Source organism: Lygodium microphyllum, chromosome 13 (genome assembly GCF_053477565.2).
Source record: "Lygodium microphyllum isolate KBCC chromosome 13, Lygodium_microphyllum_v1.1.10, whole genome shotgun sequence".
In the NCBI taxonomy this organism is placed as follows: Eukaryota; Viridiplantae; Streptophyta; class Polypodiopsida; order Schizaeales; family Lygodiaceae; genus Lygodium; species Lygodium microphyllum.
The window spans coordinates 89,740,892-89,812,980 of record NC_141147.1 but is presented as its reverse complement, the minus strand read 5'-3'; positions in this window follow the sequence as shown (position 1 = coordinate 89,812,980).

The window sequence follows — 72,089 nt, the reverse complement described above, 5'->3', positions numbered from 1 at the left end:
CGAGCACCACGAAAGCACTAAGCACAACGTGTGAGTAAGGATCAACACTACTTTCAAATAACAAGGAACACATCTGGATACCTAATAACATTAAGGAACCCACTAGTAGGAGGAGTCCCCAAGACTTAGACAGGTGCCTGACCGCCCTACTAGTAGTACCTAGAGAAAATACAAAGACACGGGAAGCAACAAGATAGAGGAGTGGAAGCTACAGGAGCTGATTGGATTCATCGACAACCTCGTGGAGCTGGAAGCAGAAACAATGTCGGGATCAAGAGGCGATCAAGGGGAAGACTGATTAGATTTTGGAGAATTTCCAACTTCGGTCCAGGAACTGGTACACGACTACGATCTACTCACCAGGATTGAGATCCAAGGTAGACCTATAGAGGAAGTGGTGGCTGACCTGGAAGAAGAGAGAAGAGCTATCAAGAGAGCATTGGAAGGGATAATTGCCTACAACCATGAGCAGAGGGCTAGAAGGCTGCAGCAGGACATGGATATGTACGAGGCTAGACGAGTACTAGACCTAGCGGGGGCAGCCAAGTCCGGACCGAATGTAGAGAGGGAACGGGCAGCAGAGGCTGGCATGACGCTGAGTGAACTGGTGGCAAAGCGACTCATGGACAATACATCTATGGAGCAAAGTGCTACTGCCCTAGCCACCACGCTACTGTCAGGATTAGGAGTCACGCAAGGAGCTAAAGGGTAGGCTAGAATCCCCATAGTAGCAAAACAGCTAGCTCGATACGAACCTAGCAGTGACGCTTATAGCTTCATGGAGCAGTTCGAGCAAGTATGTGAGGTGAATGGCCTTACTGACCCTGCACAGAGAGCTCAAGCTTTCGGCATGTGCTTAGGCAACAAGGGGAGGACGTGGTACTCTAGTCTGGATGACACAGAACGTACAAACTTCGCTCGTCTTAAGGGCCTCTTCATCAAGAGGTTTTCGGAGGCAGGGTACTCGGACAACCTCATCATCAGGTTGATGAATATCAATCAAAGGGAGAAGGAGGACGTTAGGGATTACGTTACCCAGATGCGCAGTCTGTATAAGAGAATCCCTACCAACGAGCGACCCACCGAGAGGGCAGTGTCTACAGTGTTCATGAACGGGATTTGAAGCGAGGAACTCTACAATGCTTTGGCCAGTAACTCCACTTTACAATGAGACATGCTAGCTCGAGTCTTTGAGGAGGCAATATGCGTAGATGATCAACTCAGGGAACGTAGCATGAGGATTATCAACCGAGATAGTGTGAGCCAGAGTGACCCTGAGAGATCAGCCATCTTAGGGGAAAATGTAACTACTAGCGCGCAGGACAAGGGAAAGAGTGTAGACCACGACCAAGGGATGACATAGATGAGACTGGAGATTGCACGATTGCAAGAGATCGTTAGAAAGCCTGTGAGATCGCATGTACAGTGTGTGTACTGCAGTGGTAACCACCTCCCAGTGGAGTGCCAAGATCCTAGATCGCGACCGTGCTCAAATTGCGATAGATTCGGACATGATGCAGCACACTGTAGAATGCCGAGGAGACTCCCGTATACGCAGCAGTACAACCCTCCATACTTAGGATATAGGCCACCTAATTTCTTTGGCAGGGGAACCCAGTTAGCTCTTCTAGCACCAACTAACCCAAGGCCTGTCGTGCCTAGGCTGGAGATGAACCCAACTGGCATACCTAGGCCACCAGGGCCTTTTGTGACCCACCCACCTAGCGATGCTCCTGTTCACTTTGTGGAGGAGCCCAATGAGAAAGAGGCATATGTCAATCCTTATGTATCCTACGACGAGGAGGGAAACCCAGTCCTGATGGACTATCAGCTAGTATCGGTGGTGGCCTTAGAAAGAGGATGAGGCAGAGGCTTTGGAGGGCCAAGCCAAGATCGGTCACATGCTGGACTTGCGGCCACCCAAGCCACATTTCATCACGATGTCCAGAGCGAGAACAAGCTAACAAGGACAAAGCGGATCTCCAATGCACAGAGTGTGGAATCACACATCTGTTTCCTGATTGTCCTAGGTGGAAGCCATCAACGAGTGCTACCAACATGCCATCGGTGCCTTTGGGGCTCTTTGGATTTGAAACCTTCAGTAGTGAGGATATGCCCATCCCACTACATGCTATGACGCGAGCTCAAACGAAACAAGCAGGCATCTCCTTACCAGGGCCAAGTAACCTTGATGCAACCTCAATAGGGAAGAAAAGCCGGAGGAGACGGAAAAAGAGGGTTGATGCAAAGATAACCCTTAAAACCCAGGAAACGACTACGCTGGTAACGGGAAAGAGGGTCATAGACGCAGAGGCAGAGAACTCAGCTCCTAAAATAGCAGAGCTAGGGAGTGCCAAGGCAGGGGAATATTCCCATCCCAAACGGCAACTCGAAGCTATAGCCAAGGTCAAGGAGTGGGTCAAGGACGCCCAAAAGCACCTTGAAGATGCTGAACCCATATTGGAAGACCCTATGGATGACTTCTCCAGTGTTAGCACACCAGTCTCACCCTCAAAACCACAGGTTGGGAGCATGTCTGCACCATTAAAAGCGGCTCAGTAGCAAGGCTGGGGGAAAGCTTACCAGGGCAGACAAGATGCATGGCCTAGAACTGCCAGCCTCAGAGGAAGGCAAGGGTCCAATAGCCTCCTCACAACTTTGCTGTCCACCCCAGTAACTCTAAGCCTGGAGGATATGCTTAGGCAGAATCACTCCTTGTGGCAGGAGTTAAAAGACTCGATTGAGGGACACGCGGAACTTGTGGGCACTGATCTGCAAGATCACGACGCAGTTACATGGATCCCAAGTCTAACTCTACACGCAGATCCTAAGTCTTTGCACATCAATGCTTTTTGGGAGGGCACTGAAATGCACACAGTTTTGCCCGTCCTAGCCTTAGGAGACATGACTCGGAAGGGAATTGTAGACACAGGCGTCGGCGTTAGTGTGCTAAACCATGCAGTCCTAGAGGCATGGGGAAACCCTCCCGTAGAGACCGCTAGATTCAATGTCACGCTAGCAAATGGAATGAAGGTAAGACCATTTGGGGTATTAAGGAATTGGCCAGTAAAGATTGCTAGTGTGCAATTATCGGTAAACTTCATTGTCATGAAGGGAGTGGATTACGACATATTATTGGGCCGACCTTGGATGAGGAATGCACGAGTCATAGAGGATTGGGGCAATGGATTGATTTTCCTAGGGAACAGAACTAGTGCAGTGAGGGTAGAGATGGACAATTGGATGACGACTTCTGTTGACCTGGCAGCCATCTCAACCATGCTAAAAGGCACTACGCAACCGACCAAGCCCTATGGATCGCTAGCTAGATATATTCCTTGCCTTGAGGATGAGAGGGATTGGATGCACGTGCTGGCAACCATTGACCTACCATTCTCGAATGAGGAAGGACCACATCAGCAGGCTACTAAAACCGCCACCGTGCCGATTGAGGAGCCAGCTGTGCTGCTTTGCATGATGGTAGGAAGCTTGCTCAACCCAGGCAAACCGGCCTCGTCTCGCATCCCCAACAACAAACTAGAGCTTCAAGAGATCGTAGAGTATCTGACTGATAAATTGAACTACAATTTGGCCACTAACTTAAAGCCTCTACGTGACCTTTTAGCTAAACCAGAATGGAAATGGAACAAAGTCCATGACCTGAACTTATTATATAACTGGGCTTTAGTTACTAATGACAAGGAGAGTGAATAGGGAAGCTTAGGGGATGATGAGCCGTCAGAAGAACAAGACCCGGACGACAAGGAGTATGAGGACCATCGCTCTGCGGGAGAAGAGGTAGACACGATAGAGTATGACACGGAGGGAAAAGCGATAGAGCAAATCAGGACAGACTTAAGGCCTAGGAAAGAAGAGCTCAGTCCAAACGAAAAGGGAGTCATACTAATGGAGTGTGACAGATCCTGGCTGGAACGAATAGAAGCCATAGATTACGAGCAAGCTGGAGTGGCACAACGGTGGGTAATCCTAGTGCTCAAGACGGATTCACCTATGGAACTAAGACCCCCTGGGGAAACACCTTCCTCAAGTGAAGGATGTGAGTTCAACTCAGAGTCGGAAGTCAGTACTGAGAGTGATCCCGAGATACCGCAACCCTTTGAGGTCAAACGCACCAAGGGAGACTTGCCAGTCCACCTGAGGTGTAGGAGGCTAAAAGAGGAGGCCAGGAAGCAAACAAGGGGCTCAGAAGCGGAAAGGCAGAGGAAACCACATGATCTACCCAAACGGTTTACAAAATTTAAAAAGAGTGACAGAGTGGTGGTCCTGCTAGGTGCAAAAAGACAAGGTCAGACTAGTGAACCGATAGACGGACCCGCCAAAGTCAAAGAGGTTAACTTGGCTGGGAAAGGCGAAAAACCAAGACCGGTATTCGTCTCGCAGATGACTTGGCGGAAGAGGAAGAGACCAAACTTGTTGAGCTCCTACAAGAGTACATTGACGTGTTTGCCTGGACATTGGACAAACTTAAGGGAGTCGACCCTAGGGTCGTGACTCATAACATCCCAATGATCCCAAATGCAGTGCCAACAAAACAACGACCTTACCCCATGAATCCTAAACATGCCCATGCAGTGAAGGAGGAGATTGACAAACTCATGAGGGCAGGTTTCATATATGAGATCGAGCACATGGACAGGATGTCACCATTGTGATTGTCATTAAGAAAAATGGAAATATCCGAGTGTGCGTAAACTACAAAAAAGTGAATGCCGCTACGAAGAGGGATAATTATCCTTTACCTTATACCGAGCATATGCTGGAGAGGGTAGTAGGGAAGGAAGCCTACAATTTTCTGGATGGTTTCTCAGGTTACAATCAGGTGCAAGTGCACCCCGATGACAGGCACAAGACTGCCTTTGCCATGGAATGGGGCATATTTGCCTACATTGTCATGCCTTTTGGGCTAATGAATGCACCCGCAACTTTCCAGCGCCTAATGTGCACCATCTTTAAAGACATCCTTAGGCACGAACTGGAAGTGTTCGTAGATGACCTATGTTTACACTCTAGTTGGGACGAACACTTGAAGAAATTGCGAGTTGTCTTTGAAAGGTGTAAGCTGTACCACCTCTCGCTAAACCCCTTAAAGTGCCAGTTTTGGGTAAAACACGGATGCATCTTGGGGCAGTAGTGTCAAGGAACGGCATTGCCACTAACTTTTCCAAAGTCAGAGTCATTGTTGACCTACCGCCACTCGACAACTACAAGGGAGTTCAGTGCTTCTTGGGACACACTGGATACTATCGACGATTCATGCTAAATTATGCATTAATAGCTAGACCTTTGTACAAGCTATCGATAGTGTTTGAGTGGACGGAGAAATGCCAGTGCGCATATGAAGAATTGAAAAAGGCTTTTACGACTGCACCGATCTTGCGAGCCCCAGATTGGAACGTAATGTTCCATGTGCACATAGACGCCTCTAAGTTCGCTATTGGAGCTGTGCTATGCCAGCCTGGTGAGCATAACTTGGATTACCCGGTGAGTTTCACCAGCAAGCAGCTCACAAAAACCAAGATGAACTATTCCACGACAGAAAGGGAGGGGTTGGCCATGGTATTTGCGGTAAAGAAATTAGGCATTACCTGTTGGCCACTCCCTTTGTCTTCTTCGTTGACCATCAAGCCCTACTGTATCTTGTGAACAAGCCTTACGCCACGGGGCGCATAGCTAGATGGTTACTCCTTTTACTGGAGTTTGACTTCTCTATGGTTGTATGCAAAGGAAAGCGGCACTACATGGCTGACCACATGTCCCGCATACCCACAGGAGAAGCTGCTGGACAATGCGTGCCTGATGATTTACCGAACGCCCATCTTTTTAGCTTGTCTAGTGAACGAGAATTGTTTAGAGCGGATCTGACACCATATTGGGCCAATGACATAGTGCAAGTGCTAGAAAATGGACTACCAGAGCGACCCATTGAGAAGGCCAGGCTGAAGAGACTTATCCTGAAAATTCAGCCCTACCAACTGATAGCTGGCCAACTCTACAGGATGGGACAAGACGGTTTATTGCGCAGATGTGTGTGTGAGCATGAGATGGATGACGCATTAAACGAAGCACATGGCGGAATCGCTGGCGAGCATTTTAGTGGGGACACAACAGCCCGAAAGGTGCTACAATCCCAGCTATGGTGGCCCACCCTATTTCGCGATGCAGCTAAATTTGTAAAGCTTTGCGATGAGTGCCAAAGGACCAAAGTGCCTGTGCAAAAGGACAAGATGGAGATGACCCCTATCATAGCCCGACAACCCTTTGAAAAATGGGGCATCGATTTTATTGGGCATGTCAGTCCTGCAGCACAATATTCCCAAGCTCGATACATCATAGTGGCAACTGACTATTTAATGAAATGGGCAGAGGCACGAGCCGCAAGGAAGAACGATGCTAGGACCACCGCAAAATTCTTGTGGGAGTAGGTCATTTCACGGTTCAGTTGTCCAATCGAACTTGTAAGCAACCAAGGTACACACTTCATTAATGAAGTGATTGCCCACTTGCTCTCTACCTTCCTAATAATTCATCGGAAGTCCTCTCCTTATTACCCTTAGGCTAATGGCCAAGCCGAATCCACAAACAAAATTCTAGTCAATGTGCTTACAAAAGTTGTGTCTACTTCGAGAAGTGACTGGGATAACAAGCTAATGGCGGCCTTGTGGGCCTATCGCATAGCTTATAAAACAGCTATAGGACAGATGCCCTTTAGGCTGACTTACGGAACTTAGGCCATTCTACCCGTAGAATTCTTCATCCCTAGTTTGAGGCTGGCAATCCAGGAACGTTGGGAGGGGAGAGAGGCTTGGACTAACCGCTTAGTAGAACTTGAGCGCTTAACAGAGACCCGACTCCTCACCACTCATTCTTTGATTTGTGAAAAGGCTCGACGAAAGATGTGGTTTGACAAGCATGTCACGCAGCGAGACTTCAAACAAGGGGACCTTGTTCTGCTGTACTTAGTAAAAGGACATAAACAGAAGATGAAGTTTTGGGGGCTAGGGCCTTTCAGGGTACGCGTAATCGATAGGACCGGAAATGTCGAGTTGGAGACACTTGATGGTGAGAGAATCGGCTTTTTTAATGGCAGTTGCATTAAGAAGTACTATCCTCCTTCACATCCGTTGCACGAGCCACCCATGCTAGAACCCCCACTGAACGTCCGCGTGGCTACTATAACTGACCTGACAGATCAGGATGAAGAAGTAGTGGCACCGGCATACCTGTGGATCACAGTTGCAGCAGGAGTGGTGTATTCTTTTGACGCCTTGATTGATGAAGGTGCTGACTGCAACATCCTAACACATGACCATTGGACACGCATTGGTCAACCGCAACTACAGCCCACTAATGCTCAACTCACCCCGTTTGGGGGTACCGCTTACCCACTCCTAGGGAAATGTAAGGTGGCCGTTTCCATTGAGTCTGAAAGTTTACTGGCCTTCTTCCATGTGTTGCTTGACACTAAGGACGCTGGTAATGTATCATTATTAGGTCACACTTTCAAGAAACAAACCAACTGTAATGTGGATTACAACCTAAATCACATACATCTTGCCATCAACAATGTGCGCATAGTGACGACTTCAGCAAGGGCTGCCCTAACTCCCCCACTTTTACGAAGCCGCCGATAGAAACCCCTACAACCACGCTTCAGCTTGAGTCTAAAAAGATGAAAACTACGGCCTCTGCCAAATTCTCAACCCCAGACTCACGCCCACCAAGAGCGCTCCCAAGGCCAAAGAGTCCAAGTTTCTATGGGTGCCGAAACGACAAAAACCACAACCGGGTAAACCACCCAAGTGTGATCCTAAACGTCCAAATCATCAACCGTCCCGAACCAAGAGGCAGCCTAGGCGCTATCGCTGTAGATGCACAACCACGCCGCGCTGGATTCCCAAAGACCTCTTGCGGGCACAAGGATACCACGAGGGCAATCCCTGGATTTGGGTGCCTAAAAAGGGCCAGCTAAGAAGCTCATCTACAAACAATCTCACCCTAACGAGAGGGGTTTGCACACATGGCGCCCAGAACACAGCTAACGGGCCAGGGCCAGCAATGGCTAGCAAGCCTCAGCTCGTCTATCAACCAAAGCAAATGCCCCAGGCCTTAAACCTACCTAATCCTAAGAACTTACAAACCACGATGACTGCCCGCTCAGAACCAAGTACAACCCCCATGTCTCTAGAGCTTCCTACAGCGTCTCAAAGTGTTTCCAACTGTGACACCGATGAGGAAGTCACAACTGTCTAGTCCAGTTGCACCAGCACCACCAGAGGGTCTTAAACCCTCCTACGCAATACGACCTTTCCTCTCTTTGGCTAAGGACCTTGCCTCAACTTTTGGGGATAATTTAATAACCCGCATTAAAATGTTAGATGAAACTTTCACTACATTTGCTAGAAGCTACGAGAGGCTAGACCTAGGTCTTCTTGATGAAACGCTTGCTTCGGATGTTCGTGCATTACCATGCACTTGGGAGGAATACGAACTTATGACCACTAAAGTTCCCAAAATTGCTGCCGAATTGATAGCAAACGATGAAATCTCGAAGGATCAGGCTGCACTCAGAAGACTTATCACTTCTTATTGTAAGCCTCTGCGTTTTGCGCCTAAACAGGAGCTGCAAGAGCCCACGCAGATGGCAAGCTCACCTTCCACATTCTTGTAGCAGTGGTTTACGCTAAGGATCCAATGGGAGAAAAGAGGTTGTCGCATAATGACCAATGCTGAGCAACGCAGGGCAATCAAAACTATCGAATATGACCCCACGTACGTGGCCCCTATCTCGTTTAGGGTCTTGGCCATCACCTGTGATCAGCATTTGGAAAACCATGTGCTCACCCACTCCTACATTGACCAATTCCTCACCCAAGAGGAATTACATGTTGCCAGTCGCCTCAGTACCAGAGATCTCTTCCACGACGTTTTGACATACATTTCCCAAATCTCCATCCAACCATCTGCTCTGGATTGTCATGCCCAACTTGAATATAATCCAAACTTCTATGATTGGCTATTGGCTAGGTGAGTCAACCCACGTGAACAAGTGCTTACCTCGCCTTTCTTGTGCTAATCCTAGGAAGGATTCTTTGAAAGATTCCTGACGGAGGGGGGAGCAAGGTGACCAAGAGCAGAGCAAAGATGAAAGGTTATGTTATCCAGCTAGCAGATTGTTATAATTAAGAAAGTTTCTATGGAAGAATATTGCAAAATAAAACAATAGCAATGGTCAAGCCTCTAAGCAAGTGTGCCCACTTTAAGCCCATCTATTTTTCTCTCAGAATTAGTTCTAATTAGAAATGCACTGATTGTTAGGCATTAAATGTTGGCATGGTGTGTTGACAGGTCACCGCCATGGCAGGACAGGACAAAGGAGGCAAACTACCATTCTCAGAAGAGGAAATGACCAAATTCGACATCGCCGTCGAGACGCGCGGATTCAGTCACTTCACTTTCAAGCACACACTGAATCTGGACAAAGCCATCATGGAGGAACCCGTGATCAAAGACTTAGTTGACAGATGTCATCTCCACAAGTACGTGGAAAAGGTGGGGCAGGCGGTGGATTACAGTATCTACGCGGATTTCCTAAGGAATTTCGACAAAAGCAGGAACTGTGGCACCGTCACAGTAAGGACAGGGGAGCAAGAAAGGAGAATCGAAGTACCCCTCAATGCAACAATCATAGAAAAGGCCCTCAGGCTTGTGCTAAAGAAAGAGAGAAGGCCGAGGCGAGACGTTTACACCATGCTGGGGGTCAAGAAAGAAGCGGTGCATACTATGGATGGAATCAACTTGGCCGACATCCCGGACCCAGTGGTGAAACTACAAGCAAAAATGATCCATGCCCTCTTCTCGGGCCAGCATTACAATGCACTGATGAACAGGATCGGGGTCCCACTGCTGGAAAGTATATCAACAGGAACCCCTGAAGAAATAGACTGGAATGGATTCGTACAGAAGACCATTCAAAGTTTAGCTACTCTCCTCACTCCGGTGGAAGCACCAGTAGAAGGAGAGTCCCCTGCCTCAACAGTGTGCTCCACAAGGAAGAAACCTGCGTCGAAAGTGGCTACAATCAGATACGGGGGCATCCTGATAGCTATCATAGACGAAGCAATAAAGAATGAGGGCATCGTGGAGGAGGAAGCGGCGCATCAAAGCTCAGCTCACCACGGCGGAGGGGAATCGAGTGAAGGAACAGTAAGCGACAAGGGACAGCAGGAAGTGCCGCCTCCACGAGCGACCAAACCTGCAGAACAAAGCAAAAGTGATAGGAGACATAATGAGAAAAAAGAGAAATTAAGTAAGGAAGAACGGGCTGACATCAAAAAATCTAAGAAAGAGTCTCGAAGGGCCGATGAAGAAAGGAGGAGAAAAGAGGAGGAGGACCTCACCAGAATAGGAGAGAAGTCGAAGAAGGCAGAAGAGGACAGGAAAAGGAGGGCAGAGGAAGAAGCCGAGGAGCAGTGACTCAAGGAACTGGCCGAACTGGTGGAAGCCACCCGAAGGTCGGTGGAAGAGACCCATGGGGGCGGAGGACTCGAACCCGCAACCTTAGCCATAAAGTCGAAGCCAGCGCAAGTGTGGAAGCAGCACCGGTGGTCGTAGGCAAGGGCAAGTCCCTCCTACATCCACTCCCTCCCTCCTTTGTGCAAACAACAGCTAAAATCATGACCACTGCCGCTGCACACCCCATGCCTTCTCTCGATGCGGCACATCTCATGACCATGATGCAGATGCTCGTGAGCAGGGTGGCCAAAATTGCCCCTGAAACTCGATTGAAAAGGCCCGCCACCGTAGATGCAGAGTCTCGGCAAGACCCCAAACGACAGAGGCTGGAGGCATCGACCACCATGCCCAATACTCCCATACCTGCCGTAGACTATGACGCGTATGTGGCCGAGTTACTGGCACAACTGGACAAGGCAAAAGAAGAAAAGAAGGTGGCCCTACTGGAACTAGAAAAAGAAAAGGAGATGTCAGCGGCCCTCAAGCTAGAGTTCTCAAGGCAGGAAGCTGACAGACGGAGAGAGATAAAGGCCCTGCAAGACCAGCTAGAGGAGAAAATGATGCAAGCCCAAACCAATGAAAGTCGCCTTAGGCAAAGGATGGAGGATGAGGAGCAGAGCCTGGTGGCAGAACAAAGGAACATAAAACTTTTGATGCAGCAATACAGTGATCTCCAGCAAAGGGTGGCCCAAGTGGAAAAGCTCTATTGGGAGGCTCAGGAAGGCGAAGCCGCTGTTCCATAAGAACATGCACCGGAGCCCCAATCATGGCACGAGCAAGAAGAACAGGACAGGCTAATCAGGGAAATCGAATTCCTGAAAAATGAAGGGCTGGGGGTCTCGGCAGCTGAAGCAAAGCGACTACAGGATGAAGTGCATAGATTGCAAGATGTGCTGGAGACCTCCCAGGAAGATGTGGAAGCCCTCATGGCCATGACCTTTAATCAGAAGAGGCTGCTCCGTGCTGAGATCCAGAGCCTAGAACAGTTGGTCCAAGAGAAATCAGAAATCCTGACCGAAGCGCACCAGAGGCTCAGCATTGTTGATCAAGCGCGAGGGATTGCTGAAGAACATCTAGCTCAGAAACTAAAAGAAAGAAACCAGTTATGGTTCTTATCAAATGAGCAGCAACAGGTGGTAACCACCCTGGCGGGCCAACAAGAGGAACAAAGGCAAAAGATGGAGGAGAGAGCCATGGAGTGGGAAAGAAAGAACTTTGACAAGGTGAGGGATTTAAGAGAACGGCTTACGGTGGCAGAGTGTGAGAGAATGCTGGCCGAGGCTAGGGCTGAGGTTGCAGAGATAACCACTAAGACCTAGCGACAGGCCTTTCTCAACACGGTGCTCCACGTGACGCAAGCCGAGGGTGATGATACAGTGGAAGAGGTAAAAATAAAGTTGGAACTAAGTAGCTGGGCGCTACGATACGGCCTTCAAGAGTGGGAGCTTCCAACAAGTACAGGAATAACTAACGAGCAATAGTTCTACTACCTGTGTTGTACGGGCCTTTCCACTGCGGAGCTCAAGGAGTTGGGTTTTCGGGAGCAGGAGCAGCCATCGCCACCACCACCAGTCGTTCCTCCTGTGGTAGAGCGAAATGTCGAAGAGGGCTCGGACTTCGAGCAAGATGAGGACGAAGAGCCACCAAGGATGCCGAGTCTGGCTCAACCAGAGATCCCACAGGAGGAACCTGCCGACGCCGAGCTACCTGAATGCATAATTGCAGCAAGGAGAAGGAGGCAAGAGCTAGCGGAGGAGGCCCAATGCTGAGCGCGCATACTTCCACGACAACTTCCTGAGGAGCCCATGCCACTGCAAAATGATACACATCCTATAGATTGGCCCCAGGAGTTGATCATATGGCGCCAGAGAGAGCTACATAGAAGGCCATTCGAGCTTTCATTCTCTTTTTCACGCTCCCTGGACCGGGCCCTACCTCTAGGAGTCGTAGCCAAGATCAAAGATCTGGCTAACAAACTCGCAAACATATGGATGGAAGAGAGAAGCATGATAATAACCAGGTGGAGACAAGAGCCACGAGAATACTGGGAAGACAAGGTCGGTCTGGTTTCCAAATCTGTCTAAGGCTACAAGGCACAGCCAAAATGGCGAAGGAGGATTTGGGACACCAATTTTGATGCTTGGACCGCATTTTGTAGCTCCCTCCCCGAAGAGCGCAATGATCCCATCTACATGCCCTACCCCCGTAGGCATGGAGTAGATTATAACAGAGATTTTCATGGGGATTTTGACTTCCGAAGAATCTATAATGTAAATGCTAGAAGCCCGAAGGAATGCTTAGTGTTTAGGGTAGAAGATCTGCTTCCCTCCATAAATCGCTTCCTTGTAGATTTCTCTTCTTGCCCCGATCCAACATTCTTAACCACTTGTAATTACCTCCGACTTCTCAAATTCCTGCTGCTCCAGAAACCTGTAGCAGAGGAAGCCCATCTCCCTCCACTCTTTTTTGATCTTAACCTAGGAATAGATAATAGGGCCATGATGAGGTTGATGATGCGCGCTACTCTCCTCCCAACTTTCTGCTTAGAGCTATTAGAAAATATGAATGACACCCGTTTTGCAAGGTGTAATCACCCCTTTTTGTCCACCACTCCTCTAAGAGCTAGGGCCGGTATTAAGGAATACTTACAAAGTGGCGCATTTTTATCACGAGGCCTGCGACTACCCCGTGACTAAATAGGTGCCCCATACATTGCCCAATGTATCCTCTCTCATTTAAAAAAAAAAAGAAAAAGTGCTAACTGTCTTCATTCACTATTGTGGTGCACCATACTCACCGCATCTAGAGTCCTCTCTAGCCCCTCCCCCACTTCACACTTACGGCACATCAAGGGCAAGACTTTCGGACCTGTCACCCTAAGTTCCGCACGGCACCTCAGAAGCCGCACAAACTGGGTCCTCAAGTGTGGGACGTTACCAAGGGCTTGCCCAAGGTTAGACCCATCTCCCAGTTCCACTAGCACGGGCACCATGCACTACACAGTGAGACAGACACACCCCCTAGGAAGTGCACCACTTTTCTTATAGGTTATGTTCATGTTTCAAGAATGGGCTGCGTGGCTGAAGGCGATCATCTACTACATCCTCCAATGATAAGGAATTTTTCCAGAAGTCGGACATGATCCCATTACTGCAACTTCAGGAGCTTCGCTGTGAAGGTTTCAATGGCTCAACAGATTTCATGTTGACAACCGTCAGTCTACTGATGGGCTGCCATTGGCATAGATCTTGGAACCTCACCGTCCGATGATCCACGCCCACTGCCTCAAGATCTACAGATCACTTATTAGCACCACAAGCTTGAAGACTTTCAACTCAAAACTGAAGGTCCTCTACTCCCAGACAAGGGTTTTTCAATCTAGGCCACAGCTTTTCAAGGTAAACAGCGTTTGGGGGGTTTTTCCAGAATAAATCCCTCCAATACCATCCTCCTAAGGGACTGCTTCTTGTTTCAAGCGTTTCGGATACTCAAACAACGACCGGCTCCATAAAGGGTGCCAGAACAGTGAGAACGATGCCAAGAATCATCAGGAAGACTAAAACACGCTGGAATCTCTCCTGGTCATTGTCATCACACCCCATCACCTCTCATTCCCAAGCCTCAGTGTCCTCTACCCACCTGTCACACCTAGCAATAGCATCATCTATCCCACTACTTCCCACCACAGTGCCATGGGACTGGCACTCATCTAGGAGGGGGATAATGTTAACCCCAACACGAAGAAAGCAAGAGAAAGCGGAAAAGACGCAGGGCAAAGGCGGGAAAAAGGGTAGCCCGACTGAAGGAAGAAGAGAAAAAAAGACCAAAAGCGCAAGGGCAACCTTAAAAGTCCAAGACAAATGCCGAAGGGGAAAGGCACATTTTAAAATGGAAAAGGCGCACCCTGAAATATTATAAAAGAGCGTCGGGCTCTCACCCGTGCAATTTGTAAATGCAGACAGGCGGTGGAAAGGAAGCTAGGAGGATAGACGGACAATGAGAAAAGGGGCCTAGGCTAATGGCCGGCCATGTAAAAAAGGGGGATGACCGTCCATGGAAATTAGGGCATGTATATAAAGTTAAAAAATGAATGAGAAGAGCATTCTTGTGTGTGGCCAAAAGTAGCTCTCCTCTTCTTCTTCTTCTTCTTCTTCTTGCTTGCTTGAGCTTGTACTTGAGAGAGGGAGTGTGAGGGAGTGAGTGTGTGAGGGTGAGGGACCGTGGGGTGGAGAAGCTCTCCATCTTCTCCTCTCTTCTTCTCTTCTCTTCTCTTGTCTTGTCTTGCTCGCGGCGATGGAGCTTGGAGCTTGGAGCGGGAGGATGGAGCTTACTTGAAGCTTGCACTTGGATCGTGGAGCTACCGGAGTGCGCAGGAGAGGAGGTAACTTGAACGGCACGGAGGTAAGCTCACTACACTCGTAGATATGGATGGCGCATTGGTTATGTGAGAGGTAGCCATTAGTGCTCGGCTTGGAACGCTTGAAACAATAAGCGGTCCGTGGGTCTTGGCGGTTGAGTGAAAGCTCCCATAGAAGCTTTTGGAGGAGTTTATTCACTTCTATGGGAACAATTTTGACTCCTAGCACGGCATATCATCCCCAAATCGATGGCCAAACAGAGCATGTCAATAAATGGTTGGAAGTCTATCTTCGTCATTTTTGCCATGATACTCAAGCTTTGTGGGATCATTGGTTACATCTTGCTGAATTCTGTTATAATAATACTCATCATATGAGCATTGGTATGTCACCATTTGAAGCGCTTTATGGATATATAGTGCAAATACCTTCAACCCTTTTTCATGAAGACATGAATCCACAAGCCAAGGTTGAAGTTGAGAAAATGGAAGCTCTTTTGCATCAATGCAAGGAAAACATTCGGAAGGCACAAAATGTTATGAAGGCTTATGCTGATGAAAATCGGAGACCTTTGGGGTTTGAAGAAGGGGATTGGGTATTCCTCAAAGTGCCTAAATCTAGGTGTGCTTCTCTCAAAGGCGGTCATAATAAGTTGGCTCATCGTGTAACGTGTCCCCCTTGTCCACTTGTAGGACACATCTTAGCAGCCCATTGGGAAGGGAGTCAAGAAAGCGCCGCCCGATACTCACAAGCAATGTCATGGGGTTTGCAATCTAGGTCTTTCCGAGTCTGCCATGAAGTGGAAGCACCTGGCCATTCCCACTTAAGACCGACCTGAATCAGGGTTTTCCTAATAGTCAAGATCCTAGGAGGTAGCTAGCATCGAGCCCCAGATGAACCACTTTGCGCAGAAACATTAGGGTCGAAGTAGATTTATACTGCACTTGGTTCAAGGAGAATCGGAAACAAGAGGGATATGAAGCTCGACCTCTCTGCCTCTAAGGCATAGTACCATTTCGTTCCCCTAAAAAAGCATAAACCGGGACTCTAGCTCTATAGATTCTAGATCATTGTTACCTTGCTGTCAATTTCTTTGAGAAAAGTTCCCGGCCAACCGGGACCACCCTTTCGTAGGACAGAACTAGGGTCACATCCACCACACTTTCCTCGGGTTGCTTTAGTTATCTAATTACCTACCACATTTAGTTTGACAAGCAAAGACATCTTCCTTAATTAACCAAATTAATCACTGGTTCCTTCACGTAACTTAAGCACTGACATAGAAAAAAAATGTCAAGCAAGTTTCTTTTTCAACATTTGATCTTTATTTATCAATCTTTGGAATACATCAAATAACTTGCCCGAAGGCTATTCCAGCAATCCTCAGGGATCCCTATTCCAAGTTCCACCCGTTGACTAGTATGCGGGCCTCGAGATCCCATCTCGAGTCACATCGGCCTCTTGTGCAGGTTCCGAAGGCAAGGAATTTATAGCCAGATCCTCCCTTGGCACCCAAGCATCCTCCTGCTCCAAGTAGCACCTACGGAGAGACCTCTCGCGGTGGGTTTCGTCCACGTACCCGGCACGGCTAAACAAGCCCCTTGGATAAGGTCAGGCAGACAATCGGAGGTAATTGGTACTGCCTCTCCCTCTAGGATTTTAACTTGAATCATTAGTTGTTTTCCCTGAATTAGTTCCTTGAGCAAAGAAGTACAAACAGTGCACCTAAGTGTACAATCACGAACATTCCAGTGGTCATTTGTATGGCCAACTACTAAGGTGTGATTCCTTCTCTCCGAATGCTTCCAGCATTCGATCTTGGATCCATCGTGACTTGGCAAGATCCCGAGGGTTTCGTAAGTTGAGTTGCTTATTTACCTCTTTTTCCTTGGGTTAGGGTTTATACCCTGTTGACCCAAATTGTCTCTACCTTAGGTTTCCTTAATTTATAGACAATAAATCCTGGGCAACCTCACCGCCCTAACTTGGTTGGTCAATTGCTTTCTTGGCAATTCATTACTACCCTGGCTTCGCAAATAAGTCTTCAAGGAAGAGTGTTGAAGCATGACGAATACTCAATTTCTAGAAAATTAGACTTGTAATTAGAACTCATCAACTTGGTCTAAGATGTAGCACTGCTAACATGTGATTTAGTCACAACAGCATATGCTGTTGCTGCTTTGTTGCACGAGATAGGTGTTAGTACCTAACTTGTGGGATTATCTCTCTCATCATACGGTATTTCTTGGTCAAGAATACCCTTGATCAAGATAAAGGGTTTGGGAGTCTTATTGGCCCAATCCAAAACCTTGACCCTACTAGGTCGATAATCGTTTTGGCCCTAGGGTCCCTAAATTCCTTGCAAAGGTCTAGTATTTGGTTAATTGATCCTTAGGATGAGAACCCTAGATCATTCTTGCACGACGTTTAAATAATCCTAAAATTTCATGGATGTGGGTAGGACCTTTAAGATCGGAAGTATTAAATCAGCATCCAAGTGCGGTAATAAGCAGAATTTTGTCATAGCTTAACCCTACCTAGCACATTGAGGTGATCATCATATGCTAACTAATCATACCTTAATGATTTTCATGTAAGTTACTCAATTAAACGCGAATTACTTAGTTGATCTATCCAACCCACGATTAAATATGATATTCCCTTTAAAGATGCAACTTTCTTCTAAATTTACAAGTACTTTCCCCTAAAAGATGTAAGTAACTGCAAGATGACTGAGATATATCATTCCATGCAATTTCGAGACCATAGACCCTTTTGCCTTTATGGAATTAAAGGGTCTACAGAGATCTTTCTTTTCCTCACCCTATACTATAATGATTGACATTCAGAGCTAACTCTTATAAACCCTACATTGATGCATCGAATTCAAAGCTTTAATATTTTAATGAAGATGCATCCTTTCCCAAATTCAAGCTTTGATAAAAGAATTCCATGCATGAGAAAATTCCATGAGTCCATCATTGATTTAATCCTTCCTTTAGCACTTAACCCAACCTAGAATGTAACTATCATCACATGCGATTTGCAAAGTTCATAAATCCTTTCCATGCATTGCAACTATTCAGACATCATTTAATGACCGTCTACGATTATCTTACAACCAGGAAATTATTACATAAGTGCATTATGTGTTATATGCCCTGTCCTTTGCGTGATGCAACAAGGATGCCTTTGCACAATTCCATCTTTTAACTTATGCATCATACGTTCAGAAATGCAACTACCCTTGACCATGGAAGTGCAAGCAATGCAAGTGCTCGTCATACAATTGAACTTTGTAAATCAAACGAGTATATAAATTTTCCAATGCATGTAAGTTTCCTATGTGAATTAAAACATGCTTTATGCAACCTTTCCATGCGGAAATATTATTTGGAACCTGGGCATTCAATATCGGGGCGTTGTCCACTCTTGCACTTTGGGTGGAAGCTCCCGTGTGTGCTCCTCTCGACTTTTGCTTAGGAGCCATTGATGCAGTAGGTTTTGACTCAGCGAACTCTCCTTGGTCCCCTTTTTCAATTTCAAAAATTGCCTTATGTTCGGGATCTCCCTCAGGGCACGGGAAATAGGCCTTGGGGAATACGGATTAAAAATCTGGGAGGCACGGGTGAACAAGGCCTTGAGAAGCTTCAATAACTCAAGATTTTGGAATACAGGGAGATGACGTGGAGAAAATGATTGGAGATGATGATGATGGTGAAGATGACGATGAGGGAGATGACGACGATGATGATGAAGATGAAGACGATGGGGGCGGCGGCAGCAGCCTGGTGGCGCGGCAGTATGGCGGTGCCAGGTAGAAGGCGACGGGCAGCTCCACGATCAATCCCCCCTCACGAAGCTTGGGAGGGGGGGTTTATATGAAAGGAAGGTGGGGGGGGGGGTGGCCACACAAGTGGCAGGGTGCATGCTTCCCTCCCCCATGCCCCTCCATACACCTACTCCCTCTCTCTCTCCTCGCCATGCAACGGGTGAAGGAGAGGGAGTTATTAAAAAAATTTGCAAACAATTCATTATCTTTTTTTCCCATGAAGGGATGTTCCCCTGGTGGGCTACATTTTTTAGCCACGGTCTCCTATGCACAACGCGGGTTGATGTTTGTTAGTGCACGAAGATGGAGCACCCGCGAAGCGTGTTTATTGAAAAAGGGAAAAAAGAAAGTGCAGTGAGGGGAATTATTTTAGTGAAGGGTTTGTTTTAATAAATGATTAAAAATGGGTGAAATTTTATTAGGTTTTAAACCATTATTAAGGTGGAATGGTGCTTTTAACGAATCCCGGACTCTGATACCCAGATTGGGTCTCTAAATGCAGATTCATGAATTAAGAATTTAATGTGTTTGAAGCACTCTTCTTTTGCAAGCGCGTGAAGTTTTATGACGACCTGGTTCATTTGATTTAATATTAAGGTGCCTCTAAAGCGCAAGTAGCGCGTGCAAAGTGAATGATAGGTTGAGTTTTATTTTAATATAAAAAATGTAATGAGCGTGAATGTGCGTGCCATGGTGGTGATTAGGGTTCATTTTAGGAATTAATATGTGAATTTTGGGGTAACGAAAAAAATAAATGAGAAGGAGAAAAGAATTACTTGACTTTTGTTTTGTTGTTTTTAATGAACAAACCCCCCAGGTTGAAATGTTTAGGTGTGAATCCAATTTAAAAGCATTTTGGAAGTTTGTTTTTTTTTTCAAAACCTGTTAGGTTAGACACATAAAAAAGGTTTCGAGTTTTAAGTATGATGTTTCAACCATCCAACATGAGGGAAAATTGAACCAATAAATTTCAGCAAAATATCTAGATTTTTCCAATATTTTTTCACTTATGTTTGGCATTTAACATTTTTTAATTTTTCCCAAAAAAAAAAATTTGACCATTTTGTAAAGCATATTCAGCTTTGAAGAAATTTCAAAATTAAAGTAAAAGATGGATGTAATTTTTTATTTTTTTGGAAAATTTTTTATTTGATTTATTTTTAAACGATTTTTACTAATTTTTAATGGATTTTAAATGAATTTTGAAGTTTTTGAAATTTTTTATAATTAATTTTTGAAATTTTAGCTTTGAAAAATAATTCAAAAATTGTCTAGTTGGTCAAAGGAAATTTTAGCTATTTTTGGTAAATTTTTTATGAATTTCTTGATTTTTATATATTTTATAAGGGTTTTGACAGTTTTTAAATGAAAAATGGGGTACCTGATTGCGTGTAAACAGCAATTGTCCACACCCACAAATGAGTCCTTGTGCGTGAACACCTGCTCGAAAAGCCACAAAGACTCGCGCGCGAAAGCATGCACACGCACATACAAACACGCTACCACGTTTACTGGGGGGTGGGTTTAGGCCAGGTGGGGGGGGGTTAAGGGTTTAGGTAAGGGGGTTAGTGAGAATAGGGTTTAAAGGGGGTTAGGTTAGTGGATTGAGTTGGGGGGGGGGGGGTTTGGTGGGAATGGGGTGGGGGTTAGTTAGGGTGGGGTTAGGGGGTAATGGGAGGGTAGTGGGTTAATGGGAATTAGGGGGGATGGGCGGGCAGGGGAGGGTACGAGGGTAGTGAGGGCGGGTGGGGGAGGGGGGTTATGTGTAGGTGGCAGGCACGAGGACCAGCGGTGGGGAGCGGCGGGCGAAATGGTGGTGCGGTGAACTAAGGCACACGACGATGGTGTGGTGGTCTGAGTGACAGGCACAGCACTTGCAACCGGCAGCGGCTAGGCACCAGGAGGCCACTAGTGATGCGGGAGGGGGACCCGGTGGGGTAGGTGGCTGGAGAAGGGGTGGAGGCAAGGAGGCAGAGAATGGAGGGGAAAAGGAGGAAAGGAAGGGGAAGAGGGGGGAGGAGGAGGAGGGGGAAGGAGGAGATGGGGAGAGGGAGGGAGAAGAAGAAGGGCGGGGGAGGAGGAGTAGGGGGGAGGAGAAGATGGAGTTGGGGAGAGAGAAAGAGAAGGAGAGAGAGAGAAGGAAAGAAAGAGAGAGGGGAGAAGGGGGGGTTAAAAATGTTTTTTAAATAAATAAAAAGAAAGAAAGAAAGAAAGAAAAATGGGGTGCCACTCCCTTCCCGCACGTGTGCGTGGGGCGGGGGTAAAAATTTTTGCGTGGACAGAAAGCAATGGGGGTTGGGACGGTGGCAGGGTGCGGGATGATGTGATGGATGTGATGTTATGATTAAAAATTAAAAAAAATGGGCGGTCACACACGGGATGAGAGGCACGACAGGCGCAAACAGACGGAAAAATTCATAAAACCCAAACTGTGTGTTGTAATGAAATGCTATAAAAAGGAAAACTGTGCCAAAAGGCGAGGGAAAGACTGTGGAAAAGTGCAATGGGATGGCCGAGAACAATTCAGGGCGTTCACATTGGAAAAACACAAAAATCTTGAAAACATATATGAAAATTAATTTTGGAAAATCCATTCATCGAAATGAAGTGCGAGAAAAAGGAAAAATGTACAAAAAGTCATGCCGGACAGGTCTAATAGGTTAAAACACAGTTTCAATGAAGATAAGATCCATTCACATGGAAAAAACAAAAAAAACACTAGCGAAATGTGACACAAATTGATATAAGAAGATCTGAGCATTGGAATGAAGGGTAGTAAAAAGGAAAAATGTCAGGACACAGATGATCTTTAGGGATGTCACATTAGAACACAATTTTGATGGGGTTAGGAGGCATTCACATAGAAAAAACAAGAAAATGGAGCTCGAAAACACTAATAAAAATTAATAACAAAAAATCTAGAGGTTGAAACAGGGCAGAGGACAATGGAGAAATGTGCAAGAAGGGTGGCTAGACAAGGCTATCCAGTCATAATTGAATTTCGAGGAGAATAGGGTAGGTTCCTATGAAAAAATGACAAAAATATGCACGAAAAAGACACAAAAACCCACAAAAATTAATAATTGACAAATTGTACAGCAGAATAATAGGTGAGTAAAAGAGAAAACGTCCAGGGGAAGGTGTAGGACAAGACTGGTATATCAGATCACTATTATGAAGCGATAAGGGCATGTTCACATGAAAATACATCCAATTGTGCGAGAAAGGCTTAAAAAATTAACAATGCAAAAACAGTAAGCCGAAATAGGGGTTGTAAAAAGAAAAAGTGTGTCATTCGAAGGGACAAACGGATTTATAAGGTTGGATTAGGATTTTGGTGAATGTAGGGGATGTTCACATAGAAAAGGAAAAAAATTACGCAATAAAAGCAACCACAAGGAGAACGACCGCGATGACAGGGGAGACAAGGGTGGGTGGGTGGGGAAGGGACCCCATCAGGGCACAACTAGTATGTGGTAGACACACATGATTGGTTAATGACATATGAAGGCAAGTATGCACATTCGACACGCAGGGACGCGTCCCCACACTTAAGACCTTATCGGGTAGGGTAGATTAATCGATATGGCCTAGGACTTGTCAATCGACTGGATGCTGACGTCCCACTCTTAAGACATAACATGCACTTGCAAACAGAAAGGTAGGGTTAGGAACACTTGGCCCATTTCGTAGATGGTTGAAGGGAACTATCGTTGTTGATACAGGAAGATCGGAGCCGTCGACAGGAGGTACCAAGGCTCGCCATAAAACACGTCCAGCGTGGCAAGGACCATGCAACAACACCCAGGGAGGTAGCTTTGTCAGTAAAGTTCGTCCATTCAAGTGCCGATGATGAAGAATAGAACTCTCAGCTCTTGGGCACTTAGGAGGATGATAGAATAGTCACTCGCCCCATGATGCACATTGCTCAATGAATAAGCATGAAATCCCATAACTCATGCCTGGTTTAGAATTGAACAAGGGGAAAATGATTTTGAGGGAGTATGCCAATGTGCACAATTGATGGTGCATTTGTGCATTCCACTCGGTGTCGGCATACGGTGTGAGAAGGAAGACTAGGGAGGCTTGTCGTGTAGTGTACAGAACATGGTGACGTGGCATGTGATGGCGGCAAAGACCCATCCCTTGGGTGTATAGGGAAGTGAGAACGTACCTGACTCCAATGGTCGTAATGTCCCTCAATCCTCACCTCTTAGATATTGTTTGGAGGACACAACAGTCACACTCTAACCCCCCTCTGTCACACTCTGTTTGAGCATACAAGAGGGCAACCTGTTCCTTACATCAATGTGTAATCCTCACTTGTGCTTGTGCAAAATTTTGGTATGCCTTGTGTGCATTTGATGGTGCAACCGTGCATCCTGCGGCATACGGTGTGAGAAGAAAGGCTAGGGAGCCTTATAGTGCAGTGGACATGAATGGATAGTGCTTTGTATATTGAAAGGCCCAACCCGTGCATGCAACACTCCATTCCACATAACTCACCTCTCATTTGAATTGAAGGAAAATGACTGGTCACTCGGCCCACCCTTTGTCTTGCACTCATTGATAGATACAGAGGGCAGACTGTGCTCACATCCCCATCTAGTTAGAATGAAAGCTCACATCACTCAATGGGTTGTCGATGAAGATCACTAGTTGGTTGTCGACAAGATACCGATGAAGAGGCATACCCAGTGAGGTAGCCAACATATCTGGCACTTGATTTTATCTATAGAGCATGTTGTCTTTGGAAAAGATAGTCTGTTGTAGGGAATCAGTCCTTCGAATGAGACTGCTGATACAACGCACCAAGGGAGGTGGCTTTGGAAAGTTGTGTTTGAAAAGGTTCCGGCTAGTGATTCAACTATTCTGGACTGCGGGGTGTTTCCACTTTTTCCACAGCCAGCTTCCCGCACAAGGGTGTTTAACACCTTTTCTTGGAAGAAGGCGTTTGCTATGATAGGGAATTGCTTCCGTTTCTCCCATAGCAGTTTGTTTGTGTGGTTTTTTTTTTCTTTTGTTTATTTTTTTTCTTGTTTTTTTTGTTTTGTTTTTCTTTGCTACTCAAACTCTAGAGGGTGTTTCCACATTTTCTCAAAGAATCGGTCCACATGACAGGGACCTAAGTCCTTTTCTCCCATATCTATATTTACTTTTTTTTTTCTAAAATAAATGGAATGGCTGAATAGTCAAGTTTTAGAACCATCCTCACCCAAATTATTGGTTGAAAATGGAAGAGAGGAGAATAGGGGCAGGAGGTGGAGTTGAGGGGACAAAGGGATCATGCCACATCATCAGCAGGAACAGAATGGCTATCAGAAATAATATCAGGAAAAAAAAGTGACATCCCAGAGGGGGAGGGATTGTCAACTATGATTGTCAAGATCCCCAAGGAGGGAAGTACTTATTTAGGCGATAGCTATTAATCAGAAAGGGATTCTCAGAAGAGTTGACGGCTTCTTGCACTTGGATAGAGCCATTAGGATTGACAACAAGTATCTTATAGGGACCCATCCAACGTTGTTGAAGCTTGCCAGGAAACTTTCCAAATCATGAATCATAGGCCAGGACAAGATCACCCTCCTTGAACTCCTTGTGCTTGATGAAATTGTCATTATAGGACTTGCGTCACACTTGAGTGGTTTCCATGCATTGTAGGGCCATCCTGCAGATCTCATCAAGACACTCCAAGTGCAAAAGATGCAAGGACTTGCCATCTCCCAAGCGTTCGTTGATGGCCACATGTAGAGAGGGTAGCTTGAGTTCAATAAGAAAGATGACTTGTGTTCCATACACCAACTGGAAAGAATTTTTTCTTGTAGCTGCCTTATGGGAAGTTTTGTATGCCTAGAGGGCCTCTATAAGTTGATCATCCCAATCACGGAGATATTCGGCAATGGTCCTTGTCAGGATCAAGCAGAGGATGCAATTGGTGACTTCAACTTGGCTGTTGCCTCTGGGGTAATAGGGGGTGGACTCGTGATGGCAGATCTTATATAGTTATGCCAACTCTTCCATAATCTTGTTAAGGAAGTGTGTACGTTGGTCACTTATGAGCTCTAGGGGACTGCTAGAACGGGTGATGATATTCTCGTATAGAAAAAAGGCCACAATATTACCGTCATCCCGCTTCAGAGCTTTAGCTTCGCACCACTTGGTGACATAATCTGTACATACCAGGATGTATCTGCTCTGCTTCCGTTTGGTGGGTGGATCAATGGGACCCAGGAAATAAATTCCCCACTTCTCAAATGACTTTAGGGGAAGAATAGGCTACAGTGGCATGGCACTTGTTTTGGTGGATTTTCCCATTCGTTGACAAGCATCGCATCTCTTGCAGTGGTCATAGGCATCCATTTGGAGGGTCGGCCACCAGTATCTTGTGAGTAGAGTCTTTTTGGTTGTTGCTTCTCCTGCAAAGTGTCCACCACATGGCTCGTCATGACAAGCCTTAAGAACAATCCTGATCTCGTCTCCTACAACACATCTTCATAACACTTCATCTTTGCCCTTCTTGTACAATGCACCACCTAGCAAAGTGTAGGTGGCGGATTCCAACAAAAGATTCTTCTTCTCATGGCTCGAGATGCCAGGGGGATATTTTTGGGTTGCCAGGAGGTTAGCTATGTCTGCTAACATGGGGTAACTATTTTGACTAGAAATAAGGAAGCATCAAGAAGGTTTGGATCATTTTGCACTTCTTCATCACCACTTTGAGGGATTCACGAAAGGTGATTAGCCAGGACATGAGAGAGACAGGGTTTGGTAATAACTTTAAAGTTAAAATCTTGAAACAAAAGGAGCTATCTCATCATTCTTCCCTTTACATCGGCCTTGTTCATCAGGAAAGACATGGCTTCATGGTCCACATAAAACTTGAAATGGGTCGACAGTAGATAGTGTTGAAACTTCTCCAACGCAAACACCATTGCTAAGCACTCAAGCTCTGTCACTATATAGTTCCGCTATCTGTCGATTACTTTCTGACTTGCATAATAGATTGGTCAATCTAATTTAGAGGGGCCCTTTTGGCATAGAACTACACATGGGCCTTCAATTGATGCATCAGTGTGAACATGGAATCCCTTCGTCCAATCAGGAGGCTGCAGGATGGCTGCTTCAATCAAACATTGCTTTAGGATATTAAATGCCTCGTCACAATTAGTGGTCCACGTAAACTCGACATCTTTTCTTAGGAGTTTATGCAAAGGAGCTGCCTTCATCACAAAGTGTGCAATGAACCTTTTGTAGTAGCCCACAAGGCCAAGAAATCCCCTCAATTTCTTAAGGTTAGTTGGGGCTGTCAAGGTGGCAATCTTCTCAATCTTCGACGGTTCTGTGGCTATTCCTTGTGTAGAGACCATGTGGCCCAGAAGAAATCTTGATGAGACAACAAAAACACATTTTTTGAGGTTGAGAGAAATCCCATACTCTCGGCATTTGTCAAAACATTGCTCCAGGTATCCCCAATGCTCACAAATTAGGCTATATACATAGAAATCATCGAGATACACCTCAATGAAATCATGCAGATGGTTCTGGAAGGCAGCCATCATTACTTGTTGAAAGGTAGAAAGAGCATTACAGAGCCCTAAATGACATCTTTTAGCAAGCATAGGTTCCCCATTCTGTGGTGAAGGCTGTTTTGGATTAGTCCTCTTCTGCCATTTGGACTTGGTTGTATCTGCTGAATCCATCCAAGAGAGAATAGAGCTCATGACCTACCTATTAGAATATCAAACTCCCCTTACTCTTCAGTCAGTCTATCTTTATGTGTGTGACCAACATTAGTTGGATACAATTGTACATGTGTGTGACATTCAATAAGTCGGTGTAGTCAGTGACTTAACCACAGTTAGTCTTGGTTAGTCATATCTATGTGTGTAAGTCTATTTCAGTTAGTATGATGGAAGAATAATGAAAGAAGAACAACAATGAATTGAGGCTCATCTTCTGCTTCACTCTGTCTCTCTCCCTCTCTCTCTCTCTTCCAACATGGTATCAGAGCCTGAACGCATGAATCCTGAAGGCTTGGCAGTGGCCATTTGACATCAAGACATCAGATCTGAAGAAAACATCATCAAAGGAGGCTGTGCATGCAACTCATTTTTTTGCAGAAGAAATGGTTTTTGGAGAAATGGCTCGCGATATTTGATTGTTTCGATGTGGTCTACAACTTTGTAGAAGAAAGTTGTTTCAAATTTCTCACAGATTTTGAGATATTTAGCACAGACCTATGCAGACTGGCTGTTTACTGCAATAAATAGTAGGTGATTCTAGGGAACTGGTGGCTTTCATCCTAACAATGTATATGCCCTTATTATCATGCATTTGACCATGATATTGGAGTGTTAAATGCTTAGTTTTGGAGCATATTTGTAGGTTGGAAACAGTGAGCTGGTTGCGATTCTGAATTTGGAAACAATAAACCTATAGGATTGAAGTATCTGTGATGCTTATTTGCTACTATTGACAAATGCTTGGATCATACCACTTGAGTGGTAGATGATTTTTGGGATATTGTGAGTGCTAAAAGTCCAAATTTTGGACTGATTTGTTGCTGGTTATACCAAGGTATTGATTGGTTATTGTTTGCAGGAAGGATACCTATTATCTTCACTTGACATACATGCAATATATTCTGACCGGTTGGAGATGTATCAACTCTTGCATAGAGTGGCAAATAAATGAGATGTTTTGGGACTTTTTTGAGGTCTGAATACTCTTGTTTTAATAGAGAAAATATTGCTGGTTATAGCAGTGAGCTGGCTGTATTTGGTACTGCTACTTGCATACAATACAAACATTGATACTTGTATGGACATAGTTTGTTGCTGGGATGTTTTGCCACTACCATAGAATGTTTTGAATTGATTTGAGCTTGGTTTATGCTCAGTTAACTATGTTTTTTCATTGTTGGAATACAGTTTACAGCAAGTAGGTTGTTAGGAAAACTATCCTAAATTGCAAGAAGTTGTCTTGAATAGCAAGAAAGTGGTCCTAAACTGTAGGAAAAGGAGTCAGATACTTACAGGTTGTATATATCACTGAATACCTAAGATGCAACTATGGCAAATACTCAAGGCACTCACAATATCACTCAAATTGTGGGAGAAAAGCTGGACAACAAAAATTTTGCTTCATGGAAGTTTTGTATGAAGAATTTTTTGGTTGGTAGAGGTTATTGGGACAGGTGATGAGGTTGAACTTGAAATGCATGAAAGGAATTAGACAAATGATCAGAAAAGGGCTCACAAGCTATGGACTGAGAGAGAATGCAAGGTGTTACATTGGTTTTTCTTATGTATATCAGATGCTATGGTTATACAGATTACTGGATGCAGTTCTCCAAAGGATGCATGGGACATACTCATGAAGAATTATGGAAATGTAACACATGCAAGAAAGATTCAGCTAAAGCAATAGTTCAATAACATGTCTAGGAATGACAGAAGCATTCAGGCCTACACTCCAGAGATCAAGAACATAGCGGATCAGCTTGCCACCATTGGATCTTTAGTGTCTGAGGATGATATGATTGCAATGACATTGAATGGACTTGGCAAAGAGTATAAAGCATTTGATATGTCTATTTGTGTGAGAGGTGAATCTCCTAATTGGGATGAGCTGATTGCTTTGCTGTTGCATGAGGAAGTTAAGCTTGGGTTGAATACACGTTCTAGTACATCTCAAAGCAGAGACACTATTCTTTACTTTAGCCAACATGGTAGAGGCGGCAGAGGCCATGGGTCTTTTCGAGGTTGAGGAGACACTCGAAATGCTTATGGACAACATCAAAAAAATGCATGGCATGGCACAAATACACATGGCCAGCATGGCGGCTTTAGAGGCAGGGGAGATCACCCCATGGTAGAGGTGGTGGATTTGGTTCATGGTAGTCAAATGATCAGTCAAATAGAGATAGGGACTGCCATTACTACAACAGATATGGACACATTGCAAAGGATTGTTACAAGAAGCAGGGAGATATGAAGGCAAAGGGCAAACTAATGGGCACTATGCATCTTCTAGCAGTGCTTATGATGAGTAGGTTGACAGATTTTTTTTCCATGTAGCATGTGTCTAATAATGCATCTAGGCAGAATAGAGATGAGAGATGGTACATTGATTCAGGGGCTTCAAATCATATGATACCCCATGAAGAATGGTTTGATGAGATGGTTGGAGACTCACATGGTTATGTGTGTACTGGGGATGACACCCAACATGACATTCGGCACAAAGGAATTATTCAGTTGTTGATGCCTGATGGCAAGAAAAAGAGCCTACATGATGTACTACATATACATATAATAACCAAGAATATTTTGTCAGTTGGACAGATGGCAGAACAGAATCTGCAGGTGAGATTTAACAGAGATGGACGCTTTGTTGAAGAATATGGTAATGACTACAAATTGATTGCTAGAGGCCGAAGAGATGGCAGAATGTTTACTCTTGATGTGTGAATTCCAGAATTGAAAGCAGCCATGTTTGTCAAGATTGTGGGAGAGAAGGAAGGAGTCTCACTTGTAGCTTTCTTGCTTGCACAATGGGGGAATACACATACAGGTGGAGGCTAAAAACAATTTTCCTCTTCTTAGTTGTGTAAGCCAAAAAGAACTCTAGTACAAAGAAATAGAAGAACCCTATATATGGGTCTCAAACCAAACTCAACTAACTAAGGTGGCATACTAACTGAGCCACGAACTAGAGTAGATAAGGATAGCTGTCATCTAGCTATTATTCATGGGCAGTGTACCAACCGCATTTGCAACTAACAAGTCAGTGACATAAATGCACAACGGTCACCCTGGCATACCACGAGTGGAGCTCAATATCTCAACACTCCCCCTCGAGCTCAATCCCAATTCTTGCACACCAAGTAGGTCTCTGAACTTGCGCAGCAATTCAGGCATGTCTGCATCCAACGTAAACATTCTGCCCTTCTTCTTTCCTTTTGCTATCAAGCGACCTTTATTTTTCATATCCTCGACAAAGCATCCATGAGGATTAAATTTGACCTGCAAGCCCTGCTCAACCATTTGACCAACAGAAACCAGGTTCTTGGTGATATTCGGGACATGAAATACATCTGACAGGTATTTCTTTTTCCCATCCTGCATAGACAAAGGAAATTTTCCAATCTGCACAATAGGATGTGCAGTATCATCACTAGTCTCCACAAATCCTGGTTTTTCCATTTTCCTTGCATCCTGCATCCTTTCTGCATGACCTGTCATGTGGCTTGATGCACCTGAGTCAACATACCACACATCGTTGCTTTCTTCTGCACTTGTCACAGAATTGGTCATGTGTTGTACCATAAACAAATGCTCATTTCTGTCATCACCCTGTCTACTAGAAGATGCATAATTCCCTTGTTGCAATTTTCCATTCATGATGTCATTCTGCTTTTTATAGCAGTCTTTAGCCATATGACCCATTTTACCACAGTAGTAGCATTCAACATTGCTGTTTGCATTTTGGCCTCTTTGCCATCCACCATGACCTCTTTGGCTCCCCCTGCCTCTAGAGTTACCACGTCCTCCTCCATAGGGCTGGTTTTCTTGAGTTTGCTGCATATTCTGATTTCTACCATGACCTCCAGATCGGCCTCCTCTACCTCTGCCTCTACCTCTTCCAACATTTGAGTAGAAGATAGCTTCTTTTGAACTTCCTCCTGAAGAAGATGCACCACCATTTCTCTGCTCCTCAGAAATTAGAAGAGTAATCAACTCCTCAAAATCGGAAAATCTTTCACGGACGGAAATCGATGTTCGAAACTGTGCATAATCCTTTCCTAGACTATTCAAGGTCACAAAAACTAAATCATCATCTTCCACTGGTGACCCAATGGAAGCAAGTGCATCTACAATCTTCTTCACCTTCATGTGGTAGTCATTGATGCTCATACTTTCTCTTTGCACATTGTGCAACTCTTGCTTGAGCTGCATTTTCCTGGCTTGCGTATTTGTGCTATACATTTTTGACAAAGTATCCCATGCCTCCTTTGGCATACTTGCATCCTGAATATGCACAATCATAGAGTCTGAAATACTAATAGATAGCTAGTACATAACTTTTCTAGCTCTCTCATGCCATCCTTTAAATGCCTGCATTTGTTGTTGATTGGGAACATCAGGAAGAACTGGTTCTTCTTCATTTCCTACAACGAATTTCCAATATCCTTTTCCCATAAGGAAATTCGTCATTCTAAACTTCCATGCTTGGAAGTTGTTCTTGTCAAGCTTTTCAGTGACAATCTGTGAAAGAGAATCAGACGCCATTACAGAACACTGCAAAAAATTCTGTCATTGCAAAAAACACAGCTTCAGCCTCACAAGGGCAAATCTGCAGAACTGACGCGGTATTTGACCACACAGTCACTTCCTAGGTGACGATTTTGCATAAACAGGCAACAAGGATGATTTTGTAACTCCCAATGTCTCTGGGCATAGGCATACCATGCAATTTCTACAGTAACTTTTCACCGACCTGTAGAACAATGGTCGCACAACATAAAACAGGGCCTTTTCCCGAGTGTGTGCGAAAAACTTCCGCCTCCAAAACAGGCCCCAAAATGGCCTCAAATAAAAAAAACAGAGCAACCAAGGGCTAACGCCCTTACCCAGAGCATATATTGCCCTCTTGCTACACCGTGAAGGGCATCTCAATCTAAGACAATGCACTCTTGCACTTTCTGGCTGTGCTACCTGTAGAGACTTGCTCCCAAAACAGAAAAATGAAAGCAACACTGGTCCTCTTACCAGAACACCGCGAACTTGGTTTGCTTTCTTGATCTCCTTACTACGAACAAGGCTCTGATACCATGTCAAGATTGTGGGAGAGAAGGAAGGAGTCTCACTTGTAGCTTTCTTGCTTGCACAATGGGGGAATACACATATAGGTGGAGGCTGAAAACAGTTTTCCTCTTCTTAGTTGTGTAAGCCAAAAAGAACTCTAGTACAAAGAAATAGAAGAACCCTATATATGGGTCTCAAACCAAACTCAACTAACTAAGGTGGCATACTAACTGAGCCACGAACTAGAGTAGATAAGGATAGCTGTCATCTAGCTATTATTCATGGGCAGTGCACCAACCGCATCTGCAACTAACAAGTCGGTGACATAAATGCACAACGGTCACCCTGGCATACCACGAGTGGAGCTCGATATCTCAACAATGTTTGCACATGATGATGGTGCTATACAGGATGTTGAGATATGGCATAAATGGATTGGCCATGTGAAAGTACAAAAGCTGAAATCTATGCAACAGAAGGAGATTGTGCTTGGACTGCCTAAGTTCAAGTATCATGACTTTGGACATGTATGTGATGCATGTTAGTTTGGAAAGAAAGTACAGTTTCCATTTATGAGACATGTACATAATAGCTCATGACCCTTGTAGTTGGTACATTCAGATGTATGGGGTCTCATAATGCTTCGTTTGGTGGTGATCGTTACTATGTATCCTTCATTGATGATTTCAGCAGGTATACTTGGCTTTACATACTAAAACATAAGGATGATGTGTTTGATGCATTCAAGGACTTCAAGAAGCATGATGAAAATGAGTTGAGCTATAAAATTTTATGTCTTAGATCAGATGGAGGTGGAGAATATATCTCTAATTACTTTGACAAGCACCTGCTAAACATGGGATCAGAAGACAGTTAACTTGTAGCTATACACCACAACAAAATGGTGTAGCAAAAAGGAAAAATAGGGTACTGATGGAATCAACAAGAGCTATGTTGAATGAGAAGAGTTTGCCAAATGGTTATTGGACTAAAGCAATAGTGACTATTGTCTATGTGCTGAATAGAACCCCTATAGTAGGGATTCATGATGTAACTCCATATGAGAGGTTGTATGGTCATAAGCCTGAAATTTCACACTTGAAGGTATTTGGCAGGATTGCATATGTGCATGTTCCTGATGAAAAGAGAAAGAAATTGGATCCTAAAGCTGTCAAGAGTGTGTTATGCACAAGACCGGAAAGCTTACAAGTGTTATGTACCGTGTACATATGAGACATTGATTAGCAGAGCTATTGTTTTTTATGAGCTGGCATCATGGTATGGAAATCCTGTTGCAGTGGCTACTGATGGATAAGCCAGCACTAGTAATACTGAAAATACACCTACATTGAGTACATCTATGAGTGGTCCTACAGGTGATGGGTCACTTACAGTAAGTCCTTGGTCAGGACGCTTGCGGAGTCATACTCCTATGTCCCCAGATACAGATATGTCAATGAGGGTGATTGGATAAGGGAAAAGAAAAGATACTTGAGGATGTGACAGGTCCACTTACAGTAGGTTATGAGTCATCTAACAATGACAGTTTGGATAGTGAGTTGGGCATTCCGTCTATTATGATGCCTGGTGCAAGGCAGAGTCGTTATGTACCACCTCATGAGAGGTAAGCTTAGAGTGAGCCATAGTTATGGAGATCTGAGAGAGTCAAAAAACTAGTTGAAAGGTTTATATACACTGGTTATTCAACCCACCATTATTCATATATAATTAGTGTGACAAGTTACAAAGAACCCACAAAGTTTGATGATGCAGTTACAGATGATAACTGGTGTACTACCATGGATGAGGAGTATGCAACCCTAACTGAAAATGAGACATGGGAATTAGTTGAGTTGCCTGAAGGAAAAGTCCCCATTGGTTGTGAATGGGTGTACAAGGTTAAGTGTAAGCCAGATGGTTCGTTAGAACGCTATAAGGCCAGGCTGGTTGCAAAAGGGTAGGCGTAGTAATATGGCCTTGACTATGAGGAGACTTTCAGTCTGGTGGCTAAAATGGCAACAATTAGAACTATTGTCATTGATTTGTCAGCATACAAAGGATGGAAATTATGGCAAATGGACGTCGAGAATGCTTTCTCGGTTGAGGAAGTATATATGGAGCAGCATGAAGGCTATGTTCACCCGAACTTTCCTACACATGTATGTAAGCTGAAAAAGGCTTTATATGGATTGAAACAGGAACCTAGAGCATGGAATGCTCGAATCGGGAGTTATTTATAGCAACATGGATTTAGATTGGGTGATGCAGATCACAGTCTGTTCACGAAGAAGATAGATCATGGATATGTGTTTTTAGTGGTTTATGTAGATGATCTTATCATCACTGGAGATGATAAAGAGGGCACTGCTGAAATTAAATCATGTTTACAGGCTGAATTCAGAGTCAAAGACCTTGGTGAACTAAAGTATTTTCTTGGGATTGAGGTAGTCTCTATGCCTCAAGGTATATGGCTGCTACAGAAGCAATATGCTAATGACATGTTACAGAAGTATGGTATGGCTGAATGCAAGCCTATGGAGACACCTCTTGATCAGAATGTCAAGCTATAGATTGATTTTGGGAATGACATAGAGAATGTGACCATGTATTGACATATGGTGGGCAGCTTGATATACTTGACTATTACTCGCCCTGACTCATTATGTAGTGGGGCTGATTAGTCAATTCATGCAGAAGCCTTGCAAACCACATTTAGATGCAGGCAAGAGGATCATGAGACATGTAAAGGGTACTACAGATTATGGGCTATGTTATGCATATGGAAAATCCCTTGACTTAACAGGGTTTACTGATGCTGATTGGCCTAGTTGTGCCTATGACCGAAGGTCAACCAATGGTTATGCATTTGGATTGGGCAACAATATGATTAGTTGGCAGAGTAAGAAACAACCTACTGTTGCATTGTCTAGTATAGAAGCTGAGTATAGAGGAGCTGCCTTAGTGGCTTGCGAAGCAGTTTGGTTGATGAAATTGTTGAAAGACTTGGGAATACAGCTGGAAAGCAGAGTGAGATTGCATTGTGATAACCTCAGTAGTGTTATGTTGGCTAGCAATCATGTCTACTATGCTAGGTCCAAACATATTGGGGTTCACTACCATTTCATCAGAGAAATGGTTCTTACAGGGCAGATTGACTTGATTCATGTGAAGATTGAAGACCAGGTAGCAGACATATTTACCAAGTCTCTTGGTAAAAAAAAGTTCATATACTTCAGATAGCTACTTGGAGTTTATCAGATGGTTTGAGCTTGAGGGGGAGTGTTAGAATATCAAGCTCCCGTTACTCTTTAGTCAGTCTATCTTTATGTGTGTGACTGACATTAGCTAGATACAACTATACAAATGTGTGACATTCAATGTGTTGGTGTAGTCAGTGACTTAACCACAGTTAGTCTTGGTTAGTCATACCTATGTGTGTAAGTCTCTTTCAGTTAGTATGATGGAAGAATAATGGAAGAAGAACAACAATGAGCTGAGGCTCATCTTCCGCTCCACTCTGTCTCTGTCTCTGTCTCTGTCTCTCTCTCTCTCTCTCTCTTCCAACACTACCATTGTGTCCAATAGTTGGTCTGTGAAAGGGATAGGGAAATTGTGAGAAATGCGGGATCTAGAGCATGGCAAAACCAGAAGCTATGGAGGATGAAATGAGAAGTGTGGACTCATGATGGAGAAGATAAAGACACTGTTTGTTACACAACTGAATTAGGTTCCAAGATTGAGACTTGGACTCATAAACACAGTCTTGTGTAGAAAAAGGAAGCAAATACAATGATTTATAGGAAAGTAGGAAACTGTAGTAGGCACCATTGTGCATATGGGATAAGTTAGCCTACATATCCTTGACCTTGAGGCTCCATACAAAGAGGCTGTTTAGTGAGTGTGATTGCTGATTCTCAACACCCCTCCTCAATCACAACTAGAAAGGCACAAAGTGTGTAGAGGCTGTAATGAGAACCACCTGCAAAGTGTGGGCATACCACAAACATGGCAAAACACCAGAGGCTGTCGCAGAAAAGGCTAAGTGTGGGTACCATAAACATGGTGAACATCCAGAGGCTGTAACAGGGGCTTTTAAAACAGTCTATCAGAATTATGAGAGTAGAAGGACTGATGAGTCTTGTCCTTCTGATCCTGGTGGTCTTCATCTTCATCTTCTTCTTCCTTTGCTCCATTTTCTTCTTCTTCTTTGACTGCGACTAGATAGGCCTTTTGGGATCTTTTTCTTGTGTGGCAAAACTTCTCGGTGTGTCCGGTCCTTTTGCAGAAGTCACAGAAGAGCTAATCCTTCTTGCCTTTGTACCTGTTGCCAACATATAATGCATGCTCATCTCTAGAGGTACTTGGTTCTTCCTTAGTTTTTAGCTTCTTTTCCTCTTCTAACAGTGATGCCTGGATATCAACAAGTTCAGGATTTGGCATGTTGATTAAAGTTGTTGATACATTATTATATTCAGGAGGCAAACTCTTAAGTAGAACACCGATACAAACATCTTCATCCATTTTAATGTTGATTCCTGCAAGTTGGGTTAGGAGTCCTTCCATGTAATTGAGATGTGTGGCAAGTGATGTACTGGACTTCATTTCAAGTCTGAAGAACTCAATCAGGAGACCATACTTTGATGATTTAGATTGTGCACCGAACAGGGTGTCAAGTCTTTTCCATGTATCCTATGAGGTCTCACAGTTATCCACATGGTGGATATAACTGTCGTCTAGCTCCAGTTTGATAATGGCTTGGGCTCTGTCATCATTCTTTTGCCAAGTAGTTGCAAGGTCCGCGTCCCGAGGTTTCTTCTCTTTGCCATTTGTGATGGTCCAGAGACCCTTTTTCATCAAGATGAGCTTGATGCAGGTTTGCCAGGTATGAAAACCGACTCTTTTGAATCGAGCATTTGGAGAGTCTTTTCCCATGTTAGACTTACGGGAACAGTAGCAAATCAACTTCAGACTTATTAGATTTGAGCAGCAGAAGAGTTGGTTGAGAGACACAAGTGCTAAAAAACACTAACTGAGTGTCAATGAATACCAAATCTGCAAAGTCCTTTACTCTTTTTAAATCCAAGTGTAATCTTCCCCTTCTTGATTTGATGCTGATACCTTCAAATTTGAGTGACAATACTTTAATGAACTTCAGAGAGTATTGCTCAGTGATTAAAATCACTGTTGATAACTTCAGTGAGAGAAACAGTGAAAAATGTCAGAATTTTGAAGCTTTGGCTATGGCTTTTGCATTAGGGTTTCTGGGGGCAGCCTGGTTTTTTGCTGATTGCAGGAGCTACAGTGGATCATTTTCAAAACTTTTTTCATCAAAATGAAGCTTGAATGATGGGCTATCAATGCCCTATCATGGTCATCAACATCGCGACCTGTAGCGATGGCGGCAGCAGCTCAAACGTTAGCAGGTGCAATTCTGACAGCAGCAATGAATTTCAGCAATGTCGTCGCATAGAGTGTGCAATGTCGAGTTGTGTTGTGCCAAGATGATGTGCCTGAAGTTGGGGAACAACTTTGTAGAAGACAGCATGAAGAGTTATGCCCTCTATTGCAAGATCCAGCTCCTCAAAGTTGGCAGGGTCTATCTCGCTATGGCAGAAACACAGGGCATCAACTGTGTAGACTCACAATGCTGAGCTTGAAATGGCCTAATGTTGAGCTCTGAGGTGATAGAGAGGAGCTCCAAGAGCAGGGCTACAGTTCTCTAGAAGAAAGCTTGTCAAGATCTTGTCTGATTGAAGAGATCTAAGAGCTTGAAGCAGGATAGGTGCAAGGTGGCTATGGCTGCCAAGAAGATCAAGTGAAGATGGAGGTGGAAAATGAGAACCATGAGCCGACCTGAGGTTAAGAGGGACTGAGAGAGCAGAGAAGGGAGTTATGCCATGCCCGACTGGGCTCTGATACCATGTGAGAAATGCAGGATCTAGAGCATGGCAAAACCGGAAGCTATGGAGGATGAAATAAGAAGTGTGGACTCATGATGGAGAAGATAAAGACATTGTTTGTTACACAAGTGAATTAGGTTCCAAGATTGAGACTTGGACTCATAAACACAGTCTTGTGTATGTGGACAATGACATTGACACTTCACTGAAAAGAAAAGAGTACTATCATTGCATTAAGAAAAAGGAAGCAAGTACAATGCTTTATAGGAAAGTAGGAAATTGCAGTAGGCACCATTGTGCATATGGGATAAGTTAGCCTGCATATCCTTGACCTTGAGGCTCCATACAAAGAGGCTGTTTAGTGAGTGTGATTGCTGATTCTCAACAGAAATGATCCTTCTTCGTCTTTGAGTTCAGCTTTTGAAAGTCCACACATATTCGAAGTTTCCCATTCTCCTTGGGTGCTACCACAATGGGTGAAACCCATTCACTGTTTGCAACTGGGTAGATGAACTCAACCTCTAGAAGCTTTAGCAAACAACTCTGTCTTTACCAAGGCTGAGTAGTTCGGGCTCATTTGCCTTTGATGTTGCCTTACTGGTTTGACATTTGGTTCAGGGTCAATGTGATGTTGACAGACTGTAGGGTCAATCCCCTTTAGGTCTTTGTACGACCAAGAAAACACTTGTAAGTTCTCCTTTACTAGGTCTCGTAGGACCACTAGTTCTTCTTCTAGAAGATTTAGACCAACTTTCAGGCGACGTTCAGTACCATCAATATCCAGGAACGTCAATTCCCTTTCACCTTGCACTTCACATATAAATATTCCACGGATTGCTTCTGGGTAGAGATCCGATTCCTTCAAGGGAGTGGTCTCATCTTTTGATGATGCACTAGAACTACTGTTGTCTTTTAATGGAGGCCTAGCTCGCTCTTTGGGAGGTTGAAAGGGTGTCATTAAGGTTTCAAGTTTGGGTTGGGGATGAGTTACTTCTTGGCTCAAGAATTGGTCTTCTGAAGATGCATCCAAGAATGCCACATAATAGAAACTTCCTGCATTCTCTTTAAACTGCAAGACTAGGGGTTGTTGGCAGGGTGCATCGTCATCATTTTCTTTAAGGAAGGGTAACTTTGGATGACAAAAGCCACTACCGAAGGAAGGCCTATTCTTCTTAATCCATTTCTTATAAAGGCCTTGCGTATGACATGATTCCTGGATCAGTCCAAAGGGCACCACAATCATTCTGTTAAACATAAAGGGATCTTCTCCTTCTAAGGTTTCAGGAACATCTTCCTCATCTCTGCCTTTTGTGAGTAGGATAGATCCTTCTAGCTCGCTTTCATAATCTTCGTCTGCATTATCATTTTCATCCTCTTCAAGTGCTGTTTCAACATCTGTGGGTGTTCTGTAAGAGAAGAACAAGCTCTCTCATGTCCTCTACTTCTGCTTGTGCTTCTACCTTTGCTTTTATCTTTGCCTTTGCTTTTGTCTCTGTCTCTGACTCTACGACTACCATGTAATAGGGAGAACAATACATCCATGCTTCTATTTCATTGTCAAAGGTGATTTCAGAAGTCAATTCGAGTTTAGGCAGGGGGCATTCTCCTATGGACAAAGACTTTGCTTCACTCGATAGTTGGCTTACAATGCCCACTGTTAGGGACCGTGCCTCTATTTTCTTGGGAAATATCTATTTGACAGTCTCTTCATCTCCTCCTGATGTACCATTTGTTACTTCATTGGAGGAGTATGTTATGACTTTGATAGATGTAGATTCATTACCTTTTTGCAATCCATACAACTTCAACACCACTTTATTAGGTCCTCTGCCTAGGGTTAGGGTTCCTTTGAACCAGTTCGTCCTTGATCTTGCTTCAAAAAGCCAAGGCCTTCCCAATAGTAGAGGGTATGAGGTCCCGTAGAAATTTGGTTTTCCCACCAAATATATCAGCCAATAGTCTCTTCATGCAAGGGTTGTTTTACATATGGGAGGATGCCCAATGGTTTAATTCTGCTTTGATATGCCAATTTGATAAGCCATTGCGTAGGTTGCATTCCTATCCATACTCCAATCTCTGGGGTTCCAGGATCTAAGAAGGCGTTAGCCACATCTACTTTGTTCATGGGGTTTTGAGGCTCTATTGGACTTTGTTGTTATTGGGGGAGCAATCCTTAGGCCGCGTCTTCTTGTCAAGAAGCTTTTGAATCTTTTTCTGCAACTAGGAGACAACATCAGCAACTGTCAGAAGGTTAGGTTAGGTTTAAAGGTGTCTAGGTCTTTGACCAAATCATACTCTTTAATAGGATCCACAAGCTTTTCCAATTCACTAGGAAATGGGGCCATGCCCACTTTTATCTTCCCTTTTTCTTCTAGGAGTGGTAACATTTGCACTTCTTCTTCATGAGGAGGTACTTCTATATTCTCTATTTCCTGGACCTTAGGTCTTGTCTCTACAACTGTCTCTATAGCTCTCTGTGTCTCTGTAGTGCTATGTACTACATTGTTCTGGATTGCATTGTTCTATTTTTCTTGAGGGAGGTTGAACTTCATAGTCTTGGCAGAAGGAACGTTCTCTTTTGGAACTACGGGCTCTCCTTTCTTTGCTCGCGTTATTGTTAGAAATCAAGCTCCACCTGTCAGTTTGTCTTGGTGTGTAATCGACATCTACTATGTACAGCTGTCTCCATGTGACTACATTAAATAAGTCACATTAGTAGTTAGTCAGTGACTTGACTAGAGTTAGTTAGTCTCTAGTTTACTTTACATTTGTATTGTGTGGTGGTGTGTCATTCTGAAGAATGAAGAAAAGACTTTGAGAGCCTGAAGGCTCATGGATATGGTGTTTCCCTATCTCTCTCTCTCTCATATTTGAACATGGTATCAGAGCATCCACAAGACAGGGCTCTGTGGAGTAGAGCATTGTAGAAGAAGACTTCAAGACTGACTTGAAGGGCTGGAAAAAGAAGAGGACTGACTGTCATTTTCACTATTTTGGTCACACAGAAGTATGCATTGTTGAAGGAGAGTAGCCATTGGTCAAGAGGCTACTGGAGACCTTGCTGGAGTATCTGAAAGGCTCTGTTGAGCCTATGCAAGCCTTGTATAGGCTTAGATCAGCAATTGTATATAGCAGCAACCCCTACTGAATCAGCGTGAACTGCGCTTGTTGAATTGGATGGACTGCAACTGTCAAACATCAAACGGGGTACTTGGACAAGACTCATAAGGCATGTATGCTCACTCTTGAAGGTATTTGAAGAGTACAAGAGGTAAATGCTTGTGTGGGAGCTCTGTTATGAGCTGGAGTAATAGACACAGATTTGTAATCAGTTTTGAACTGCTGTGAAAATGAATGGACAGCATGCACAGAAGACTTGTACTACACTCAGAAGGCATCTTTGAAGCACAAGAATGTGTCAAAGCATGTATACATTAGATCAAATGTCTTGGAGCTGAGATTTCTTGCTCAGAATACTCAGATTTGAAAATCATTGACAGGCTAAAAACTGTCATACATAGTGAATAGCAAGCATTGTATCTTGCTGAAGCAATACATGTCACCTTGGAGCTTCTATCACCTATATGAACTGACATATGCATGCTGAATGTATGGAGGATTGTGGAAAGCATTGGATGTTGCTGAATACTCAGATCTAGACCTGAAATAATTACTTTGACAATGCTTGGGCTGGTTATGAATAGTCATGTATTCCTTGACAGTGATTAATGAAGACAGGTTGTCTATGCCTACCCAAATGCTCATGTATTGAACCCATCACTTCAAAGTGAAAGTACGACATGATTTGAAGACTTTTTGGAGCTGCTTAAAGCTTGTTATGTTGATTTTTGGTTGCCTGCAACCTGCAATCAAACTAGTTGACATTTGTACTTGCTGGTTATGCACTGCTTTGTGCTTCTATGCCTATGTATGACTTGACACATGTAGTAGCAGCCATCTGGGAAGTTCTGCATGTTGGTTTTAGACTTGAATTTGTTGCTGGTTATACATAGTCTATAGTTTTCAGACTGCATCTTTGGTCCCTGGCAGTGAGGTTGCAGGAGTTTAAACTGAAGCAAGTACATAGCATATGTATTGATTGTTTTACCTACGGGTTAGACCATCTGTTTTGGGACTTTTTTGGGCTATCAGTGGGCTGAAATACCCTAGTTTTTTTCTGCAAATAGTTGTAGAAAACTGTCATAAACTATTGTGGACAGTCATACTTATTGGTTTGCAGGTAGTTAAACATCTGGCAGACAGTCTATTGCATCATGGCTAATGCACATGGGACTGATAATATCACTTAGATAGTTGGAGAAAAGTTCGACAACAAGAACTTTGCATTATGGAAATTCAGAATGAAGAACTTTCTAGTTGGCAGGGGTTATTGGGATCTATGTACAGGAGATGAAGCTGCTCCTGAATCGCTTGCAATGAATCCAACTAATGAACATAAAAGAGCTCATAGGCTATGGAATGAGAGAGCATGCAAGGTGCTGCATTGGTTTTATCTATGTATATCTGATGCTATGGTAATTCAAATCACTGGATGTGAGACTCCGAAGGTTGCTTGGGACATACTGATAAAAAATTATGGAACCATGACACATGCATGAAAGATCCAGTTGAAACAGTAGTTCAACAACATGTCTAGGAATGGCAGGAGCATCTAGGTGTATACCACAGAGATTAAGACCATAGCTGACCAACTTGCTACCAGCTTTTGTACATTGACATGTCCAATCCGCTTGTGCCAAATCTCTACAACCCGAATGGCACTCTCATCATGAGCAAACATGGTTGCCTTAAGTCCCGGAATGGTTGCATCCAAAGTAAACATCCTGCCATCTCTTTTGCCCTTGGCAATTAGCTTGCAGCCATTTCCATACTGCTCAATGAAACATCCATATTTGTTAAATCTTACTTGCAAATTCTGTTCTGCCATTTGACCCACAGACAAAAGATTCTTTGTTATGGTCGGTACATGTAATACATCATGCAGGCCTTTCTTCTTGCCATCAGGCATCATGAGAGGAACAATCCCTTTATGCTTTATGTCATGTTGGGTGTCATCCCCAGTACATACATGACCATGTGTACTTGCAACCATCTCATCAAACCACTCTCCATGCGGTGTCATGTGGTTCGACGCTCTAGAGTCAATGTACCATCTATCATCTCTATTATGTCTCGATGCATTTTTGGATACATGCTACATGGCAAATAGTCTATCAACTTGCTCATCATGAGCACCACTGAAAGATGCATAGTGCCCATGCTGTCTGCCCTTTGCTTTCATATCTCCCTGGTTCTTGTAGCAATCCTTTGCAATGTGCCCATACTTGCCACAATAATGGCAATCCTTGTCCCTGTTGGATTGACTGCCATGAACCAGATCCACCACCTCTACCTCGGGGTGATCTCCCCCAACCTCTAAACCCACCAGATCCAACCTGGCCTTGTGTATTTGCACCATGCCAATTACCCTGCTGCTGTTGCTGTCCATAAGCATTACGAGTGTCACCACGACCTCGAAATGAACCACGACCTCTAAATCCTCTGCCACGCTGGCTAGAGTATAACACAGTGTCTCTACTCTGAGATACACTAGAACCTATATTCAAACCAAGCTTGATCTCCTCATGCAGCAACAAAGCAACTAGCTCTTCCCAAGTAGGGGGCTCTTCTCTAACAAAAATGGATGTGTCAAAAGCTTTGTACTCTTTCCCTAATCCGTTCAAGGCAACAACAATCATATCATCTTCTGATATCTATGTAGCAGAAGGAAGTATACTTGGATTACCTAAATTCAAGTATAATGACTTTGGTCATGTATGCCCTGCATGTCAGTTTGGGAAGCAGGCACGGTTTCTGTTCATGAGACATGTAAAAAACAGCACTAGGCCTTTACAATTGGTGCACTCTGATGTCTGGGATCCTTCACATAATGCTTCATTTGGAGGTGCATGGTAATATGTCTCACTTATCGATGATTTCAGTAGGTACACTTGGCTTTATATTTTGAAGCATAAAGATGATGTGTTTGATGCATTCAAAGATTTCAAGAAGCATGCAGAGAATGAGTTGGGCTGCTACATATCATGTTTGAGATCAGATGGAGGAGGTGAATATGTCTCTAATTACTTTGATAGGTATCTTGCTAAATATGGGATTAGAAGACAACTTACTTGCAGCTATACACCACAGCAAAACGGTGTTGTAGAGAGAAAAAATAGGGTCCTGATGGAATCAGCTAGAGCTATGCTGAATGATAAATGTTTGCCAAATGGTTATTGGGCTGAAGCAGTGATGACTGCTGTCTATGTACTGAATCGAACCCCTACAGCAGGGATTCATGATGTCACTCCATATGAGAGGCTGTATGGTCATAAACCTGATATTTTTCACTTGAAGGTATTTGGTAGCATTGCATATGTGCATATACCGGATGAAAAGAGGAAGAAATTGGATCCTAAGGTAGTGAAGAGTGTGTTTCTGGGATATGCATAGGAACAGAAAGCTTATAAGTGTTATGTACCTTCTACGCATGAGACACTCATAAGCAGAGATGTGGTATTTGATGAGTTAGCATCCTGGTATGGGAATCCTGTTGTTGCAGTGCCTACTGATGGCTCACCTAGTATGAGTCATGCTGAAAATACTCATGCTGAGAGTACTTCCATAAGTGGTCAAACAGGTGATGTATCATCTACAGTGAGTCCTTGGACAGGACGATTGCATAGTCACACTACTGCATCCACTGACATGGATATGTCAGTGAGGGGGAGAACAGATAAGGGAAAAGAAAGGGTTTTTGAAGATGTAACAGGTCCACTCACTGCAGGTTATGAGTCATCTAGCAGTGACAGCTTAGACAATGAATTGGGGATTCCATATGTTATGATGCCAGGTGCTAGGCAGAGTCGTTATGTGCCACCTCATGAGAGGCAAGCTCATAGTGAGCCACAGCTCAGGAGATCAGAGAGGGTCAGATGACCTATTGATAGATACACTTACGCTGGATATTCAACCCGTCATTATGCTTATATGACGAAAGTAATAGGTTTTAGAGAACCAAGTAAGTTTGATGAGGCAGTTTTGCAGATGAGGATTGGCGTGCTGCTATGGATGAGGAATATTCAGCTTTGGCTAAAAATGGCACATGGGATTTAGTACAGTTGCCTGAGGGAAAAACACCTATTGGCTGCAAGTGGGTGTATAAGGTAAAATGTAAATCAAATGGATCATTGGAAAGATACAAGGCTAGGCTGGTTGCAAAAGGGTATGCGCAGCAGTATGGTCTTGACTATGAGGAGACTTTCAGCCCTGTAGCAAAGATGGCTACAGTTAGAACTGTGATTGCTTTGGCAGCAGCTAGAGGCTGGAAACTATGGCAGATGGACGTAAAGAATGCTTTTTTGAATGGAGAGTTACATGAAGAAGTTTACATGGAACAACCAGAAGGCTATGTGCATCCAGAATTTCCAGCACATGTATGCCGGCTGAAAAAGGCATTATATGGGCTGAAACATGCACCCAGAGCATGGAATACTTGCATCAGTAGTTATTTGTAGCAACATGGTTTCTGATTGGGTGATGCTGATCATAGTTTGTTTGTGAAGAAGACAGATCATGGCTGTGTATTCCTAGTTGTCTATGTTGATGTATTGATCATTACAAGAGATTATGAAAGCGGGATTGCTGAGGTAAAGACATGTTTACAGGCTGAGTTTAAGGTCAAGGACCTAGGAGAGCTGAAATATTTTTTGGGGATTGAGGTTGTGTCTACACCTCAAGGCATATGGCTGCTACAGAAGCAGTATGCTCACGACATGTTATAGAAATATGGTATGGCTGATTGCAAGCCTATGGATACGCCTTTAGAGTAGAATGTCAAGCTCCAGATTGATGTCGAGACAGAGATTGAGAATGTTACCATGTACAGACAGATGGTAGGCAGCTTGATCTATCTCATGATCACTAGACCTGACTTGAGTTATGTTGTGGGGCTGATCAGTCAGTTCATGTAGAAGCCTCGCAAACCACACTTGGATGCAGTCAGGAGAATTCTGAGATATGTAAAGAGTGCCATAGATCATGGGCTATTTTATGCATATGGGAAACCCCTTGACTTGATGGGGTATACTGATGCTGAGTGGGCTAGTTGCACTTATGACAGGAGGTCAACCAGCAGCTATGCATTTGGATTGGGTAATAGCATGATCAATTGGCAGAGTAAGAAACAACATACAATTGCACTGTCCAATACGGAAGCAGAGTATCCTGGTGCGGCCTTAGCAACTTGTGAAGCTATGTGGTTACTGAAGTTGCTGAATGACTTGGGGATACACTTGGACAACAAAGTAAGGATGTACTGTGACAATTTAAGCAGTGTCATGTTAGCAAGCAATCCTGTTTATCATGCAAGATCGAAATACATTGAGGTCCACTACCATTTCATTAGGGAAATGGTTTTAGCAGATCAGATTGACTTGGAGCATGTGAAGACTGAAGACCAGGTAGCAGACATCTTTACCAAATCACTTGGTAAAGATAAGTTCATTCACTTTAGATAGCTACTTGGAGTGATGCAAATGGTTTGAGTTTTTGGTTTGAGCTTGAGGGGGAGTGTTAGAAATCAAGCTCCACCCATCAGTTTGTCTTGGTGTGTAACCGACATCTGTGATAGCTACTGTGTACAGCTGTCTCCATGTGACTACATTAAATAAGTCGGGTTAGTAGTTAGCCAGTGACTTGACTAGAGTTAGTTAGTCTCTAATTTACTTTACATTTGTATTGTGCGGTGGTGTGTCATTCTGAAGAATGAAGAAAAGACTTTGAGAGCCTGAAGGCTCATGGATATGGTGTTTCCCTGTCTCTCTCTCTCTCTCATCTTTGAATAGTTATTGGGTTCACTTTCAATTCCACCAAATTGGAAGCAGGTTCTCGGGTCTTCTGTTGGGTATCAGAAGCAGATTTCACAGGGGCTAGACTTGGACAATATTTTGTAGTATGGCCTTCTCCTTTGCATCGACTGCGTAAGGGTTTGTAATCCACAAATCTTCTAGGGTTTGGACAATTTGGTGAGATACGACCCTTTTTTCCACATCTGTAACATTCCACCTTTGATCTCTGACCACTGCCAGTAGACTGTCATCCTTTGTAACTTTGAGAGGGAAACATCCTTGGACCAAAATTAGGACCAAATTCCCTAGGCTTTGGTCCAATGTCCTGCGTTGTCATTTTGGATTCCAGCAAGTTGAATCTTGCATCTTCATCTTTCTTTCTTCGTTCTTGCATCTCTTTTAGAGAGCAGATATCCTCTGTATGGTTCTTCCTCAAACAATATGAATAGAAGGCTCTAGGAATGGTTGGTTTTTAGGTACATTCAGTGGCTAAATGTCTTGCTTTATCACATCTCTCCCACCTCCCATATGAGTAGATATATTGGTGGTATTCACCTTTAGCGTCTATAGCTGCTCTGTAATCACATCCATAAGCTCTTTCTTGATACTTGCCACTGAATTGGACAGGTAGTCCTTCAAATTTTCACCTCCTGAAGTACTTGTGGTAGGGTTTTGGGAACTTCTGCGATCATTGCATACATTGGTTGGGTTGATCCATGAGGTCCTTTGTTCTAGTTCTGATTCAGAGCTCCTCTTGAGACTTGGGTTGTTGATTCCAGTTGGTAGGGTTCCACTGTTGTTGAGTCGCCATTGGAGGAATTGTTTGAGACCATTGCTGTTGTGGTTGAACCATCATTTGAGGCATTGTTGTTTGTGGCCATTGTGGATTAGGTGCATTGTACTGCGGCACTATTTGCATGTGGGGGTAGGGGTAGGTAACTGTCCCTATAACAGCATTTGATGGGTATACCATTGCCGGCATGGGAGGAGGTAAGACTCTTTTTCCTGAGGTCATTAACAACCTTGCTTCAACTTTGTCATATAGTCTTGAATCTTTCACTACACCTTGCATATTGACTGGTCTTCTCAATTCCAAGAACTTGCGAACTTCTCGTTGTAGGCCTCTGAGGAATACTCATTTCTGGATGCCTTCATCCAAATGATGATTGGTCCATCTCTTCAGGATAGATTCCATTCACAAGACATAAGCTTCTACTCTTTCTCCAGAGGAGTGACTTAGGTTCATGAACTCCTCTCACATCCACTCTTCAAAACCTTCATGCCTGAATTTAGTTAGGAAGGCCAAGTCCCATATGCCAAAAGTTCCTGCTCCTTGTCTCTTATACCACTAAAACACTGCACCCTTGAAAGTGGTGGGGAATATTGCTAAACAATGCTCGGGGTTTTGGCATTATTAGCCACACATGCTACCATAAACTATGCTACATGAAGATCAGGGTATTCATTATACTCTCCCTTAAAAATTGGCAATGGGACTACATTTGCTAGCCTATCATCAATATTTCCAAGACAAATTTGACTAGGAAGGGGACCTTGAGTCGCCATGGGGGATTCTGTAAAGAGTGCTTTTAAGGCATCAAAGGAGGCTTGTGTTGCAAGCTTGTTCTCGGCCTTGATTTTTGCCTTCTCTCTTCTCACGTACCTCTAGACTCATTCTAGTGCTTGTCTCCTTATGGCATAATTCATGAGGGGGTTGGCTCCACTAAGTTGTTGGTGCTCCACAAAAGGATAACATAAGGCTTTAGTCTCTGGAGGACTCTCTTGCCAACATTTCTTCTACTTCTTTCTTTTCAACATCTTTGAATTTTGCTTTCATGCCACTACAAAGGGGGAGATATTTCGTTTTGAAGGTATCAAAACTCATTCTTTTGAGGATCTTGTCGTGCTATCATCATAATAATGCCAGCTTTTGATGGTTTCAATAGTGTATGTTGTAAAGAACACTCTATCTACCAACTTCAAGTGGGTTGCCAATTGAACAAATAGAAGATTATCAGAACACCAAGCATTCCACGTGTCCTGCTATTGAGCATCCACGAACAAATTCCAACTCTTTTATTTCTTATTTTCGTGAACCTCCACTGACCACGACTCCTGAAGCTTCTTCATGATATCCCACTTGATGATGTTTGGAAACTTCTAAATGAATGCCAAATCTTCCATGGATGGTCATTCTCTCTGTTTCTGCACTTCAGTTTGTTCCCAAACAATTTGCCACCAAGATGCACATCTCTGTTGCTTCAACAGGAAGAAGAAATAGTCCGCCACATAGAGCTTGCCTCATGATGGTAATATGTTTCTACCATTGTGGGATGAAATTCTTGTGGAAAGTGGCTTTGGTAATGAGAATCTCCAATTCTTCAGTGGAAGAAGGAGCTTTGCAAACATCCATTGAATTCTTCTCTTCTTGGCAATGCCATTTCCTTCATTTTTAGCCTCTTCTGATGCTTGGTGATGGCAAGTTTCCTCGACTGCACACAAAAAACATGGAGCCCCAAGAGAGACACCAAGGAAAAAGGGTTTCTGCTGCAATAAAATATATCTTGTAACATCAAAAATATTTTGTTTCATTCTTTTGAGAACCACAACAAGGAAAAGAACAAATCTTCACGCAGTATCATAGTAGATATCTCCCATAGATTTGATAGAATCAACCTAATCTTCAACATCTTCATAGAATCCATCAATAGAACAAGAAACACAAAAGAAAGACACCACTTTTGAATGGAAATAATCACATAGTATTCATTTTCATTGTCTTTATAGTTTTCTCTCATAGTCTCTCATATATAGACACATTGCTTTGATAGAATTAGCTATCTCTGACTCTCTCTCTCTCTCTCTCTCTCTCTCTCTCTCTCTCTCTCTCTCTCTCAATCAATAATACATCATATCCTTGCTACAATACTCAATAATCACTCACAATAATCCTCTTCTTGGTCGTGGATGCCCCTTCCAAAAGGCATGGGAGGTATGAAAGGGCACCAGAGCCACTACAGTGTCTCTTCATAGCTCACTACTGTCACTTCACTTCAGTCCTTCAATAGCTACTTCTTCCATTTGTTTTAGCTCTTTTGAACTTAGATTCATCCTTTCCAAAAGTTAAAAAACTTTCCCAAAGTACACCCTCATATCACAGAACACTTATAGAAGATCTACAGAGGATTTACAGAACAGAAATAGAGTAGGAATATTAGCTCTACAGAAAGTCTACAGAGGTTCAACGTCAACTAAACAACAAACATTTAGCTCAACTAAAACCAAATAACCCTATCATAAGTTACTCAATAAGATATCATACAACCTCAAAATTCATCATTCAATATCCCAACCTCACTTACTCAAACAAAACAGAGCAAAACAGAAGAAAATAGAAGCTCAACAGGCTCAAACAGGATTATACAAAAGCTATCAGAACATCATCAAAACCTATCACATCAATATATCTTCTTAAAAAAATATCATGAGCTATCAAAATCAATCCAAACCTATCCAAATCATTCCAAATCATTCTAAAATAAATAAAAAATCATACCAAATCAATCATTCAGTCCACAAAAAATAACAAAAATCAATTAAAAATTTAGTCTTTTTTCAAGCTCAACATCAAGCTTGCATAGCTAAGTGGATTGTGGTGGTTCGGGACATTGGGGTCCCCAACCCAATGCTCCCTAACACTTTGTGGAGTGTGGAAAAACTCACATGTGGGTGGGGGTCCTATGCTTTCGAGGGAGATAGGTGTTTTTGGTTTTTGATCACTCGAGCACTTGAGAGAGCAAAGGACCAAGTGAAAAGTGCCCCTATTATGTAGGACAATTCTGGAGGCTTAGGGAAGCTTAGAGGGGCTCTGAGCCAGTAAATTCCTATTAACCACCACAGATGGAGTGTGATCACATACATCCCAATCTTGAGGGATTGGAAAGTCCTAGAATGGTGTCTTTCTGCGAAAAAATGGTTCTGTATCACTCTGGAGAGTGATGGTGAAATACAGTATTTGATTTCCAAATTGTTTGTTATGTGCTAAAGATTGAGTTTAACGAACCTAGTTTAATGGAGTAATAAAAGAAAACTGATTTTATATGTCCAAACAGTGTGGTAGTATGCTTTGCTAATTAGAAAACTAAGTAAACCCCCGGCTTTGATCTTGATGATTGGACGCATGTGGCTAGGTGGACCCGATAAGTCGGGTAAATTTCTAACACTAGATAGAGCTGATTAAATAGTAACCCTCCCAATACCGGTAGGATTAGTTACCAGGTTTAACAACATTTTAGGGGCCACCAGAGCTGAGATTTTACCTTATGGGTAGGGGGATCGAGTTACACTCTCCCTCGTCTCTCACTCTCTTTGGACCAAGTGCGCTATTAACCTCACTCCTCCCTTTGATTGATTACAAAGTGGTCTTTCTTAGGTGGGCCTTAAATTGCTGTTAGCTGTGACTTGTCCACACTTCCCCTGTGAAGTAGAACTGAGATTCGCATGTTCAACTAAGTCCAAGGTTTCCCATGGGGAGATAGGATGGTGATGTGCATGGATATGAATTTCGGCCGACTACTAAGATGAATCCTCTGGGTCTATTGTAGGATGAACCTCATAGATAATATGATCCTTACTACATTAGTCCCCAAAGGAAATGACAATACTAGACCTATAGCTTAGGGAGCCTCACACTCAACATAGGTCAATTGTTCAAAATCAAGTGCTATGCATTCAGGAGATAATTCTCTTGATACCATGCATAAAAATATGGATGCAAAGTGAATGACATATGTACTCAAAGAAGCAAATTAGTGTGGATGTGCACAAACATCCCTTTCATGATTTCACTCTAGTGTATTGCTTTGTTGCTAAGGCAACATCGGATTTAACATGTGCTACTGCCCTTTTTAAGACTTAAATCAAACGAATCCTATATGCTAGAATATGCTTAAAAGAAAAATTCAATTGATAACTCCCACAATCTCCTTCTCCCTATCGTTTAAGAGTTTGCATTCAATGGGTAGGTTAAAAGGATATTTCATGTAAATTTTATTTATGTAGAAAGTGATAAACACACACTATGACAAACAAATAGGAATAAACTAAGGTTGATCCTCATGCTTTACCTTTGTTATACTTGTACAAATATAATTCTCGTTTTGTATAATTTTTCGAACACAAAAATTTATTTCTCCATATTTTTAATTCCAAAATCATATTTTTCTTTATTTTCTTAATATAAGATGATGTATTTTTCTGATTCTTCTGAGTCAAGAAATTAATTCACACTCTAATCCATCATCACATCTGATTTTATCCTATATGAACATGATTTGATTCCTCGAAACCAAGAAAAATATTATTTTTCCACTTAAAACATGCATTTCAGGATTTCAAAAATTAATAACTCACATGCACGGATATGGATTCTATGTTTTATGATACACAGTCATTGAACACATCACAACCAAGCTTGAAACCAATTTTCATTGCATATGAACAAGAGTTGTACCATGAATTATAAAAAAGAATTCAATTTTCTATTAAAAAGAGGCTTACCACCATTTTTTAGGTTTCGGGTCTCAAGCATTGATTTTAGGATGGCAATTGGCCCCAACATTGGTCTCCAAATAGTGCTAATCATCACTCTTCAGCGTTGGCAAGGCATCGGCATGATCCCACATCAATCTGGTTGTTCAAGCTAGACAATCGATCTTCATCCTGATCTTTTCGAGATAATTCTCACATGAATTGCCTCAAGAGGTGAGAGAAAGATTGAAATTGTATGTTCATGCTTAGGCTATCGATTGCAGATTTGAGATTGCTGAAATGGAGTGAGAAAATTAAGAAGCAGCCTGGTATCATCAGATTATGTGGTCTCCCTCCCGCCCTTCAAAACTTTTTTGGGCTTTTGGTCCCAAGGGTTACAACCACACACAATTAAAGTCTCTCTTACACTTCATTTGGACCCTCTGCCCGCCGGCCTTTTACTATCACATGCATCCGATGTGACTGAATTACAAACTAAATTTTTTTGCATGTTTGTCTTAGAGTCTTGCACTGCCTAGGGCTCCTTCACTAGACTCCTGCTTCTGATCTAACTTGTTGAGCTTAACCAAGTAGATAGGTAGTCCCTTTCCTTTATAATCTGAGATGCTTTGGCGAATTGAATTTTTGGCTTTCCACCCTCTCCTTGAGTTGTGACCAATTCCCCTTCAAAGTTTCGAAAGGAAATTTGGCCCTTTCCACAATGAATGTGGCCATCATTAGGTTTAAGCCAATCCATTCCGAGTAGACACTCATGGATGCCTAGGTTCATGACTCTGAATTTGACCGAAGTCATCTTTCCTCCTAGAAAGAATTCCACCTTAGCAGTTTGCTTGGTACAAGTGACCTCACAACCATTTTCTAATTCCACAAGCAAGGTAGGTGCTTCTACTATGGCTATTCCTAATCTCCTCGCACAAGCTGGTGAGATAAAGGAATGTGTACTACCACAATCAATCAAGGTCTTGAAACCTTTACCTTGATAGTCCGACGGTGTCTGAATCACCGAGAACTGGCGATTCGGCCCTTTCTTTTGAAGAGCGGCATGGACTGTCACCCTTTCAAACAGCTTCCATGGTAAAATCTTCTTCTTCACACATTTCCTTGTTGGCAACACAAGCGGTTCTTCCTTTGCCTCGGGTAGCGGCTCCCTGGCCACGGCCAGTTCCTTTGAAAGGTGCTTGGCAATGTCCTCCTCCAAGCTTGGGACATTGCCTCTTGAAATGACCAGGCTCATTGCAGTGGAAACATTGGAAGTTCTGGCCATTGCTTTGAGTAGGGACTGTTGAGAGTGGAAAAAGACTGAATTTTTGACTGATTTTTGTTGTTTTTGAGGTCTGAATGATTGATTTTTGATGGATTTAGAGTGATGTATGGTTGTAAGGGAAGTATTTGAGAGTGTTTTGGATGATATTGATTATGTTTTGGAAGTTCATGATGATTCTCAATGGAGATATAAGGTTCTATGATGTTCTGATTGGTTTTGATTGGTTCTGTATACCTTCTGTATAGCTTCTGTTTTGTTCTGATTGTCTTCTGTATGAAGCATGGATTGATGATTGATGAAGATTGAGATCTTTTGAAATCCTATTGAATATTTTTTGAGAGTTTGGAATGGTTTGAGTATGAGTTATGAGGTTTTGATGACCTTATGTAGACCTTCTGTAGAGCCTCTGTCTCTGCTATGTTTCTGCTCTGTCTTTGTACTGTAATTGTACTGTAGTTGTTCTGGTGATATACTGTGATTGTTCTGTAGACCTTCTGTAAGTGTTCTGTAGAATGTATGTGTGACTTTGGGAAAGCTTTCTAACCTTTGGAAAGGATGAATCTAAGCTCAAAAGAGCTAAAACAAGTGGAAGAAACAGCTGCTGAAGACTGAAGAGAAGACTAAGTGACAGTGACAGTAGTGAGCTGTGAAAAGACACTTTAGTGGCTCTAGTGACTCTTCATATCAGACATACCTCTTGGGAAGTGCATCCACGACCTAAGAAGGATTATTGAGGGTTATTATGAGAGCATTGTAGTGAAGATATGATGTACTATTGATAGAGAGAGAGAGAGAGAGAGTCAGAGATAGTCAAATCTATCAAAATAGTGTAACTGCATATGAGAGATTGAGAGAGAGAACTATGAAGATATTGAAGATGAATAATATGTGATTGATTTCCATTAAAATATGGTGTATTCCTTTGTGTTCTTTGTTCTATTGATGGATTTTGTGAAGATATTGAAGATTATGGTTGATTCTATCAAATCCGTGGGAGAAATCTATTATGATGCTGCGTGAAGAATTGTTGTTTTCTTTGTTTTGATGATCAAAAGAATGAAATAAAAGCTTGTTGATGTTACAAGATAGATTTTCTTGCAAGAGAATTCCCTTTTCCTTGGTGTTCCTCTTTGGGCTCCATGTTTTTGGTATGCAGCCCGGGAAACTTGCCATCAACAAGCACTAGAAGAGGCTGAAAATGAAGGAAATGGCACTGCCAAGAAGAGGAGAATTCAATGGATGTTTGTAAAGTTCCTTCTTCCACTGAAGAGTTGGAATTTCTCATTATCAAAGCCACTTTTCACAAGAAGTTCATCCCACAATGGCAGAAACATATCACCATCATGGCACATGCTCTATGTGGTGGACTATTTCCTCTTCCTGTTGAAACAGTAGAAACTTGCACCTTGGTGGCAAATTGTTTGGGAACAAACTGAAAAGCAGAAATAGAGAGAATGACCATCCATGGAAGATTTGACATTCATTGAGAAGTTTCCAGACATCATCAAGTGGGAGATTGTGAAGAAGCTTCAGGAGTCTTGGTCTGTGGAGGTTCACGAAGAAAAGAAGGAAAAGAGTTGGAATTTGTTCATGGATGCTCAACAGTAAGATACATGGGATGCTTGGTGCACTAAAAATCTTCTGTTTGTTTAATTAGCAACCCACTGGAAGTTAGTAGACCGAGTTTTTTTCACAACATACACTGTTGAAACCCTCAGAAGCTGGCATTATTATAATGACGCAACAACAATCCTAAGAAGAATGAGGTTTGATACTTTCAGAATAGAATATCTTCCCCTCTGTAGTGGTTTGAAAGCTGAATTCAGAGATGTGGAAAAGAAGGAAGTAGAGGAGATGTTGGCCAGAGAATCTATCAAAGACTGAAGCCTTTTTGATACTATCCTGTTGAGTCCAGAACAACTGGTTGAAGCCAACCCCCTAATGAATGACGCAATAAAGAGACAAGCGTTGGAACGAGTCCAGAGGTGGGTGAGAGGAGAGAAGGCAAAAATCTAAGTTGAAAATGAGCTAGCAGTAGAAGCCTCCTTTGACGCCCTAAAAGCACTCTTTACAGAAGTCCCCATGGCGACTCAAGGTCCCCTTCCTAGTTAGATTTGTCCTAGAAATATTGATGACAGGCCAGCAAATGCAGTGCCATGCTACAACCAGAAGTTTGTAAGTTCGTGGAATTGAGAAGACCAGTCAATCTGCAAGCTGCAGTGGAAGGTGCAAGATTGTATGATGAAGTTGAAGCAAGGCTGTCAATGACTCCAGGAAGAGGAGCCTTACCTCCTCCCATGCCTGGAATGGTATACCCACCAAATGCAATCCTAGGGACAGTTCCCTACCCCTATTCCCAAATGCAAACAATGTCGCAGTATAGTGCACCTAATCCAGTGTGGTCACCGCAAACAACAGTGCCTCAAAGAAGGTTCAACCACAACAACAATGGCCTCAAACGGTTCCTCCAATGGCGAATCAACAATAATGGAACCCTATCAACTGGAATCAACAACCCCAAGTCTCAACAGGAGCTCTGAATCAGAGTCAGAGCAGAGGACCTTCTGGATCTACCCAACCAGTGTATGTAGTAATTACAGAAGCTTCCCAAAACCCTACCACAAGCACTTTAGGAGGTGAAAATCTAAAGGAGTACTTATCCAACTCAGTTGCAAGTATCAAGAAAGAGCTTCTGGATGTGATTACGGAGCAGCTACAGATGCTGAAAGTGAATACTGTCAATATATCCACTCCTGTGGGAGCCGAAAGAGATGTGATGCGCTCTAATATATGGTGTGGAAAGTGTCATCAAGCGGGACATTTAGCCACTGAATGTACCCGAAAGTCAACCATTCCTGGAGCCTTCTGTTCTTACTGTTTGCGGAAGAACCATACAGAGGATATTTGCTCTCTGAAAGAGATGCATAAACAAAGACAGAAGGATGAAATTGCAAGATTCAACTTGCTGGAATCCAAAATGACAACACAGGAGATTGGACCCAAGCCTAGAGAGTTTGGTCCTAATTTTGGTCCAAGGAGATTTCCCTCTTAAAGTTACAGAGGACGACAGTCTGGCAATGGTCAGAGATCAGAGGTGGAATGTTATAGGTGAGGAGAAAAGGGACATATCTCCCCAACTTGTCCAAACCCTAGACGATCAGTGGATTACAAGCCCTTATGCAGCCGATGCAAAGGAGAAGGCCGCACTGCAAAGGACTGCCCCTGTAAAAGCCAATGCCACTGATAGCCAACAGAAGGTACAAGAGCCTGCTTCCAATTTGGTAGAGTTGGAAGTTGCCGCTGTTACGCGCACCAAGAAGAAGGAGCCAGTGGTTCAGAATGAAAATAATTCTCTTGCTAAGACTGTGAAGTTCAACCTATCTATAGAGGGATAGAGCAGTACAGAATAGAAAAGTACAGTACAGAGCACTACAGTGCCACAGAAGGCTACAGAGACAGTCCCAGAGACGAGACCAGAGGCCCAAGAGATAGATTATACCAAAGCGCTTCTAGAAATAGAAGAAGTGCCGATGCAGCAATTGTTAGAAGAAAAAGAAAAGATGAAAATGGGTGTAGTCCCATTCCCTAGCCGGTTGAAGAAGCCTGTGGATCCTATCAAAGATTATGACTTGGTCAAAGACCTAGACACTTTTAAACCAAACTTAACATTCCGGCAGTTGCTGAAGCTGTCTCCAAGCTGTCGAAAGAGATTCAAAAGCATCTTGATACGAAGGCATGGACTAAGGATCACTCCTTCAACACAGCACAGCCAAGACCAATAAGGCCCCGGAGCCTGTGAAGGAAGTAGATGTGGCTAATGCCTTCCTCAATCCTGGAACCCCAGAGATTAGTGTATGGATAGAAGGATGCTTCATTTCAGATGCATTGATTGTGATGGAGGCTCATCAGTAAACATAATGATGGATGCCACAATGAAGGACTTAGGGTTGCAAGGAATTCAACCTACACAGTGGCTTATTAGATTGGCAGACCAAAGTAGAGTCAAACCGTTGGGCATCCTCCCATATGTAAAAACAACCCTTGTAGGAAGAGACTATTGGTTGACATATTTGGTGGTCAAACCAAATTCTTATGGGACTTCATACCCTCTACTGTTGGGAAGACCTTGTCTTTTTGAAGCAAGAGCCAGGACGGACTAGTTCAAAGGAACCCTATCCCTAAGCAGAGGACCCAATAAAGCGGTATTAAAGTTGTATGGCTCACAAAAAGGCAATGGATCCACATCCATTGAAGTCATAATTGAATCATCTAACAAGGCAACAGATGGTACATCAGGATGAAGAAGCTGTTAGGTAGATCTTTCCTAAGAAAACAGAGGCACAGTCCCTAATAGTGGGCACTGTAAGCCAACTGCATACGGGATGTAAAATCCTTGTCCATGGGTGAATACCTCTTGCCTCAACTAGAATTAACTTCTGAAATCACCTCTGATAGTGAAATAGAAGCATGGATATATTTTTCTCCCTGTTACATGACAGTCGCAGAGACAGAGCAGAGTCAGTACAGAGACAGTACAGTTACAGAGCAGAGTTAGTACAGAGGTAGAGCAGATACAGAGCGGCTACAGAATAGAGGTAGAGCGGATACAAAGACAGTTACAGATGCAGAGTCAGAGGTAGAAGCAGAGTCAGAACTGGTGACAGAAGCAGAAGCAGATGCAGAGGCAGAAGATCTGTTCTTCTCCTACATAGCCTCTACAGAAGCAGAGACAGAGCCTCCAGAGGATGAGGATGAAACTGATGAGGAAGAAAATGAAGTAGGCTATGAAAGTGCAGATGAAGAATGCACTCTGATAGAGGATAATCTAGTTGATGTTCCTACAGAGCCCTTAGAGGCCGAATATCTCAGGGTATTGGATGGAATGACCATGGTTCCATTTGGGTTGATCAATGGACCACAAAGTATGCAGAATCTGTATAAGCAATGGATTAAAAGCATAAAAATTAAGTTCACTAGTGGCTCCTATCGCCCTGATCGTTCAGTCCAGAGAAAAGATGATGATGATGCCCCCTGCCAACAGAAGCCCAAGCCCTCAAAGCCATGGCCTCTAGTAGGTCCGTGCTATGTGACATTCCTGGACGCATCCTTTGAAGATGAAGCCTTGAGTCCTAAAGAGGTCACCACTCAAACAAAAGCAAATAAAGCTCTGATACCTTTCTAGCAACTTAAACATACGAATGAGTCATCTTTTCAGAAGGAGGACACTAGTTCTAGTGGAACATCAGACGAGGATACTACTCTCTTGAAGGAGTCAGACCTCTACCCAGAAGAAATCCGTGGGACATTTATCCGCGAAGTGAAAGGTGAAAGAAAGTAACGTTCCTGGATGCTGAGGGTACTGAACGTCACTTGAAAGTGGGTCTCAATCTTTCAGAAGAGGAATTAGTGGTCCTTCGAGACCTACTCAAAGAAAACTCAGATGTGTTTGCTTGGTCGTATAAAGACCTAAAGGGGATTGATCCCACAGTATGCCAACATCACATTGACCTAGAGCCTGATGCCAAACCTGTAAGGCAAAGACAAAGACGGATGAATCCTAATTATTCTGCTTTGGTGAAGGCCGAATTATTAAAACTTCTTGAAGCAGAGTTCATCTATCTCGTGGCTAACAGTGAATGGGTTTCGCCCATTGTGGTAGTACCCAAGAAAAATGGGAAACTTCGAATATGTGTCGACTTTCGAAAGCTCAATTCGAAGACGAAGAAGGATAATTTTCCTATCCCTTTTATAGACTAACTGTTGGACACAGTGGCAGGCCATGAGCTTTATTCCCTCTTGGATAAATTCAGCGGATATAACCAAGTCCAAATCGCAGAAGAGGACCAATCCAAAACAACCTTCACCAGAGAATGGGGGACCTATGCCTACAGAGTGATGCCATTCGGACTCTGTAATGCTCCTGCCACCTTCCAACGAGTAATGATGGATGCCTTCCAGAATCATCTGCATGATTTCATTGAGGTGTATCTTGATGACTTCTGTGTCTATAGTTTGATCCGTGAGTATTGGGGACACCTAGAGCAATATTTTGACAGATGCCAAGAGTATGGGATTTCTCTCAACCTCGAAAAATGTGTCTTTGGCGTCTCCTCGGGAGTGCTTTTGGGCCATATTGTCTCTGCACAAGGAATAGTAACAGACCCGGCAAAGATTGAAAAGCTTGCTGCCTTAACAACACCAACAAACCTCAAGCAATTGAGAGGATTTCTTAGCCATGTGGGCTATTACAGAAGATTTATTGCACATTTTGCAACTAAAGCAGCCCTTCTACACAAGCTCCTAAGAAAAGAAGCTGATTTCCTTTGGATGGATGACTATGAAGAAGCCTTTAAAACCCTAAAACAGTGTCTGATCCAAGCACCTATTTTACAGCCTCCTGATTGGACGATGGAGTTCCATGTGCATACAGATGCATCAGTTGAAGGGCTAGGTGCTATCCTATGTCAAAGGGCCCCTCCAAATTAGATCAACCGATATACTATGCAAGCCGAAAGCTCACTGATAGGAAACATAACTATAGAGTGACAGAGCTTGAGTGCTTGGCAATGGTGTTTGCACTGGAGAAGTTTCGACACTATCTATTGTCCATACATTTCAAGTTCTATGTGGATCATGAAGCCTTGTCCTTCTTGATGAACAAAGCAGATGTTAAAGGACGACTGATGAGATGGTTGCTTTTATTCCAGGAGTTCGACTTTGAAGTAGTCACTAAGCCTGGCTGCTCCCATGTCCTAGCCGATCATCTATCATGGATCCTTCAAACACAAGAGGAGGAACAGGATGATCCAGACCTTCCCGATGATTCCTTGTTTCTAGTTGAAATAGTTACTCCTTGGTATCCAAACATTGCCAACCTCCTAGCAACTCAACAGTATCCTCTTGGCATTTCAAGTCGTGAGAGGAAGAAGCTTTTGTTAGAATTAGCCCCCTACACTTGCTAGGCGGTGCCTTGTACAAGAAAGGCAAAGATGAAGTGCTGCGAAGGTGTGTTGCAGGAGATGAAATCGGCATAGTATTGAAAGCATGCCATGACAAACCATGTGGTGGACACTTCGCAGGAGAAGCAACAGCTAGGAAGGCTCTGTTAGCAGGATACTGGTGACCAACCCTCCACAAGGATGCATATGATTACTGTAAAAGATGTGATGCTTGTCAGTGAATGGGGAAACCCACCAAAACAAGTGCCATGCCACTGCAACCCATTCTTCCCCTAAATCCATTTGAGAAGTGGGGGATTGATTTCGTGGGTCCCATTGATCCACCTACCCGATGGAAGTAGAACACATACATCTTAGTATGTACGGATTATGTCACAAAGTGGTGTGAAGCTAAAGCCCTAAAGCGGGATGATGGTAACAGTGTAGCCCTGTTCATGTACGAGAATATTATCACCCGTTTTGGCAGTCCCCTCGAGCTGGTAAGTGACAGAGGTACTCATTTCCTTAACAAAATCATGGAGGAGCTGACTGAGCTGTATAAGATCCGCCATCGTAAGTCCACTCCATATTACCCCAGAGCCAATGGCCAAGTTGAAGTCACCAATCGCATCCTTTGCTCGATTCTGACAAGAACAATTGCCGCACATCGTCGCGACTAGGACGATCGACCTACAGAAGCCCTCTGGGTGTACAGAACCTCCCATAAGGCAGCTATAGAATAGACCCCTTTCCAGCTAGTATATGGTACAGAAGTCATCTTCCCTGTTGAGCTGGAATTGCCCTCCTTGCGAGTGGCAAACGCTTGGGAGATAGTGCGTCACTGCAACGTCATCTCCTGCACTTGGAATGCTTGGATGAGATCCAGCAGATGGCCCTACAGTGCATAGAAACCACTCAAGCATGACGCAAGGCCTATCATGACAGCTTCATCAAGCACAAGGAGTTCAAAGAAGGTGATCTTGTTCTAACCTATGATTCGAGATTTGGTAAGTTTCCTGGCAAGCTCCAACAATGGTGGATGGGCCCGTACAAGGTACTAGCCGTCAATCCTAACGGCTCTGTTCAGGTGCAGACCATTGATGCCTCTGATGATCCTTTCCTCATCAATGGATATTGCCTGAAGAAGTACTTCCCTCCCTGGGGATCTTGACAATCACAGTCAACCTACCCTTTCCCTTTTGGGCGTCGCACTGTCCTTCTTGTTGTGCTTCTGATAGCCATGATGATTCTCTTCATGAGGCAGTCTCGTTTTGCTACCTCCCCGCAGAAACATCTCAACCCGACATTGTTCTCTTCTTGCCTGATCCAACAAAGGTGGCGAGGTTGGTCCTGATATATGGTATTTCTACCATTCCCTTTATTAAGAAAAAAAAGAAGAAAAGGAAAAAAATTTAAAAAAAGAAAAAAAAGGAGAAAAGAAAAAGCAAAAGAAAACAAACAAAACTATTATGGGAGAAAAGGAAGAAATTCCCTGTCATAACAGGCATCGTTCCAAGAAAAGGTGGAAACACCCTTGGGCGAGAAGCTGACTGCGGAAAAGGTAGTAACATCGCGCAGTTCAGGATAGCTGACTCACCAACAGAACCTCTTTAGTAAGCCATTTGAAGCCACCTCCCTTGGTGCGCTGTCACTACAATATCGGTCCGTCTGCCCTTCTTAACATATGCCTCTTCTTACAAATCATTGACGTACGCGATTTGTAGGCTACCTCCCTGGGTATGCCTCCTCCTGAAGATCCTGATGACAACAACAACTGACATGATCTTCATCACCAACCCCTTGAGTGATGTGATCTTTCATCCTAATAGGATGGGGATGTGAGTATGGGTTGCCCTCTATATCTATCAGAGAGTGAGACAGAGGATGGGGTGAGTGACCAGTCTTTTCCTTCAAATCAAATGAGAGGTGAGATGTGCGAATGGAGTGTTGCACGCACGAGAAGGGCCTCTCAATGCACAAAGCACGATCTGTTTCTGTGCACTGCACTATAAGGCTCCCTGGCCTTCCTTCTTGCACTGTATGCCGGCACTGGGCGGGACACACAGTTGCACCATCAAATGCGCACAAGGCATACAACCTTTGCACAAGTGACTATGAGGATTACATCCACGGGTTTCAGGACATGGCTGCCCTCTGTATCTTTCAACAGAGCGTGTGATAGAGGGTGGGCTGAGTGTGACTGGAGTTTCTCAATCAATTACCGAGAGGTGAGGATTGAGGGACGTTACGACCTTTGGAGTCAGGTACGTTTCCGTTTCCCTATGCACCCATGGGCTGGGTTTTTGCCTTCAGCACAAGACACATCACTTTGTTCTATACACTGTCCTACAAGGCTCCCTTGCCTTTCTTCTTGCACCTATGCCAGATGGGTTGAATGCACCGATGCACCATCAATTGTGCACCCTAGCATACTCCCTCTGCACCATTCCTTTGTCGCTTCCTAAACCCGGTGTGAGCTATGGGTTTTCATTCTGATTTTCTCGAGTAATATCAGTCATGGGGTGAGTGACTGCTCTTTCATTCCATATGAGTGATTGTGAGTTGAGTGTAATATCCCTCGTCATCGACGAATTTCTTGTGATTCCTTCAACCAGCTACCTCCCTGGGTGCTGTTGCGTGGTCCCTGCCATGAAGGATGTGTGCTATGAAGATATCTTGGTACCTCATGTAGCCGACAATGATAGTGGACGTGCCATCGACAGTCAACCTTGATTCTCGACAACATGGGCCAAGTTTTTCTAACCCTACACCTTCTGTTGTCAGTGACGGTAATGTTTTAAGTATGGGGACATTAGCGGTTGGTCTGTTGTGTGGTACTAGGTCTCTGTTGCTCGATCAACCCTATCCGTTAAGGTTTTAAGTGTGGGGACGCATCCCTACGTGTCTACATTGCATACCCCTCTGTATTTGCCTTAACCTAATAATGCATCTATGCATGCCCTACTTTTACCCTGATGGGGTCCCTTCCCCACCCACCCGTCCATTTTTAACCCACCCTTGGGGCCGTTCCCTTGCAGTTTTCCTTCATTTCCTGATTTTTTCGTCCTTCCATGTGAACGCACCCTACGATCACTCCACTTCCAATCCAAACTTATAGCCCTGTTCAGCCCTTTGAATAACCATTTTTCCTTTTTACCAACCCCTATTCCGACCAATGATTCTCAAGTTATTAATTTTTGAAGTATTTTGCATAAATTGGATCGTTTTCCATGTGAACGCGTCTTGCTTGCTTCCGAACGGTGATCTTCCATGATAGCCATGTCCTACCCTTTCTCCCTGATATTTTTCCTTTTTACTCCATGTCATTTTGATGTACGGTTCATCCGTTATTAATTGTTGCGGGTTTTCGAGTCTTTTTTGTGCTTATTTTTCACAATTTTACATGTGAACCTGCCCTATTTTCACCGGAATTCCAATTTGATTTGACCCTCATGTCCTGCCAGCCTTCCCCCCAATTTTTTCTTTTTCCTCCCTCCTTTTCTGACTGCCGAATTTTTTGTTATTAATTTTTTCGAACGTTTTTTCATCCATTTTTTGTGTTTTTTGCATGTGAATCCCTCCTAATTCCCCCGGAACTCATGTTGGATGTGACAGGCTTGTGCCCCCCCTTCCCTTGCACATTTTTTCTTTTTCAACCCTCTGTTTCGGTGAATCGATTTTTTGTTATTAATTTCCGACCTCGTTTTTGGGTGCCATTTTTCTGTTTTTCCCATGTGAATGCGTCCTATCTCGATCGAAACTCTGTTTTGACGTGATAGGGTTGTTGGATGGTTTCTTTTGCACCTTTTTCCTTCCTTCAGCCCTACATTCCGGCAAGCAGATTTTTCGATATTAATCTCCGTATGTGTTTTCAGGCATATTTTTTGCATTTTTTCCATGTGAACGCCCTCATTTTCCTCTGGACACCCCGTCTTACTTTTCCCTCATTTTTCCCTCCTCTCTCAGCCCATTTTTCCTTTTTACGGACTTTCGTTTCGACGAACGGTTTATGAGTTATTAATTTTTCTTTGTTTTTTCGTGTTCTCGCGTGCCTCACCTTGCGCGTGAACGCATGCGTTTTGGTTTTTCCGTATCCCGAGATGCCCCCATCGCGTCCGGGATTTGCGTGTCGACGTCCCCGCCTCGTCGGGTCCCACCACCGAAATTTTTTTACCCCGCCCCGCACATGCGCGCGGGACGGGGGCGTGCCATCTTTCCCTCACTGTTCTTTTTCCCTTTATTTATTTCTTTATTTATTAATTCCTTTTTTAATTAATTAATTAATTTTTAATCTTCCCCGGATGGTCACCTCCCCCCATCCCCACCACCATCTCTCTCTCTCTCTCTCTTTCCTCTCTCTTCTTCTTCTTCTTCTTCTTCTTCTTCTTCTTCTTTCTCTCTTCTACCCCTCTTTCTCTCTCCCTGACCCTTCTTCACCCTCTCCCTCACCCTCTCCTCTCTTCCTGTGCCTCTGGTGCGCAGATTGGTCGCTGTATGCTCACGTAGTGAATCTCGGAAGGTCCCCAAGAACAATGAACTCTACCTTTTTGCACAAATTACAATGTAAAAAGCATGAACGACAAGAGCAAGAGACCAATTGGGTTCAATCTCCCCCCATGTCTTGTGTGAGCGCTTCACAAAGCATGTATTTTATGTATATTTCCATCTTCATGCTCAATAATAGCCCAATTTACAAAAATATGACAAGCTTTTTAGCTTTTGAGTTTGCTTTTACAAAAATAGAAAATAAAGCTAATGGACGGTGCCCATAGAGTCTGGCACGCCCAACACAATGTCCAAATAGAAATAACATATCCGTGCGCATAGGCGCATACAAAATAATAATAAATAATCGATGCCTCAATAGACATAACAAAATATAGGCGTGGCGCCTATCAAAATATAATCCATAGGTTGAATACTCGCTAAACTCCAATGCTTTCCTCCGCCACTGCTGCTATCTCTACACATCAATTGAAGCATTCACAATCATTAGTAAAATAATACAATTAAACCGACAAAAGTGAATACCTAGCAGTCTTCAGCTATATAAATAAATCAACTGGTTAGAAATAAATCCTAACCTTAATTTATTACGAGTGCGCACTCTAAACTCATAAACATTTATTAATTTAATATGTATTTTGCGGAATCACCCGCTATGAAATCACCCATGTACACACTAAATTAATGAAACGCCCGAAAAGGACAGGCGTCCCCATCAACTTCTCGCACAAAGAATCCACTTTGTGTATGAGCCCCGGTCATCTAAGTTTACGGAATCCACCGTAAAACCTCACGGAATCCACCGTGGAATATGCCTCCTGGAATCATACCCCCGGGGTGGGATATCAATTGACCTCAATTGCTATTAGCTCAATGTGGAGCTAACAGAGTGGGGAAAGCATTTAAGTCTCTAGCGTGCATCCATTGTGCTTCCTCTACATGATGGTTCTTAAATTTAACTAGATATCTAGAATACCTTCGGCCAGTTCTAGTGGTCATAAAGTCAGTGTCTATGATAGCTTCTGGTTCAAGTATTTCAGTCTCTTCCTCTAATAAAGGTGGGTTTTCATAAACAGGGTGGACAGGTAATTGGCCTCTAAATGGTCTCAATAAACTAATGTGAAATGTGTTGTGAATTTTCCAATGAGTTGGTAATTCTAACTTGAATGCATTATCATTAATTTTATGAATGATTCTAAATGGTCCATAGAATCTAGGAGCTAATTTGACAACTGGATGTCTATCTACACTTTGCAGTCTTCGTTTTTCTATTCTCAACCAAACATAATCATCAACTTTGAAATTCATGGCTTGTCTTTTCTTGTCGGCTTGTTTAGTATATGATTGCTGGGCTTTAGCAATCATATCTTTAACCTCATCAAAAATACTGGTATGCATACTAGCAATATCATTAGCACTCTGGATTCTATTAGACAAAGATGCAACAGGTGTAGATAATCTATATCCATAAATGACTTCAAACGGTGCTTTCTTTGTAGATGTGTGCGGTGTATTGTTATATGCAAACTGTAATAAATGCAAATGAGTGTCCCATGTCTGAGGTTTAGAGATAGTATAGGCACGTAAAAGATCTAGAATGGTGCTGTTTGTGGCTTCTGTTTGTCCATTAGTTTCTGGATGAAATGCAGATGAGAAATCAATCTTTGTGCCTAGATTAGCAAACAGGGTAATCCAAAAATTGTTACAAAATCTAGAATCACGATCTGAAATGATAACTTTTGGCAATCCATGGTTAGTAAAAACAGTTTTCAAAAACAATTATGCTGCTTGTGATGCTGTTAAAGTTTTCTTACATGGAATGAAATATGCTTGTTTACTAAATCTATCTACAACTGTCCAAATCATATCATGGTTAGATTTAGTATTTGGTAAACCAGTAATGAAATCCATAGAAATTTGTTCCCAAGGTTTAGATGGAATAGACAAAGGCATAAGTAATCCATACTGTTTACCATGATGTCTCTTAACTCTTTGACAAATCAAACATTCAGAAACGAAATTAGATACATCTGCATCCATATGTGGCCAATAAAAATCTTCAGTTAACATACGTAATGTAGATATGATACCTCTATGACCTTGATATGGGGGACAATAAATTTCATTTAAAACAAAAGATCGGAATGGAATAGTAACACACAATCTCTTTTCATAAAACATAAATCCATCATTATATGACAATGAATCAACAGGAATGAAATTATTTTGAACTAATTTATTCCAATCAGAATGAAAAGTAATATCCTGGTGATATGTATCTTTCATAGCAATCAAAGAATCAAAAGATATGACAGAAATATTATGAATTGCAGGTCTTCTACTCAATGCATTAGCCACTACATTTTCTTTTCTAGGTTGGTATTGAATGATAGGATGAAAACTTTGAATGAAGGAAGCCCATTTGATATGACGGTTAGAGATTTGGGGTTGGCTAAGTAAATGTCTAATACTTTGCTGATCGGTCTTTATCATAAATTCTGAACCCATTAAGTAGTGTTTCCACTGTCTTAATGCTTGTACAACTGCTAATAGTTCTTTGTCATATGTGGAATATTTCAGCTCAGAGGGTTTCAGCTTACAACTAGAATATGCTATAGGATGGTTGTCTTGCATAAGTACGGCTCCTATTCCTGATCCACTAGCATCGGTCACTACTAGAAAGAATGGTTTATTAAAGTCAGGCAACTGTAAAACAGGGGCATTGGTTAATGCATATTTCAGTAAGTCAAAGGATTTCTGTTGATTGTCTGTCCAATGATAAACAATTCCTTTCTTGAGAAGTTTGGTTAATGGTAAAGCAAGTAATGAAAAATTACGTACAAACTTCCTATAGAAACTAGCAAGACCAAGGAATGAGCGTAACTCATGCACATTTTTAGGAACAGGCCAATTCAATATTGCATCAATTTTCTTAGGATCAACTTTAATTCCATTAGATGATACAATATGACCTAAATACTCAATTTCTGTCTTAAAGAATTCACTCTTTTCAGGATTTGCAAACAGTTGATTTTCTTTCAATAACTGAAAAACTAATGACAAATGCTCATAATGTTCTTTCTCATTTTGACTAAACACCAAAATATCATCAAAGAAAACAACTACACAATACAGATATTTCAAAAAGATACGGTTCATCATTCTACTAAAGGTAGCAGGTGCATTAGTCAATCCGAATGGCATGACTAAAAATTCGTAATGACCAAACTGTGTTCTGAATGTAGTCTTGAATATGTCAGACTTATCTAGCCTCACCTAATGATAACCAGACTTAAGGTCAATTTTACTAAATATAGAAGATCCTTGCAGTTTGTCCATAAGGTCATCAACTCTAGGAATAGGATACCTATTCTTTACAGTGATCTTATTTAAAGCTCGGTAGTCAATACACATACGATAGGTATTATTCTTTTTCTTGACTAACAATACAGGTGCACCGAATGGAGAACTGCTAGGTCAAATCAAACCTCTATTTAGTAATTCCTCAACTTGACTCTGGATTTCTTTTTGCTCTATCTGGTTGTGCCTATATGGTGCTTTGCAAGGTGGTTGTGTGCCAGGGATCAAATCTATCTTATGGTCTTCTGGTCGTAAAGGAGGTAAACCTGGTGGTAGGTCTTCTGCAAAACAATCCTTAAAATATGTAAGAAATTCCTTATGCCTAGGGTGCATATGATTTTCCTTTGCTTGCAATTCATTCACCCAAATGAGATATGATTTACTACTCTTGCGTAATGCACGTTTTGCTTGAGTATGCGAAAGCGGTGGAAAAACATTAGATGCATGCATACCATATAATGTAATAGATTTTCTTTGAAAATTAATATTCATTGTGTGTGTGGAATAATCTATATCTAGATTATGTTGGTGTTGCCAAGGCATTCCTAAAATAATGTCACTCGACTGTAATGGAACAACTAAGAAATTTCTTCTTTCAGTGTATGAACCAATTTGAATCTCTAAATCTTGCACTTCCTGTGTACCATTATACCTAGTGCCTAAAAATGCAACTTTTATGCGATAATGCGTAGGTACAGTCTGTAATTTCAATTCCTTGACTAATTTTGCTAAAATAAAATCATGAGTACTACCGTCATCATGCAAAATAGTCTTTTCCTTTCCATGCACCAAACATTTCATAGTCAATAAAGAATGTGGAGTAGGCATACCTGGTAAAGTATCGGAAGTAGTAGTAGTGTCGTCCTCATCTTCAGTGAAATCAGACATATCTTCATGTTCGTCTTCGTCCATGGCTCCAAGATAGTTGATATGAACTGGTGGCTTCTTTGAATGACAATTTGCTGCGAGATGTCCAGGCTGGTGGCATTTATAGCATACTATTGGCTTGGCTTTGGTTACATTATTTGCAATGGCGGGAAGTCTAGGTACATTTGGATTTGGCTGTGGAATAGGCTTAGGATTTGGATTGACATTGGATGGTAATGCAGGTGGTTTAGCCCAATTCTTGCAGAAAGATGATGAAGAGAAACGACCTGGATTAAATCTTCTAAAATTGGAATTGAATTGTTTAGATCCATAATTACCATTGGCTTGGAATTGCTGTGGTCGTCTGTCTCTACCGCGTAGCTTATCTTCAGTGTCGTGAGCTAGTGAAATGGCGTCTTCAAGAGTAGCAGGCTTAAACATGTTCACTTCAGCGTAGTAATGTCCAAGAAGTCCAGACATATACTTCCACTTATGTGTCATCTCTGGTATGCCTTCAAGCATGCGTAGCTGTAGGAGTGCATTCCAAAAACGCTCTGTATACTGAGCTATAGGCTCACGATCCCGTTGTTGAAGTAGATCCCATTGCTTGATAGCTTTCTCATGAAATTGCGGTGGAAGGAAATTTTGCATGAACTTCTTCTTGAAATCTTCCCAAGTAGCAGGACATTCTATGCTCTTGCGTACTACAGTCCACCAAAGTGATGCTCTGTCTACCAAATGATTAGTAACACACTTGATTTTATCTTTTTCTGGATAGGTTTCCTCATAGAAATAGTCATCAAATTTACTAATGAATGCTAGAACAGTCTTTCCTTCTCGTATGCCATTGAAAGTACGAAATTTGAAACTTTGTTTACTTATCTTTGATTCCTTGCGAATGGTTTGAGCTTCAAGAGTGGCGTCGATGGTACGTCAAATCAAATCTTCAGCTTGAGGTTCTTCTTTGTCGGTAGACGCTCTTTGTAATTTTCCCAATTGCGCTTGCAATGCTTGCCTAGCCCTTCGTTCTTCTTCTAATTGCATCATGATTAAGTCCAGCTTTTGCTCCATCGTAGGCTCAGGTAGATCGTATTCAGCCATAAGATCATCCATATGTGGTTCCGTCATCCTGTAAAACTCAAAAGACCTTTCTCACTCAAAATCAGGTTAGCAGGATGAGCGTAGCTCAAGTTCGGGGTTACAAGGCTTATGTGTTTTTGGGTATTTCTTTCTCAATATTCAGAAAATCTACGATTTTTCCTTCTTTGTATTCTGAAAATACTTCAGCAAACCTGCGTATGGGTAGAATACCTTGCCACGAACAACTTTGCAGTTCGGAGTTTCTGCGCAGGAACAGCCCTTCTAGGAGTTTTGAGCACAAGTCAGTTCTGACTCCAATTGACTAGTCTGACTTGCAGAGTTGCAGACTTAGGTGACTTGCAGAGTTGCAGACTTGCAGAACTTAGCCGACTTAGTGAACTTGCAGAACTTGATCACAGTTGACTTGCAGAATTTGATCTCTGAGGCGCGGGACTTGGAGTTGCTGACCAAAGGTGATTTATCTGACTTGTTTAAGCTTAATGAATTAAGCTTAATTGGTTAAGCTTTAGAGGGGGGGCTTAATGGATCAAAAACGGCGCAGTCATGGGGGGAGGGGGCGTTTTTGCCGCCGCGATTCTCGGGATGCTGCCGCTTGCTAACGATTTTTGGAATTGAAGCTTTCTTAAGCTTCTAATAAGCTTATTGATTATTAATATTAAGCTTTGAAGCTTGATGAAAAAAAGTTACTCTATTTATCCACGACTTTGGTGAAGGAGATGTTTGCGTGGTCCTCCGCCTGTACAACCTGGTCCTTCGCGATCTGATGACAGAAATAGGGGTTCTTGATCGCCAGAAGTCTGCCTGTATCGACGGTTCGCGATGAGATTGACTGTAGAGCCCGATCGTTCCAGGAGCTCCGCCTTCGCACGAAATGGGTAGCGATTGGAAGCTCTTGATCTCAGCTCCGCTCTGATACCACTGGTGCGCAGATTGGTCGCTGTATGCTCACGTAGTGAATCTCGGAAGGTCCCCAAGAACAATGAACTCTACCTTTTTGCACAAATTACAATGTAAAAAGCATGAACGACAAGAGCAAGAGACCAATTGGGTTCTCCCCCATGCCTTGTGTGAGCGCTTCACAAAGCATGTATTTTATGTATATTTCCATCTTCATGCTCAATAATAGCCCAATTTACAAAAATATGACAAGCTTTTTAGCTTTTGAGTTTGCTTTTACAAAAATAGAAAATAAAGCTAATGGACGGTGCCCATAGAGTCTGGCACGCCCAACACAATGTCCAAATAGAAATAACATATCCGTGCGCATGGGCGCATACAAAATAATAATAAATAATCGATGCCTCAATAGACATAACAAAATATAGGCGTGGCACTTATCAAAATATAATCCATAGGTCGAATATTCGCTAAACTCCAATGCTTTCCTCCGCCACTGCTGCTATCTCTACACATCAACTGAAGCATTCACAATCGTTAGTAAAATAATATAATTAAACCGACAAAAGTGAATACCTAGCAGTCTTCAGCTACATAAATAAATCAACTGGTTAGAAATAAATTCTAACCTTAATTTATAACGAGTGCGCACTCTAAACTCATAAACGTTTATTAATTTAATATGTATTTTGCGGAATCACCCATGTACACACTAAATTAATGAAACGCTCGAAAAGGACAGGCGTCCCCATCAACTTCTCGCACAAAGAATCCACTTTGTGTATGAGCCCCGGTCATCTAAGTTTACGGAATCCACCGTAAAACCTCATGGAATCCACCGTGGAATATGCCTCCTGGCATCAGCCTCCCCTTCCTCCCGCCCCCGCTCCATCTTCCTCCCTCCCCATCACCTCCTTCTCCACCCTCCATCCTCTCCTCCCCCCCATCTCCTCCTCCCCCTCCCTTCCCCTTCCTCGCTTCTTCCTCCCCCTCCCTTCTTTCTCCCTCTCTTCTTCCTCTCCTCCCTTTCCTTCCCCCCTCTGCCTCTCCCTCCTTCCCCTCCTCCCTCCACCCTCCTCCTACTCCTTCCCCCTGGGTGTCCCCTCACCCGCCACGCCGGCCGCGCCCGCCAGCCCCACAGGCCCCTCTGCCTCCCTCCTTCCCCTCCTCCCTCCACCTTCCTCCCCCTCCTTACCCCCTCGACGTCCCCTCCTGTCTTGGGCGTCCTCCTCACCGGCCCGTCTGTGCCACAGCCCATCTGCGCC